The 72,089-nt window shown below is 33.3% G+C and overlaps 1 protein-coding gene across 1 annotated transcript; it reads left to right on the top strand.

The window, feature by feature from the left end:
* Nucleotides 1-12,645: 12,645 nt before the first annotated feature.
* LOC110114064 (nifU-like protein 4, mitochondrial) lies at nt 12,646-52,260 on the top strand. Its single transcript, XM_020846816.2, has 6 exons — nt 12,646-13,014; nt 13,649-13,810; nt 16,592-16,767; nt 47,247-47,350; nt 47,500-47,611; nt 51,937-52,260. The coding sequence occupies exons 1-6, from the start codon at nt 12,801-12,803 to the stop codon at nt 52,003-52,005; spliced, it is 837 nt and encodes a 278-aa protein (XP_020702475.1). The 5' UTR covers nt 12,646-12,800; the 3' UTR covers nt 52,006-52,260.
* The last annotated feature ends 19,829 nt before the right edge of the window (nt 52,261-72,089 follow it).

The raw sequence follows: 72,089 nt of genomic DNA, 5'->3' as shown, positions 1-72,089 counted from the left end.
TGGAGAAACCCTTGTGAACTCCCTCACAAGCTCCCCCTCACAAGATCCTCTCTCTCTCTCTCATTTAAGTTTTCTCAGGTCAAGACAGCAGCCAAAGATGTTTAAAAAAATGTTGAACAAGAGCTTTTAAATAGAAAAGCTTCGAAAGAGCTCAATAATTGCAAGTTGTCGACTTTATCGTCCAGGATGATAATAATATCGTCATGTACGATTAGTTCAAAACACAGACGATCGGCCAGAACATCGCCCTGAAGATGATCTGGATGATTGAAAATTGGCTTGATCATCCCGGCCGATCTCACAATTGTCCCGGACGATTAGTTCAAATCAGAGGAAAATCGTCCAGAGCATCGCCCTGAATTCGAGTTGTCCAATCCTGATCGGCAAGGAGCAACTAAGGGTTTTTGAATATATCATCCTAGCTGATCCTGCAATCATCCAGAACGATGTGATCGTATTAATCATCCTTAATTGCTTCCTTAATTGCCGGATCAATTTAGGCATAATTGTACCATATCGTCCAGGCCGATCTTACGATCGTCCTGACCTATTTCCAAAAATACAGAATACCAAAATTGATCATGGCGGCTATTTCTTTCTGTATTAAGCATATCGTCCTGGCCGATACAAGTATCATCCAGGCCAACAAGTTAATTACGGCTTCCTTAACTAAGAAATTCTAATTAGAACTTCTATTTTGAAATCGATCGTCCAGGATGATAATACTATCGTCCGGGATGATGTGGGTAAAAACAGAAATTCTAAATCTCTCAAGTGTGTGTGTAGGGTTACTTAACATCAGTCACTTCAAATATTTACAATTGATTTAAGGAAGGGAAAAAGAAAAAATAGACTGACTCAGACCTAGTCTACCCAATCTTGAGCTGGTTCTAATTTCCGTCCGATCTTTGAGTCCTGAAAAGTCAATAGAGAAAAGGCAGTCATATTGTTTGATATAATCAAAACCTTAATTCATGAAACCAAATCTACAATAATCTCCCCCTTTTTTATGATGGAAAACACTTTGACGATTATTTCAAAAATAATAGTGTAAAATAAAAATTCAGAATACAAGTTCAAACATACAACCAAATTCAGCATAAAAGTTCAAACATAAAACCCTACTAACATGCAACCCTACTACTCCCCCTTTTGACATCTCAAAAAGGAGGAGGAAACTAAAAAGCAACTAAAGTAGAAAAAGTACAAAAAGAAGGAAAAACAAACATAAGCAACTACAGAAAATAAAATCTAAGACTAGAAAAATGAGAGTCCCTGATCATCAGATAGAGGGGTGGTGGTGGTGGTGACTGCTGAAAGTAACTAGTCAAGGCAGCAAATTGTGAGCCAAACCAGGCCATATCCTGGTCGTGCTGCTGCTGTTGGTGAACAGCAAGAGTATCAAAATGGGCTATATCCTCATCATGCTGCTGCTGTTGGTAAGCTACAAAAGTGTCAAATTAGGTCTCCAACTGATCAAATCTCTCTACTAACTGATCAAACTTTGAGTGCTGGCGGAGAGGAGCAGGTTCAGAAACGAGATTGTGAGCCTCCTCCTCCTTGGCCCTCTGAGGTTCCCCATCTCCTGGGTGAAGATGAGTACTGTGAAGGATATGAAAAGAGCTGTTCGAGTATAAGAGAGTTGGGAGGTTAGGAGGAGCAGGATATTAAAGTTGATATTTGGTTTCAAGAATATAAGCTATAAGATGTCCTAAAGCAAGGTTGGGTCTCCTCTTATGACCTGGATCACGGATTATTGTCAAATGATCAATATGACAAAAAATCAGGTCAGTAGCATTAAATTCTCTATGGGCCATAATGTAAAAGGTAGTCAAAGAAAGTAAAGGAGTGATGTGGATTCGGTCCCCAGCTTTTGGAATAATGGAAGTGCGAAGGATATGTTGGATTATTTTAGCATCTTTAACCAAAGAGCTAGTTTCTCCAACATGAAAGGGTGCATTGGTCTGACGTAGGAAATGATTTGCAGTGGACCAGTTGAAATGAGGATCTGAGATAATGGTATGCTTCTTGTCTCCAGTGATGGATAGCTGCAACAGTTCAGCACAGTCCTGATATGTGATCTCGACCGGGCGTCGATTCACATAGGAGATCAAGGCTGTGTAAGCAGAGTTTATGCGAAGGTTTGTGAAGAATTCATGAAGAAGATCAGTATTAAAGGGAACAACGAGAGTAGGAATGAAGCACAGAGAGGAGTGGGAGAAAAGGTCTAATACCGGATATGAGAGGTGGACAGGGTTGATGATTCTGGAGACAGTAATCCCACACTCTTTATACCGATGGTAAGCAGCTTCATCTTCTGCCTCTCTGAAAAGAGGGTCAATCCTAGCCCTTGAAGAGCTCCCAGAAGTCTGTCGGACATGCTTCCCACCAGCCATAGTAAGAAAATAGTAAGCAATAACGAGAGAAGAAGAAGCTTGAGGTGAAAATAATGGATGGAAAGGCTTGAATTTAAAGAGACGGCCACATCGTCCAGGACGATCGTAGAATCGTCCAGGACGATATGGTTCAATTATTGCATATAGGCCGATTGGTCATAAAGGCGGTCCGATTGTCCGGGCCGATCAGATATCTACCAGGACGATTAGACACAGGCGATCGTCCCGATGAGTCAAGCCGGACAACCGTTAAAAAATCAGATCATCCGGGCCGATTAGGTGTATCATCCAGGACGATGCATAATAATTTATCATACCGACTGAAATTAAAATATTTTAAATCTGTGCCACGTGTATCGTCCAGGACGAATAGTGGATTGGCCAGGACGATTGTCCAATAATGGATCATCCGGGGCCGATTTTAAGGATTTAAACGCACTGACACGTGGATTGTCTGGGACGATCTGGTGTATCGGCTAGGACGATTACCATAAATGCATCGACCAGGATGAAAATTGTATCGGCCAAGACAATCAAGATGATTATAACAGAGTTCGATCAGATCATCCAGGACGATAAAGTATCATCTGGGAAGATGCATTACAAAAAGCTCAAAAATGTTCAACATATGAAATTTTGAAGAGAAATTATCATATCGCCCAAGATGATAGTGGTATCGGCCAGGACAATGTGACAAAAATTTGAAAATCAAGAAAAGATGGAGATGATCAGAGAAAGCACCAAACAAATAAATAAAATAAAATAATTAACAAACAACAACAAAAAAACTAAAAAATAATCAAAGGAAAGAATTTTTTTTTTAATTTTTCTATTTTTTTGTTTTAGCAAAGCATCCATATGACAAATTTTTCAAATAATTAAATTTTAGAGATTCAAAAGATCAAAGAGTTGACAAGTCATAATTTGAAAATGGTAGAATATCCGATTCTGTTAACCCTAGCTTGGACGTCTTTTAGGATAAAAATTGTCTTTTGAAAACAAAAGGCTAAACTCAGAATAACTTAATTGGGTAAAAAAAAGATCCGTTCAAAATTTGGTTACAAAGAAAATATCTCATAAATAATGTACCAAAGTAATTTATCTCAATCATGGAATTTAAAATCAAGCATTTGAAAATATCAAATAACCCATGAGATCTTCTAAGTTTTAAAAGTTTTGAAAAGAGATGATATCTTGCATTTAGTAGGCTCTTTTTATGCCTCTTGACACTTTGATTGGCTCTTTAAGCATCTTTTGATTCTTGATACACTTTTGTGTATACTCTTTTTATTTCAATTTGGCGTCTTTGCCTTTTTTTCAAGCTAAATTCTCTTTTACAATCTCTTAAAAATGATTCTTAGTTGTGAGTATATCTTCTAGATATTAAAGAATAGGAGCTCTCTCTCTAACATAAGGAAGAGTCAAGTCACAAATCTCAGTCAAATGATATGTGCAATGGCAAGATTTCAATTAACTTGAAAGATATATAAAAACTTTGGACATTATATATTAGGATATATCATTGTAGCAAGATAAAAAAAGATCTTACTTTCAAAAACCATTTGTTAAAAAGAGATAGACTTTTGTTTGGAGAAGAAAATTATACCTACTAAAAGAGGTTAGAAAGAGGGAAAACATCAACGGTGTTTTTCCCTTTAATTGATGTAGAGATGCTAATCATTGGCATTAAATCTTCAAAATTTAAAAGCTTTAAAAAATCATCATATAGAAAATCAAAATTAAAATAAAAAAGATCAAATAACTAAAATAACAAAACACTAGTACGAAAAAATAAAACCAACTTTAAACAATAAATGCATTTCAAGAATTTATGAAGCAGCAAGTTTAAGCAATTTATGAGCTGTGAGCCTCCATTTGTCCAAGTATCCTATGCTCTCACGAGGTCTTTAGTGAGAGCAATCCTACAAAAATTAACAACTATCATATTTAGGAACACAAATAGGTTTGGGTCCCTTTTCATGAAAAGTAGAATGTAATGCATGTGTGCTATGCTGTGAATTATGCAGTTTTGGTTTTCACACCCAATGTGTACTACGGTGAACAGTGCAAGTGTGTGAGATGTGTCCTAGCATGCCACATGAAAAGCATCTAAGACCAGGAAAAGGATTTCTTAAATGGTTTGGATTGTAATGCCTCTTCCTAGGTCTTGGCTTTAGATCAAAAGTAGGTGTCATCCAATTTCTCTTAATTGAGTCCAATTCATCTTTAAGCCTTAAGTTAGTATTTTCTAAAGCATTATTATCAATCCTCAAGTTGTGCTCTATCTCTTTAGATTTCTTCAAATCAGATTTGAGTGAGGTGTGTGAAAATTTTAATGCATCATACTCATCAATTAATTCCGAATACTTTTTGTTTAAATCATCAAATTCATCAAGTAGAGCCATATGATTTGAATCAATCGTAGAATGATCTTTGAGAATAATTTCATTTTAAGAATTCCAACTTCAAACTAGCATGAGTTTTCTTAAGTTTTTTGTATGATGCATGAATTTTCTCACAAATTTTGAACAATTGATCATAAGTTGATTTACATACCTCTTCTTCATCACTTTAATCAAGATGATCTTCCGCAATTAAGCACAAATTTGTTGTTTCGTCTTTAGGTTCAGTCTCCGATGAATTAGTTGCAGAATCCGCCCAAAATGTATTTTGAAGTCTCTTTTTGTCCTTCCCGAGCTTGGGTTTTTCCTCACCCTTTTCTTTGCTTGTGTGATCTTGAAGTGTAGGACAATCTGCTCTGACATGTCCAAGCTTCCTTCATTCAAAGCTAACAACATCAGAAGATCTTTTAGAATATTTATTATCCTTACCTTTTCTCCAACTTTGATGACGCTTGTGTTTCTTCCTTAGAAAGTTTTTTAATTGCCTTGTGATTAAGGCAAAGTCATCTCTTTCAGACCCGTAAGAGTCAGAGTCCGATTTGTGCTCTTTTAGTGCCACTGTTTTCTCTTTTTTTTTTCTCACATACATCAAGATTTCTTTGATTCACCCCTTGCTCGTAAGCAATGAGTGAGGCAAGTAAGTTATCAATCGAATAGGTGTCTAAATCCTTAGATTCAGTTATAGCAGTGATTCTAGCATCAAAAGTGGAAGGCAATCATCTTAAGATTTTGTTTACTTTTTCATAGTTTTAAAGTTCTCTTCCTAAGGCATGCAAAAAAGTTACAATTTGAGTAAACCGTGTATACATATCAGAAATTGAAAGTTCGTAGTCATGCAAGAGAATATTCAAACGAGATTATTTCACTTCATTGGTTCCTTCATAAGTAAGCACAACTTATCCCAAATATCTTTTCCAGTAGAGCAAGAAGAAACACGCATGTAATCCTTGGACTTTAAAGCACAAAAAATAGTTCAAACACTTCGCATTCAATTGAGCTAAATCTCTTTCATCGGTAGTCCATTCAGTAAAAGCAACTTTAGTTGTAATTCCGTTAATTTCATGAGAAGGTGGAGAATATCCTTCTTTAATAAGCATCCACATGCGATAGTCAGTTGATTGCAAAAAAGTAGACATGCGAGTTTTTCAAAAATTAAAAGGAAGGTTGTCAAATAAGGGAGGTCGTGTAATAGAATATCCTTCAGTTGTATTACGATTCCCAAAGTTAGCCATGGATTAAAAATTCAAAAGGTTTTCAAACTTTGTTTTTATGAATCCCGCTCTGATACCACTTGAAAGTTCGTTAGGGATGTTATGCCCTATGAACTAGTCCCGAGGCTAACTAAGAGGGGGTGAATTGGTATTGTTTAAAAAATTCTTTAAAACCAAGAACAAATATCACAAGCCAAAATCACCACGGAAAAACAAGTGCAGAAAATTAAAGTGCGGAAGCAGGAAAAAGAACATAGGGGTTTATAATGGTTCGGTCAACTTGACCTACGTCCACTCCTCGGAGGCGCCTAAAGATGCGTCTTATAACCTAACCATGTAAGCCAAGTATTATGTATAGTGGGTCTTACTACATAGTCTTATAGACTAGGATGCCCAAGTGAGAGGTCTAGGGTTATGTTATCGCCTAAACGTTTCTCTCATAGGTTAGACTTGTGGCTTCTATTAGAAGTTGTTGGTCAGTAGATATCACAACCTAGTTTTTATAAACAAAGCTTCCCACATGAGTTTGAGTTTTTGGATCTATGGTCGTTCACTTAGAAGTTCCCTAACGCATGGGTCTTACTTCTTCTCTTAGAAGCAGCCTAAATATTGATAGTTGTTTGCTAGTTTGACACTAGACTATGATTTTGACACTTACTTGCAAGCAATTTATTTTCTTCTCTAGCTTTTAGTAGTGTGTTTGTTGTTTTATTTTTTTCCCGTAGTTTGGTTCTACTACAGTATTTTGTCGCTCTACTTATTTTTTTAAAACTTTGTTCTACTTGCAGTAACTAGATTTACTATTTTCAAAATTAATTTAATTTTATTTATGATGCATTGACTCTTGTCTGTTTGTTTGCAGGTGCTTGTAGCCAACAGATTAGCGAGCTCTCAGGTCTGCATGAACTATTATTGAGAGTCTAAGAGTGTTTATGCTTGCTTGTTGGAGAGTTTTAGAGCTATTATTAGAGATTGTGGAGAGCTACTCAATAGAGTTGTTGTGTGTGAGCAACTCAGTTGGAGAGCTGTCAGTTGTCTGTTTGGAGAGCTTTGTTGTTTGTTTGGAGAGCTTTGTTGTTAGTGTTGGAGAGCTGTTAGAAAGCTTGTACATAGACCTGACTATTGTAAACATTTTATTTATGTATTTTATTTGATTTTAAATGCATTAACTAAATAAATTAATCAATTAAGTGAATTTTTAATTGAAATTAAGTTTTAAATTAAAATTAATTGCTCGGCTTTATTAATTGATTTTGAAATTAATTGTATTAAATTTGATTTGATTATTACTCAATTGTTTTATGATATAAATTCTAAATTGAGTTTTAGTTCAAACTTTGAAGTTTTAATTTTAATTTAAGGTTAAGATCTTAACCATATTTCAAATTAATCAATTGTTTAGACCATTCAGTTAACTGATTTACTTGGTTCTATTTAATTATCTCATTGATTTTATTTTGATTTAATTAATTTAACTTAAGTTAGTTAATCTATTTAAGTGAGTTGATTAGTATCCATATTATCCTTTAATTAGAACTTAAACTTCCACTTTAATTACTCATTTACATTTCTGTTAAAGAAATATATTAAATTTCAGTTAAGGAGTTTAAGTTAGCTAATTGACTGTTTAATTATAGTTTAGTTGATTATCCAGTCATTCATTACTTATTTACTTTAGTAGATTAACTGTTTTAATTATATTTAATATTAGATTACTTAAAATTTTCTGATTTAAGTTTTAAGTTTCTCAGATTTAAAGTTTTAGATGATTTAAATTTTAGGTAATTTAATCAGTTATTATTTATTTAGATTTTAACTGATACATTAAATTTTGATATAAAACTATTTGGTTAATTAGTTAATCAATATAAAGTTTCAAATTTAACTAAAGCTTTAATTAAATTTCTTCTTTGAGTTTTCTCATTTAAGTTCTGTTTTGTTCTCTTTTTTTTTTGCTAATTAGTTAGTTATTCCATTAACTATTGCATTAACGCAAATTTTAATTTGGTTAACTGAATTAAATCAAATTATGTTGGGTTAATTATTTTAGGATTTATATTTTATTTTAAACTTATTGATTAGTGGATTTGAATTTTAATTGAGTTTTAATTTGAAGTTCTCAAATTTATAAGTCCAAAAATTTTCTGATGAAATTTTAGTAGCCTTCCGGCGTGCCCTCCTGACCAGGAGCCCAATTGATTATTCTCAAATATCTGACAATGTCGATGTGCTGAAACAGATCCACACAACTTTTGGAGCTGAATTTTTCTGAAATGTTTGCACATTGCATTCATTGGGAATTGCTCATGCATACGTTATACATGCGACATACTGTTAGATATATACTATGATTTTAACATCATTTCTCTACTGAAAATATAACCAATCCATAGTATACTCATCAACCTCCTTGCTGAAATGCTCATTGCACTTACTAATTAATTTTATTTTGGCATTATTTTCATTCAATTGTAAAATGGTTGCTTTGAGAATATATTTTCACACTTCTCACAAAAAAAAAAAACTTCAGGTGCATCTTTCACTTCCTTCAAGGCTTAATAGTCCATGAGCAATGCTTTTAAATCAATGCCGTTGACTTCTGTAATGGGAAAGATGATCTTGATGTTATTATTTTTTTTTTTTTTGTTAAATTGAGTAATGCCAACAAGTGACTTCATAACATCCATGACCAGGCTATTGTTCATCTCGGCGAGTTCGTGGAGCTGCTCCTCATTAAGCCCGCAACTTTTTATCTCTTGAAACTTCATTTCATCAATTTTTCTTTTTTTTTCTGCTGTTTTTATAGACGAATGCTAGTGGTAATTTAATAATTGAAGTGACTACTATAGATGCAATTCAAATGATTGTCTTTGCATAAACTCAAGCGAAGACCGCGCATGAAAGTCCTTATATATGCTAATCAATTTGACGTGTGATTTACACAACTTCCAAACTTCACTGCTTAATAGAGATGGCAAGTTGAATTTTGATGATGGCAATGAAGATGTCTTCTAACAGTAGTTGGATCTTGATTTCAAATCCACTAAGAGCATTATTTCCTTTGCAATCTTAGGACGGCCATCTAGTAAGATTTTCTTCAAACTCTTTGGCATTGAAATCTCTTTGAAGCTTGCAATCAATTACTAAATTGAAAGGTATTTTAACCTGCCTCTGAATTATTCTCTAGTGAATATGCAACTGAACATTGAAAGACCTCATTTGCTTATTTGATTGACCTCTGATCTTTAATTCTTTTGCTCAAGAATTATCATAACTAGGCCTTGCTTTTTTCATGAAATTAATTCAATGGTTTTATCACATTGCAAATCTTATTAAATTTTAACATAAGATCAACAATTTTTATGGTCCTTATTAGGTGCCAAAATTAAAAATAATTAGGTTGAAAGTATTTTTTTTAAAAAAAACATTAGAAAAAAATAAATTATTTGTTTGAAAATAATTACAAATATTATTTCAAAATGATAAAATTAAAATGAAAAATAAATGATTAAAAACTAAGCAATTGCTTGGTTGGATGAAAAATGAATGCATAAATAAATAAATATAATATATTTGAAATATTTGGATTTATTTATATAAATGTGAAAATGTATGTGATTAATTTTTTTTGTTTGCCTTGAAATAAAATGAAGTCGTGTAAAAACACAAATATGGTGGTGGTCAACAAAAGTTGATCCGTGGTGGTTGGTAGCAGCAGCGAACGATATTGGGTGAAAGTGGGTGTGTGTGATGCCCTAAGTTCTAATGGAAGGATTAAAAGCCTAAATATATAATTATCACTCAACTATCAACAAAATAACCAGAGCTAAAAATCTAATTAATTAAAGCAATTCTGCAATTTTCATTTCATAAATAGTGGTGTCAGAATCCCTCTCATATCTAAACAAAGAAGATTGAACCATAACAGAACATATAGACCCCTTATAATATATCAAAGAGTGCACTTTTTCACATATCAGAACATATCTAATACCATGTTATGAATAGTGCAAATGTAAAGACAACATTAGTTAATTATGAGTTTAATGCACTACTTTAATGATGCATGAATTATTAAAATTACCAATAAGGTGCCACATTGCCTGTACAATATTATACTCACTAAATTTCTCCGGTTCAAAATTCAACTCCAGAGTAATATTCATATGAACTTCTAAAAACTTTTATATAACTATTGCAATTATCAAAGAAGCCTCAATCAACTCCTATACTCATAAATTTATGTAAGTAAAAAAGCAAAAGGAATTTCTTATAGTCAAAAAGTTCATGATAAAATGTATAACAACATATCAAAAGTTATATGATGAAAATATAGTAAAATATGATAAAAAAAATTTTTATTCATAACTTTTTTTATAAAACCACTAAAATTGAAATCAGAGATAAGAGTTTAGAAGTCTACCTTGTACTCTACAATATTCTAAATAGGCCCGATGGATGAATCCCAAGCTTTAGCTTTCAAATCCACTCTCTTTCTTTCTATGCCCTCTCCTCCTCTCCCTTCTCTTCCTCTTATCTTCGGCAAGGGGATGGGCTGAGGATGATTAGCAAATGATTTTAGATTATATATATATATATATATATATTGACTTAGTGTCGAGATGCCCACCTTTCCAATGCCACTGTGCTCCCATAAAATCTTCCAAATTCTCTTAGAATATCACTATTAGAGGGCTTGGTGTCACGGCGGAGCCACCTAGTGCCACAATATCCCCTCATTTTCTCCTTCTAATCAGAGAGCTGAATGCCACGATGCTACCCATCCTAGTGCCGCGGCGCTCTCGGAGAAAATTATGATAATTAACTTTTAATTTTCTAGTCTACTTCCCGACTTACTTAAAAAATTCATCAAGCACTCCGGGACTTATAATCATTAATTAGATCAAAATTCAAAGAACATGTATTATAAATTAGCTTAATTACCTGGGTATTGGGTCTAAAGGCCGGTATAACAGTGTGGGTGTAAGGGTGACGATGGAGATAGATGTTAGCCATCGATGTCAGTTAGTGGTGATTAGTAATTTCCATTGCGTAAGCGGGTGGTGATAGCTAGTGATGGTGGCTGTTGGCATAGGGTGACGGTGTTGACATTGTTGGTGGCTTATGGTGGCAACGTATAGTGGTGGCAATAATAGGTAGTGGCGGAAAATGACTAGGGGTGTCAATGTTTGACATACGGGTCGGGTTTAGGTTTGGCATGTCTACCTTTCAAAATTCTCAGGTTTGGGTTGAATCATAAACTCGAAAGTGACTCGAGCTGATTCATTTAGAAAACCCTACCCTCCCATCTCACGCAATCCTCGCCTCTCCCTTCAGCTGCTAGTCACGCCATCGTCTGATCGGCTGAATCCTGATCCGCAAGACCACAATCGGTTCTGCCTCCTGCAGCTCCAACCTGGTCCACCTCAAGACGCTGGTCACGCTGTCTCTTGCAGTAACCATCAGATTTACCGATGATTCTCCAGTCGCTGTTCCTTAGCTCCCCTCTACTACAGGAAAATCTCATGTTACCGGTGGCCAAAATTCGCCTGTAACCACAAAGGTCTAATAAAAAAAAATAGATTTTATGGCAGATTTTTGGTGAAACTTCAATTGATAGTAAATCACGCGTCATAAATTTTACTTCGGCGTAAGTATTCAGTTGAAAACATTTTCGGCGGGCTTACCGAAGGAAAAATGAAAGTAGAAACGTCGTTTATCTGATATGAGTTCCAACGTTTTATCCACCAAAAATTCCGTCTAAAATTTACAGCTGGTATTTCTGGCGGATTATCTGCCGGACTACTCCCCCGAAATATGTCGGCGAAAAATCCACCGGAAATACCCACTGTAAAATCCCGCCAAATACGATTCGTCTTGTTTAAGTAAGATGGAGAAACTTCCGTCGGAAGAGCCGCTGGTAATTTCCGGCATAATTTTTGCTAGAATTAAATGCCATTTTATACACTCGAGAGGTTTAGCTGGCGATTTTTCCGCCTGTAAATATCCAGCGGTCTTTCAACTTGAAAATCTGAAACTAATTTTTCGGCTGAATATATGTTGGTAAGACCGCCGCTTATACCAGTAAATAATTATTTGCCAAAAAAATTACCGGTAATGAGTCATTTTCCTGTAGTGCTCACCCTTGATTCTCTCTCACGGGATTGCAGCTAGCCTACATACTAAAATGCCATAAGGTTCACTTGAAACCAATGCCGCTCGCCATGTCCAGTCTCGGTAATTGCCGACCCTCCTGAGAGCGGCCACCATCCCCAATCGACCAATCGCCACTGGAATTTGGAAAAGCCCTCAGCTCTATTGTCGTCCAAGATGAGATCCTCTTGGAGTCTAGTCACCCGTTTGTGTACGGGTGTCAGGTTGGATCAACATGATAACCTATGCTAGTTGGGTATGTGTTGGATTTTCTTACTTGTTTGTAAAAATGAGTCGGGTTAGGGGCAACACATTTAAACTTGGATTTGATCTGAATCCGACCCGTTGACCCGTTTTGACACCCCTAAAAATGAAAATAAGAATTTATGATATCTAAAAATCACTCAAATCTAACAAACATTATATTCATCAAAATTATACTTATAAAGGTATATTTCAATTTAAACATCATTTACTTCTAATAAACAGTTGCAGCGGTGAGTCTGTGAAGACACGACGATTCCATTTTCGCCCTTTTGATTTTGCAGGGAAGAAATTGGAAGAAAAATTAGTAAAAAAATTTAAGAACTCGGTGATCCAAGGTATAGGTACGACTAGGAAGGGAGTACGGGTGGGAGATGAAGGGATTTGTTAGGTTTCTGGTGAGAAAATCTCTTCTAGGAAGGACCGTGATACCTACCCCCATCGATGAGAAGCGCGGGCCTTTCCTTTCGTCATTTCGTGCCATATATTCTTCGGCGATGCGCTCGCATACTCCAATTTCTTATCTAAATCCTTGGAAACCCGCGTCTTTCCTTCCGCCAAATTCTGGTCTATGGGGAAGTTTTAATGGTTTGTGGTTTTATTTTAACGTTCCATTATGTTATTTCTTTCCATATCGAATTTGTTACAAGTATTTTTTTTTTTAAATTTCTTAATATACGGATGAATCCTTTTCCTATACATTGTAGTAGAGGTACATGATTTTGTGCTAAGAATTGTTTTTTTACCCCTTGTCGTAGTTGTGATAATGGTGGAAATTTCAGTTTAAGTTGCTGTATGGCTACAAGTGGGATTTAGGAACTCTTGCAAATGCTGATTTTGTGAATCCTAGATGCTTTAAATCTTGAAATTTGTTTGGTATGAGAGATGTTAAACTGGGTTAAATCCTAGTAAATTGTTTGGTAGCTTTTTCAATATTTAATATTAAAATGAACGAAAAGAAGAGGCACAATGAGAAGAATCTGTGTAAATCTCTTAAATCTTACATCTACCTATTAAATTCGGGATTTAGTCTAAAACACTAAAAATGAAAATTTTGAAGACAAGAGGGTTGATTTGGCTCAAAAATGTCAAGATTTAGCGAAAATCTTGGCTAAATTTTAGGCAAATATTGTAACCAAAGATCAGCTTAGTATTTTTTTCTTCTAGATAGAATATTGGCCTATTTTTTTTCTAAGTTTACAATGACGCTTACTGTGTTCAGGGCAGAAGAGGAGCATGTTTATCCAGACTCAATCAACACCAAATCCATCCTCTCTCATGTTTTACCCAGGAAAGCCTGTGATGGAAGTTGGAAGTGCCGATTTTCCGAATGCCCGTACGGCCATGTCTTCTACACTTGCTAAATCTATCTTCGCAATTGATGGTATGTCTGTTGTATCACTTGCAACCTTTAGTTATGTGAGTTACTACTGTGAGTTTTCCTTAAATTATAATTTGCTTTATTGAGTGAAATTTGTTTTGAAGCTTTGAGATTTTTATTCAATTTCTTAATTTTAGGTATAAACAACTTAATGTTGTGTTACAAATAAGTGATTTGCCAATTTGTCTGGTTAGATTTGCATTTGTGCACAATTTCCTCCTTTGAGTTCATTAATATTTTCCCTTGCAATTTTCACTTTTTAAAATCATTTTACTGGATTGCCAAACGTGAATTAGCATTAATTTTTTTCTTTCCATATCTAAGCATATGTGCTGCTCCACAGGGAAAAATGAGAGCGTTTATATGTTCTCATATATCAGCAAATCACTACAATTTACTTTGAGTAATGTTACATTGATACTTCACATGATCTGATTGCTATTCTATTCAACTAAGAAGATGATATACATATGAATTATAACCTAGGAAAAAAATATTTATTTTTTAGAGTGTTGCAAGAGGTGCTAAAACTATTCTTCTCAAAATTTTTTTGAATAGATCTTTGGTCTGCAACTCTTCCTTTCTAATCCTTCGACTTCAATTTTATTTACCATCAAATATTTTCATTTTTTTATCATTCATTATAAATGTCAAAATTATTTGTCTACTTTTAACTACTTTATTTTAAAAGATGCCATCGTACCTCCAAATCAACACTCCTCAAATTCTTCTTCCTATCATTTCCTCATAATTAATCTTAAAATTATCATATTATCTTCACTCAACTTACCATCAACAACTTTTCTATTGCCCAACATTTGAGTTTTTACAAAATAACTAATCTAATTGCAATTTATGAAATTTACTTTAAGTCTCCTTGATATCCTCTTTTTGCTTAATACTTTGAAGCATTCCTCTAGCCTTCACTCTTTACACCTTTATCTATATTTTCATTCTTTTGAATAATCGATCCACAATTTTTAATAATAGTCCATGCTCCATGATACTTATCTTTAATATCTTGATTATGCCTTTGACTCTTTTTTCTTATGCACACCAAATCAATTATCTAGGCACTCAATCATATACTTACTTAAGCTAAATAGAAATCATATGAATATACTTTCTAGGTTCTCTATTTTTTTTCATAATTTTCTTAACATATAAATTGTAATCGTAGTGTTTCATCTTTGCATGAAGCCTAATTGATTTTTCAAAAGTAAGATTATTTTTCTAGTTTTATTTTCCATTGCTCTCTATAATTTCATTGAATGACTAATAAGTTTGATTATTCTATAATAACCCTAATCTTGAATATCTTTTTTGTTCTTAAATATGGATCCAAGCATTTTTTATATTTTAAGTCTTTAAAAAATCATTTAAATATTTTAAAACTATTGCAATATCAACTAGAACTCTCCGAATTTCTATATTTATCTTATATGGACCCTGAACCTTCATGCATATTTTTTGAGAACAAACTCTAATTCATTTTTTTAATCAATATATAGCATACCTCATTATTTTATTAATTATACGTTATAAAATATTTTTTCCTTAAAGCTCTAATTTAAAAAAATATTAATGTATTATTTTAATCTTTATTTGATTTCTTCATCTTTAACATAGTTCTTATTGTCTTGGCTTTTAATGCATCTGTTTTATCAAAATTTCTAAATCCCACATCTGGAACCTATGTTGTTTTATATATATTTTTTTCTCATTCATTTGTATCAAATATATAATAAAAATCATTAAATGTTGAGACTTAAAACTTTCTTATAATAATCATTATAGGCCACAATAATTTTTATCTTTTGCCAATAAGCTTATTTCTTTTACTTTATAATCTTTTGCATCTTCTTACTTGGCTGCAAAGTTTTTTTTTTACTAAAATACGATTTGTTTCTTGCTCTCCCAAAACTTTTATGATAAGCTTCATAAAGGAATTAGCCATTTTGTCCAAACATTAATTTGACTGAACTCCATCATTCTAATTTTCCTCTCTTTATTAAGTTAGAAAGATTAACAATTTCCCACTTTTCAGATTTCATCATCTTAAACTAAGGAAACCTTCTTTAATTATTTGTTTATGCTATTAAGATATACATCTTTATAGGGGTGTAAACGAATCGTGCCGGACAAATTAGTTGCTCGAACTTGAGCTCAACCTCGAGTTGAGATCAAAGGCCGCTCGAGCTCGGCTCATAAAATACTAGCAAGGTTGTGAGTCAGCTCATGAGCTCCTCGCAAAAGAATTGATTAACCGTCGATGCGATCACAACTGAAGAAGAAGAAGCTAGCTTGCGAGCTCACGAGTTGAGCCTAGTATAGCTTGAACTCAAGCTCAGCTCACCAGCTCGTCATTGAGTCGAGCTCGAGCTGGCTCGGCTCATTTCCACCCCTACCTCTTTAATTGCTATTTATGTTGTGTGGCTAGCTCCTCAAATTATTTTAACTAACGATTATGAATGATAAATTTCCTCTTGACTAGGCTTTTGATGATGGCATGATTGGTAGCAGAACTGGTAAATTTTCCTTTTTGGTCTTTTACTTGCAAAAATTTCAAGCTATGTAGTCCCGTTTATTGATTTTTGAGATATATTTTCGGAATTAATGAAATTCTAAACTGTTTTTGCTAATTCTTAGCTTTATGTTGCTCTTGTCCAAATTAAATTATAATTGTATGTGTTTTGGCATGGAAGATGCAGAGAATCAATTTATCATTATGTTAGCTGAAACATTGATGATGTATTTGATCTTATTTGGTTACTGTTGATTCAGGAACTACAAGAGTATTCTTTGGATCAGATTTTGTGACAGTTACGAAGTCTGATGATGCTTCCTGGGATTATTTAAAACCTGAAATTTTTGCTGCAATAATGGACTTCTACACGTCAGGAAGCCCTCTTTTTCTTGATTCAAATACAGCAGCTTCGAAGGATACTGCTATTAATGAGGTATCATTTTCTCTGCTTACAATATTGTTTCACTTTATGAGCTAATGTCGATCAAAATGCAGTAGTTTTGTTGTTGTCGCTAATGAATAAAGTAATCCATACTTTTTTCAAGAATTCCTAACATTCATCCGGAATCAATGAGCTTTGGCTGAAAGGGCATTAACTCGTTCGTGCTTATTCTTATTTTTGTTTGGCCTTGGATAATTTTGATTTGTTCCTTTGTGACGATTATGTTTATGCGGTTTTGCATTGGCATTTTGGATTGGAGCCTTCAATGGTGAAGGAACTAGCCAAGGTACTTGTTTTTTTTTCATTTCTAGGTTTCTTTTGAAGGAAAAATTGACAAAGTGATTTTGTCTTTATTTGATTGAACTTGATATGGAAAATAGAGCAAGAATACAGAGAAATAGAGGATGTATGATAGAAGTTACAACTTTATGGATGATTAAAAGGGAAGCTTACAACACACAACACAAGACCTCTATTTTCATCCTAGCTACTAATTCTCGCCACCTCTCTTACTGAGAGGTAAAAAGGAACATATCTAGGTGGCGGCAATATAGGCTTCCTGATGCAGGACTACAATGTTTTAATTGGATGCGATTAGAACTTGCACGATTTGTTGAATAAAACAATTTAGAATTTTAGATTAAACTATCAGCAATCAAAACGACAAAAGAAAACGTAAGAGGGGTGGCTATGCTTATGCAAAATTACACGCCAAACACTTAGATTATCAAAACAACTTAGAATTTCAATAGCATGCAAATTTAGTAGCTTTTAACAAAATCCCTATGTTAACAATGTGATTAGAAGCATAGAAAGCTAAACTTAATTCCTACGATTACTAGGCTTGACAGAGATAAATGAACAAGACCTTCATGAATCAAGTCGAACCACAAGAGAGAGTTAAACTACGAAAATACAAGAGTAGGAAGATTGGAAGACATTTGTCACGAACTCACGGTTTGGACATAATCCACCATTGAACAACACCAAGTTGCTCCTCTATGGCTTCGGTGAGAGTATATAGAATGCGCTCCACGTATTCGTCGACAGTGTTTTCGATCTCCGGATTGACGTCGAAGAAAGTGGAGTGAAGAATGTGAACGAAACCTTGCTCGTCGTAGGAATGCCGAAATCAAGATCGGGATCGACCATTTGTCGATCTTGTTGCGTTGAAGTGTGGTAGGAGGTGTTCCTTTGCTATCCTTGCCACTTTCCCTTGAAAAAAAGGGGTTTCTCTTAAGAATCCAAGTAGGAGAAGGTAAGAGAAGGTGGCTGGCTAAGGGAGAAGGGCTTGGGGAAGTTAGGTTCAGATTTTGAGAGATTTAAATGGAGGGAATTTGTTTCAAACCACTCTCTAATTAATCCCTTAATTGATAATAATTAAAGAGAAGGATGAGGAGGGGCGGCAGCATTAGATGGGGGGAAGGGGATTTAATTTAATTCCAAATAGAAGAGAAGATCTTTGGAAAGAAATTAAATAGGTATGGGCATGGAGGATTTCGGCCAAAGAGGAGGGGAGGGAGTTTGAATTGTTTCCAAGAGAGGAGGTGGGCTTTTAGGAAACAATTCCTATTTCAAATCCATAAGGGGGCCGGCGGCTATAGAGGGAGGGAGGGGTTTAATGAGGCATTCTACTTAAATTATTAAATTAAGTTTGAAAAGAAACATCTCTTCCCATCTTAATTCAAAATTTAAATAGGATTTGATTTAATAAGTTTCATAAAATAGGATTTATAAATTAGATAACTATTTCAAATTCAAATTAATTTGAATTTGATCATTAATAAAGTTACCAAAATTAAGAAATCTAATTTAGGAAAGACTTGGTGGCAAGTGGAACTGAAGGAAAGAGCCAAGGGGTGAGCCGGTGGTTGAGGTTGGCTGTGGATGGGGGGGTGGGGGTTGGGTTTAGGTGGCGGGTGGTGGTGGCGAGTTAAGTGGCCGGAGGCTAAGGGGTTGGGGAAGGCCTTGGGCCGGCGGCTAGGAGATGAAAGGAGGAGGAGAAAGAGATAATGAAGAAGAACCATGAACCCGACCGTCTCCAAGGTTGGTGGGTGATCTGATTTCCCTCTCCTAGGGATTTCTCTCTCAAGCACTCTCAAGATCTCACAAAGAAATCAAGCAAGGGAAAAATTTTATCATTCATTCATTAAACATCAAAAGAGAAACATGAGGGCTATAAATAGCCTCATACAAATGACTCAAAAAGCAAAAAACAACATTGCCCTCGGGGCTTACACATGGCCTCTCTTTAATAAAGGGCAAAAGTGGAAAATAACAAAAGCAAATAAAAATATAAAATAATAAATGACAAATACATAATATGACTCAAAATAACATCGACTCGATCGTGGCCGTAGATCGACAGCCACATCTCTAATAGACTTTCGACGCTCTGATGTCCCCATCATTCTCCCGGGGTGGGAGGAAGCTCGACTCCGTCGAGTAAGCGTCTCGGGTGCTCTCATAGATCTCCAATGCGTTGGTCAATCTGCTGCAGCTCCTCGCGATCCAGCCATGTATCCTCTGACTCGGGTTTGCCTCTCCACCTGATTAAGTACCTCCGTCATCTACCTTTCTTTGTGGAGATGATGTCATCACTTAGAATCGTATCCACCTTTTCTGTTATGCGTGATTTGGGAATATTTGGGAGTGAAGGTAGATTTGGGTTCTCACACGGTGGGGTCACATAAGGCTAATGTATGAGTGGATTTTGTGGGTTGAAATCAGGATCTTTATATGCAACTAGATCTTCCATGTTAAAGGAGGGATTGATGTTGAACTATGTAGGCAAATCTACTACATAAGCATTATCATTAAATTTTTTTAATTATCTTGAATGGTCCAACACTCTTAGCATGCAACTTCTTTATTGTTCCTTGCGGGAACTATTCTGGACGAATCTACACCATCACAGAGTCACCAACGTCAAAAGTTTTAAATTTTCGTTTAAGATTAGCATATAATTTATAATCATTATTGCTATTTTTAATTTGTCGTTCAAATTCTTTATGAAGTTCATGCATATGTGATGCAAATGATGATGCAAACTCAGAAATCCTATACCTATAGCACATGGGTATAAGGTCTAGTGGCTGTCTAGGTTTGAACTCGTAAACAATTTCAGAAGGACTTAAGCCAGTGGTTCGGTTAACAGAATTATTATAGACAAACTCAGATATGTGGAGAATGGAATCCCAATCCTTAATATGCTCGCCGACAAGGGATCATAACAGATTGCCTAAGCTCCTATTGACTACCTCGGTTTGACCATCAGTTTGTGGATGAAAGGCTGTGGAGAATTGTAATTTAGTGCTCATTTTCATTCAAATGGTCTTCCAAAAATAGCTAGTGAATTTAACATCCCTGTTCGATACAATGGTTTTGGGTAACTATGTAAACGAGCGACCTCATTGAAATAAAGTTTGGCAATGTGGGAGGCGTTGGATGTTTTGGAGCAAGGTAGGAAATGAGTCATTTTGAAAAATCGATCTACTACAACACATATGACATCATTCCTATGAATAGTTTTTGGGCATGCCTAAGATAAAATTCATGCTAACGTCCTGCCAAGGGCAATTGGGGACAGGCAGAGGAGTGTACAAACCAATGTTTTGCTTGCGTTGTTTGGCCAGCTGGCAAGTATGACACTTGCTAACCATCCTACCAACATCTCTCTTTAGGATGGGCTAATAAAAATGATACTCAGCTTCTATCATATTGTCCTGACCGAAGTGCCCAGCGAGGCCTTTGGTGTGGAGTTCCCAAACAAGAAATTCCCTAAGGGAGGTGCTAGGGATGCAAAGATTTTGAGCTTTGAAAAGATAACCATCATCTAGAAGGAAATCGTCCGCAAGGCGCGTGCTGCCTGTGGACAAGAGAGAGTATGTCTCCTTGAAGTCGGGGCATTCCAAATAGTCCATTTTTATTTGGTCAAAATCAACGACTTCAGCTCTCATCTCAGTGGTAGTCATCATATGACGACTGAGAGCATTAGCAACTTTATTCTCAACCCCCGCCTTTTGTCTAAGGGTATAAGTGTACTCCTGAAGGAATTCAACCCATCGACCGTGACGTGCATTTAGCTTCTTCTGGGAGTTGATATAACGTAGAGCCTCGTGATCCGAGAAAATGACGAACTCTTGCGGGAGCAAGTAATGTCGCCAATAACGAAGAGATTGGATCAGTGTAATATTTTTTGTCATACGTGGAATATTGATGCCGAATATCATTTAGCTTTTCACTGAAGTAAGCTACCGGGTGACCTACCTGGGATAGGACTCCTCTAATTATGACTCCCGAAGCGTCGCAGGTCACTTCGAAGACTTTGGAGAAATCAGGAAGTCTCATCATTGGGGCTTCTACCATTCTTTTCTTAATCTCATCAAAATCTCTGGTGGTGGCCGGGGTCCAGTGAAAATTACCCTTCTTCAGATAATCGGTGATAGGAGATACAATGGTACTGAAATTACGGATAAATCTCATATAGAAGGTGGCTAGTCCGTGGAAGCTGCGGACTTCCCAGATGTTCTCGGGAATATGCCATTCAACAATGGCCCTTACCTTCTCGGGATCTGCAGAGACCCCTTGGGCTGACACGATGAAGCCCAAAATGATAACATGATGTACAAGGAAGGTACATTTCTTAGGATTAACATAAAGTTGTTCCTTCCTTAAGACCTCATAAACTTGCCTTAAGTGGTCCAAGTGCTGACTCGCCGACTGACTATAAATAAGAATGTCATCAAAGTAGATGACGACAAACTTTCCCATAAAAGGACGCAACACTTGAGTCATGATCCTCATGAAATTACTCGGGGCGTTACTCAACCCGAAATGCACGACTAACCACTCTTAGAGACCATCCTTGATCTTGAAGACAGTTTTCCACTCTTCTTTGGGTTGGATCCGGATCTGGTGGTATCAACTCTTGAGACCAATCTTGGAGAATAGAGTGGCACACGTCATCATATTGAGCATATCGTACAACCTCGGAATAGGGAAACGATATTTGACGGTGATTTTGTTAATAGCATGACTATTAACACACATTCGTCAAGATCTGTCCTTCTTAGGAGTAAGAAGGGCTGACATCGCGTAGGAACTAAGACTCTCCTTAATGTAACATCGCTGCAGTAACTCATCTACCTGCTTCTTGAGTTCAGCATGTTCCGTGGGGTTCATGCAATAGTGTAGCAGGTTGGGGAGGGAGCCTCTAGGGTTAAAGTCTATAGCGTACTGAATGTCTCTAAGTGGGGGTAACTGATCTGGGAGATCATTAGGGAAGACATCAACAAACTATCCCAGAATGGGTTGGACTTCCTGAGGGATAGGGTCGTCAGATTCAGCGGGAATCTCACGACCGACTATGGCGTACAGAGGTGCGCCTTGAGCGATATCAGAATCCAAAACCTTGGCGGTGACAAGGTTCAGTCCTTTCTTGGACTTAATAGGGTTGGATTTGGAGTCATCCTTAACCCGGGGCTGCGATGCCAAAAGCTTAATCTTTTTGCCTGCATGAACGCATATAGATGTGGACATCGTTATAAAAAATATAGGGTCGACCCAGAAGGATTTGTCCAACATCCATAATCAGTACATCGCACCAAATATTCTTCTTATAGTCAACAAAGGAGATAGGTACGAGGCTTCGTTCCTTCACCTCCTAGGCAGTGGAGTTGACCCATGCTATTTTATATGGGTTGGGGTAAGGAACGACAGAAAGACCCAACATGCACACCATGCTGTAGGATACAACATTTATGCAGCTACCACTATCCACGATGACCTTACAGTTCTTATCTTTGATTTTGGTGTAGGTGTGAAAAATTGCCGTCCTACGCCAGTCATCCGTAGGAGTAGGGTGTGGTAGCGCATATCTCACCACGCAGATGTGAGAGGTGTCCAATTTCTGAAGGCAATTGAGGACAATAGTGTCATCCTCCTCCTCGAAGAATTCGCCTTCATCCTCGACTTGGTGGATCTGATCAACCTCGGGCTCGAGATCGTCCTCAGTGATCTCTTCGATGATCGAGACTATATAGGGACTGGAGCACTTAGAAGCGATATGCCCATACCCCTGGCATCGAAAACACTTGGTCCTGGGACTGGACCGAGGGGTATTCGGGGTGGGAGCTCTACTCCTAAAATCAGATCGAGGTGCAGGAGGACCAGTGGGAGGTCGGGTAGTGCTCCTTGGGGTCGGTCAAGTAGTAGGAGTGTGAGGAGTGGAACTACCAGAAGGTTTGTAGGAAGGCCTAGAGTCATGGGATCGACTCGGGCGTTGGGAACGGGTCTCCTCCAAATCTAGCACTAGGTTGTAGGCATTATCAAGAGTAGTGACATTCCGGGCAAACAGCTCGTCGTGAAGATCCTCTCGCAACCCGGTACGAAGCATATACATGATCTGCGTAGGGGTGGTGGAGGTCTCCCTCCCCTCTGCAACGAATCAGGTAGTCATCAAAGAACGCGATGTACTCCTTAACTAGTTTGTTTCCCTGAGTCAGCCTATTCCACCTATCCAACAATCTGGGGAAGTATGAGGGAGTCAAGTACTTTTTCTTAAGTTTACGCTTCATAGATGGCCAATCAGTGATGGGATATTCAATCCTGGCTTCTCTAAGGCTCTCTAAATTGGACCAAAATTGATTTTCCTACCCTGAGTTTTATCTCGTCAAAATTAACCTTCATAGCTTCGGAGATATTATACCACTTAAAGAAACTGTCCATACCTTTGACCCAGTCTAGGAAGAGCTGGGTGTCGAGGGTGCCATCAAAGGTAGGAGCATCGACTTTAATGTTCTTCATTAGTTGTATGTCAGGGTCTTGGTGAGGGTTGTGTCCATACTGAGGAGCTCGATGATTGACACGATGTTGCCTCTCATCCGGATAGTTATCATCCCCATACATAGAAGGAGGTCTAGATGGGGTGTAGGGGGTTGTTTGTTCCCTAGATCGTTCAAGTGTGTCAAAACGTTCGATTGTGTCCCTACGAAGTTCAGCTAGGTCGGCTTGATTCTCTTTGAGTTTCTGGCTAATGGTATTCGTTTGACCTACCAGAAGGTCTAAGGTCCTTCCAAGTTGTTTCGGGTTTATTGGGATTCACTATGGGACACCTACGTTGACTAGGATGTAAAGGACATCAATTTATATGAATGAAAACACACTTATAACTTGCAAAATGAATGTAGAAATGTATGGACAACAAAATATAAAAGGTACTAAATGAAGTTGATGCAATGGTGGAACAACTAACAAAGCATAAAGATGATAAAGAACACTCTACGATGGATCTTAGTACATGCACTAAGAGCAAACCATACTCTGATACCAGATGATGCAGGACTACAATGTTTTAATTGGATGCGATTAGAGCTTGCACGATTTCTTGAATAAAATAATTTAGATTAAACTATTAGCAATCAAAATGACAAAAGAAAGCGTAAGAGGGGTGGCTACGCTTAGGCCAAATTATATGCCAAGCACTTAGATTATCAAAACAACTTAGAATTTCAATGGCATGCAAATTTAGTAGCTTTCAACAAAATCCCTACGCTAACAATGAGATTAGAAGCATAGAAAGCTAAACTCAATTCTTACGATTACTAGGCTTGACAGAGATAGGTGAACAAGACCTTCATGAATCAAGTCAAACCACAAGAGAGCTAAACTACGAAAATACAAGAGTAGGAAGATTGGAAGACCTTTGTCACGGTTTGGACATAATCCACCATTGAACGACACCAAGTTGCTCCTCTATGGCTTCGGTGAGAGTATCTAGAATGCGCTCCACGTATTCCTCGACAGTGTTGTCGATCTCCGGATTGACGTCGAAGAAAGTGGAGTGAAGAATGTGAACGAAACCTTGCTCGTCATAGGCAATGCCGAAATCAAGATTGGGATCGGCCATGCATCGATCTTGTTGCGTTGAAGTGTGGTAGGAGGTGTTCCTTTTGCTGTCCTTGCCACTTTCCCTTGAAAGAAAGGGGTTTCTCTCAAGAATCTAAGTATGAGAAGGTAAGAGAAGGTGGCCGGCCAAGGGGGAAGGGCTTGGGGAAGTTAGGTTCAGATTTTGGTAGATTTAAATGGAGGGAATTTGTTTCAAACCACTCTTTAATTAATCCCTTGATTGAGAATAATTAAAGAGGAGAAGGATGACGAGGGGCGGAGACATTAGAGGGGGGGAAGGATATTTAATTTAATTCCAAATAGAAGAGAAGATCTTTGGAAAGAAATTAAATAGGTATGGGCATGGGGGATTTCGGCCAAAGAGGAGGGGAGGGAGTTTGAATTGTTTCCAAGAGAGGAGGTGGGCTTTTAGGAAACAATTTCTATTTCAAACCCATAAGGGGGCCGACGGCTATAGAGGGAGGGAGGGGTTTAATGAGGCATTCAATGCTTACTTAAATTATTAAATTAAGTTTGGAAAGAAATATCTCTTCTCATATTAATTCAAAATTTAAATAGGATTTTATTTAATAAGTTTCCTAAAATAGGATTTATAAATTAGGTAACTATTTCAAATTCAAATTAATTTGAATTTGATTATTAATAGAGTTACCAAAATTAAGAAATATAATTTAGGAAAGACTTGGTGGCAAGTGGAGATGGAGGAAAGAGCCAAGGGGTGGGCCGGTGGTGGAGTTTGGCTGTGGATGGGGGGTTGGTGGTTGGGTCTAGGTGGCGGGTGGTGGTGGGGAGTTAATTGCCCGGTGGCTAAGGGGTTGGCGAAGGCCTTGGGCTGGTGGCTAGGAGAAGAAAGGAGGGGAAAGAGATAACGAAGAAGAACCACGAACCCGACCTTCTCCAAGGTTGGTGGGTGATCCAATTTCCCTCTCCTAGGGATTTCTCTCTCATGCACTCTCAAGATCTAACAACGAAATCAAGCAATGGAAAAATTTTATCATTCATTCATTAAACATCAAAAGAGAAACATGAGGGCTATAAATAGCCTCGTACAAAAGACTCAAAAAGCAAAAGGCAACATTGCCCTCTGGGCTTACACATGACCTCCCTTTAATAAAAGGGCAAAAGTGGAAAATAACAAAAGCAAATACAAATATAAAATAATAAAAGACAAATATATAATATGACTAAAAAATATATCGACTCGATCGTGGCCGTAGATCGACGACCACATCTTTGATAGTCTTTCCATGCTCTGATGTCCCAATCACTTCCATTTTATTATTTCATTAGTTATTAGCTAGTAAAAGAGAACCCTGAGGTGTTGTAGGTGATTTTGGTGGGGAGAAACTATAACTATGACTATTGATAGATTTTATTTGTTAAGTTTACAAGATGTTGCACTTATTATCAAAATGCAAAACTTGCTGGTACCTAAAAGGTATAAAAAAGAACAACTGGTTATGCAGTTTCCTACCTATTTCTTATAAGCCTTTGGAAGTTTACAGCATGGTTTGTGTTCGGATTGCCATAATGCTCAAGAAAATGATTCTATACTTGTGTTAGTGGATTTTTTAATGACATATTTTATAATTGTTATGATAAAGTAGATACATTATAGGTAAGTTATATTTTAACGGATTAGTTAAATTACATGAATTATTTAAAATTATTTTATCTTTCAAAGTCATGGAATTTATGAGTTATATTTATAAAATTTTATGAAGAAAATTGGAAAATCAACTAAGCTCTTTATAATTTATCACTCATAAATTGATGTACAGATGAAAGTAGTTAATCAAAATCTATGTAATATGCTATAATATTTGATAAGTTATCATAGAGTCACTCCAAAATAGTTGCTAAATTTCAACGTAGAAAACTTGTAGATTTAATTAATTAGTTTATTGAACTCATGCTTAATTAATTCGTCTCAATCATTTCCATAATATATGTATATTTTGTTTGAACGTATTTGTAGGAAGCTTAGTATTAAATATGACAATTATAGGTCTATGCCATATTTGAAATAGATGAGTGGAACTCAAAGAAGTCTATAAAGTCTAATGCATTAGTGCGGTTTTGATGGGGACATCAGTTGGAAAGTCTACCGTCGACGTGGCCATAGATCAACGGCCACGATTTATCCGATGTACTTTTGATTTTATTATTTGTCTACTTATTGAGGTATTTGTTTTTATTTCAGCATTTTCCCTTGCTTGAGGGATTGAGTCATGTTGCCCATTGAGGGTATTTGAGTCCTTTTATTTTAAGTCATTGTAAAGGCTATTTAAAGCCTTCATCTTGTTCTTTTGGAGGTTAATGAATTATTATGAAGAATTTTTCCTGCATTTGTGTTCTTGAAGCTCATGTGAGATCTTGAGAGAGAGTTTGAGAGCTTGGTGGAGCCTAGGAGAGGCCACCCGTCGTACCCAACAGTCACCACCAGTGGCTCTTGGTTCTCCTCCCTTTCCCCTCCCTTCTCCTTACTTCCACCGCCGGCAATCTCCACCTCCGATCTCACTCCATAACCCCATCTCCCCTAACTCACCGTCAACCTACCCACCACCTGACCCCTTTTCTCCCCTAGCTCCACATCCCGTCCCGCCCAAGCCAAAACCACCGCCGGCCACCCTTGTTTGCTTGCATGAATGAGGAGTTAATTCCTCATTAATACTTACCTAAAGGGTTTAATTGATTTGGGAAATTATTCTTATCATTTGAAATTCGAATTTTGAATTTCAAATAGTTTCCTAAATTAGAGAGCTATTTTAGGAAAGTTTTGATTCTCATTCTAAGTTAAATTCAAAATTAACTTGGATGGAATTTTTCTTTTCCTAAATTAAAGGGGCCAATTAGGAAGTTGATTTATTTTCCCTCCACAAAACCCTTCTCCCTCCTCCCCCATGCCACCGGCCCCTTGATTGGGCTCCTCTCCTTTTATGCTACTTCAAGGCTATTAATTACATTTAATTTGAAATCCAAATTCAAATTATTTCCCTCCACTTTTACTCAAAACCTGAAAATATTTTCATATTTTGAGATTAGAACAATTCTACCTTCACCCAACCTAGTTCTTTCAAACACTAGCCCCTCCCCCCCTTTTTTTAAGCCGTCGGCCTCCCTCCCTACCGCCATCTTTCTCCCTCTTCTTCTCTATTGTGTTCTCCCCTTCTCATGTTCATGATGTATGGTCGATCTGGAGCTTGACTCCGGTTTTGCGTACGACGGCTAAGGCTTCGTGGATCTTCTCAAGTGACCGTTCTTCGACATGACTCCAACATTGACAGATCTATAGAGAAATCCATCGACCACATAATTTTTAGTTTGACCGAGGCTATGGAGGGACAACTATTGGATGTCACGTGGTGTATCAAGACGGGTTCTTCTTGAAGGTGATCTTCTCTCTTGACTCCTGTACGTTCATATTCTACTTACTTCGTAGAGAGATTGTTCAAGCAAGAGATTGTGTTCCATTATCGCCATCCACTAGTAAGCGTAGGATTGTTGCTTCGTTGCTCTTAGATCTCTTTGTTAAACCAAGGTTATGTTGAAAGCTACTTTGTATGCATTGCTTTAGATTGTCTTACATGTTTGATTTTGCTTAGTCTCTTGCGTAGCTTAGCCTAAGCGGAAGTGACTGCTTATTAGTTTTATTTTGTTGTTTTAATTGCTAATAACGAAAATCCAAAATTGCTCTTTAATTATTTTGTGCAAGTTTCCTATTTTGCATTTAGTCCTGCATCAGGTTTTCTCTGGGAATTCCTATAAGATAAACTGTTTGAAAATATGACCATTTAAAGTTATCTATTAAATGGAATGATTACAATCAGTTTAGAAATGCCAAGAGATCAAATAAGGTTTTTGATGATCAAATGGCCGATTAGCAGAAGAAAGTAGGGAAAGCAACTTGGAAAATGTGGAGACCTAATCGCTTGATATGTTTGGAAAAAAGCTATGTTAGTTGTTCAATTGTTCAGTTGTCCTTTTTTGACTATTTAATTGAGAGTTTTGGTCAAGGGTTTAATGACAGACTATCTTTTTGCTCCAATCTCATCAGCCATTTCCACTGTGATTGCAGATATAGTTGCAAGCTATCAGTTCATTGGTTACAATAAAAGTTACTCTTCAGTTCATAGCTGTTAGTTTCCCTTTTCTTAAGCAAGGGAACCTATTGTTGGTTTACAACAGATCAATAAATTTAGTTTACTTTTGTCACACCCCACTGTGACCCCTTTAGTTTGACATAGGGCTATTAGGGAAAATCCTAATATATCTTACCTATTATAACATCTAATTTATGCAAAATTTAAAACATTGATCATTTCATTGAGCACACATCCTAACATTTTGAAGTATAGAAGAAAATTTTTAATCCTTAATCATCCATACATCTATAGAGACACTAAAATAATTTCAAGTTTCTATACATTCATCAAAATTCATATAAATTATAAATGAGCATACAGGCCAAAACTCTATCTTACAACAAACTATGCACCAAAAATGTATGCCCAAAATACCAAAACTTGCCCCTTAATTAGGCTCTATTTTGTCAACTCTTTTATTTGAAGTGGCATTTTGGCATAATAGGATATGAGTAAAATTCAGTAAGATAAACAATTTATAGATAGGAATTAAATAACATTTAAGCTTACTTATGCGCATACGTTAGTTCACATGTTTCCTGTAGGCCTTCTATAAAAATAGCTAGTTTAACCTCTGATCACTTTATAAGCAAAATAGCTAATTAAAAAAAAATTAGAGAAACATGTGAGTTAAATTACAACTTACATTTCATCAATTATTAATAAACTATTAATAAACTTCGTCTTTTGCTCACATATATGAAATACCATGTCTCCTTTCAACTTTAGAATGAGTCATGATATGGAATTTCTTCATTTGGCTACCATAAGCTCAAAAGCTACGCATCGAGGACCCTTCGGCATCCCATGGGGCCATCTTTGTTGTCCTATTTGTACAGGTCAATAAACATATTTTATCGGAAGGAACCTTTGACCTCTTGCTTGGCTTACCTCTGTCATTGACCTGTATAATTCATTACCTTGCCATTCTATCCATATATATGATTTTTTTTTTCTTCTAAAACACCTTTCATATCATTTCATTGTTTGAACATTCTGATGTATACATCACATTTTCATTTCATAATATTCTATACACATACATACATCTTTCAATTTAAACATGCACTCTTATTTTCATAAAATAAGATAGATAACAATCTTATATAATAAATTAATTTGTGATAAACACATTTCCTTAAATTTCTTTTTCTTATCTTTCCTAATTGAGGGTATTGATGGTCCCTTTATAAAAAAATTGTCTCATTCTTATCACCCTGTCGCTTCCTCCATTTATACACTACCTAAAGAATAGATTTTTTTTTTCTTGATAGATTCTAATTCCTTTTGTTATGATACAATTAAATTTTAATTTATCCTCAAGATAATATTCTTGCCTCAAAATAATCCCTCATATAAATATCAAGTTAATCAACTCATACTTTTAATTAATTTCACAAAATAATTCACAAAAAAACAAAATTTGTAACTTCAAATTCTACTTTTCCCGTATTTCCTTCTCCTTTCATTCAGTCAGCTTGCAGTCTCCCTTTTGTTCGATGCTCTAGTGCACAGACAAGGTTGGCAAATGGGACGAATGGTTGCTAGGGAGGGGAGTTCGGCAAATATATGATGAATCAATGTTAACTAATTTATGACAGAATATGATGTTGCATCTTGTCTTGCATCCTTGGTCAACAACAACAACAACAACAACAACATCAAGCCTTTATCCCACTACGTGGGGTCGGCTACATGAATCCTTTTTCTCCATTGTGTCCTATTAAAAGTCAAATTCTCGTTTTAAATCTAATAAAGAAAGGTCATTCCTAATATTTTCTAACCAAGTCTTTTTAGGTCTACCCCTACCTTTCTTAACATAAGTCAAATCTAATACCTCTACTCTCCTAACCGGGTCATCGCCAGGCCGTCGTTTTATGTGACCAAACCATCTAAGGCGACTTTCTCTAATCTTTTCTTCTACTGGAGCTACTCCAACCTTTTCACGTATATGCTCATTTCGTATCCTATCTCTAAGGGTAAAGCCACTCATCCACCTGAGCATCCTCATCTCTGCCACACTTAACTTAGTATTATGCTTCTCTTTTAAAGGCCAACATTCGGCACCATAAAGCATTGCAGGCCTTACTACCATCTTATAGAATTTTCCCTTAAGTTTGAGGGGTACATTTCTATCACATAACAAGCCCGATGCATTCCTCCACTTCAACCATCCAACTTGAATTCTGCTGATAATATCCCCATCTATTTCACCATCACTTTGAACAATAGATCCAAGATATCTAAAACGTGTACTCTTATTAATGACTTGATCGCCCAAAGTCACAATCCCCTCACTAGGTCTATTACTACTAAAATTGCACTCCATATATTCCGTTTTAGATCTACTCAAGCGAAAACCTTTAGACTCTAAAGTTGACCTCCATAATTCAAGTTTACCTTCAACTCCCTCTCTAGTCTTATCAACAAGAAGAATATCATCAGCAAAAAGCATACACCAAGGTACATTCTCTTGCAAATGTCTAGTGAGAACATCCATGACTAAAGCAAAAAGATATGGGCTTAAGGCTGATCCTTGATGTAACCCAACCGAAATAGGGAAATACTTGGTCAATCCACCTTGTGTTTGAACACAAGTAATAGCTCCTGCATACATATCCTTAATGATTTGAATATAAGCATTATTGACTCCTTTCTTTTCAAGAACTCTCCATAGCACTTCTCTTGGAACTTTATCATATGCTTTTTCTAAATCAATAAATATCATATGTAGATCATCCTTATTTTCTCTATATTTCTCCATCAAACCTCTTAATAAATGTATGGCTTCCATAGTCGACCTACCCGGCATGAATCCAAATTGATTTTGAGAAACATTAGTATCACGCCGCAACCTATGCTCCAAAACTCGCTCCCAAAGTTTTAAAGTATGACACATTAACTTAATACCTCTATAATTCGCACAATCTTGAACATCACCTTTATTCTTAAAAATAGGAATTAACACACTCATTCTCCACTCATCTGGCATCTTCTTAGTCTTCAAAATAGTATTAAAAAGTTTAGTAAGCCATGAAATTCCTTGGTCAACAAATAAATTAAAATTGCATTCAAATTAACAGTTGTGAGACCACCTCAATTATCATCCTTGATTTGAAAGAAATGGCCTATAAATCTCAAAGTCTTTTAAGAGTTAATAAAAGGAAAAAAAATTATTATTTATAGCGACAATTTTAGTTTGTTAGTTGCAAATAAAATTTTAGGTTGAAGAAGATGAATATCAACGAAAGCCTAAAAATATAAATTAAACATCACATATATAGTGGGAAAATGCACCTTAAATATAATAGAAGTATTTAACCAGAAAAATGATAAATAACTGATATATCTAAAAGTATTTACAAATTTTGAACTTAATACCTTTAGGATGCACAAAATAAAAAAGTATATATATCATATTAGAAAGTGAAGGAAAAGATACTAACTTTTTATGATCTTCAAGGAAATAAATATTTTATTGTAACAATAGTTTAGGTTCTCACCTTTAAAACAACATTGAAAAGATTTTTACCAAACATTCTACAGCCTTTACCCTCTTTTTCATCACATAATTGAAATAAGCATCCAACAAAGAAAAGCTGCAAAATAATTTGAAAAGAAGAGAAAAATGTGAATATTTAGCAAATTAGAAGGGGAAGATAGACAATTTTGTACTCATCTTATATCATAAAGACGCCATTACCTTTTAAATTAGCATGTAAAAGGTGTCATTACTAATTCATATTTAAATCCATTGACTTTGCTTGTTTCCAAAGGATTGAAGAAAGGACTACATGGCTCAATATCATCATTTAATCCAAAGTTATTTTCATAATATAAAAATACAGTTGTATATAAATTTTTTTTTTGCATAATGGAGAGCTATGTCTATCTGAAACTCAAATAATAAAATTATTAAGCTTGTTTAACATACAGTTATATACTTGCTATATAGATAGGAAGAAGCGACTCTAGGAACAATTACAAAAATGTAAATCATCTATAGTAGGTAGACACAAATCCAAAACACATAATATAATCAAAATAATGGATCAATATAATTGAACAATAATCATTTTCATCATCAATTAAATTAAAGAGATTTTATTAAAAATTAACCTACTTTTGAAGCAGGCATGTAGTTAAATGAATGAACACACAACTTTTGGTTTCCTTTGATATCAGGTACATCCTATAGATAGATCATGATTATCAACAAATGACACAAAAACTAATTGCAAGCATGCCTTTGCTAAATGTACTTATTGCTTCATATACTATAAAACATAAAATTGCTAATCATTTACAAATGTACCTTGAATTTCAACGCGTATGAGGTGATCTAAATATGTCAAATATCATATTCGGCTTAAATCAACTTGAACATTGGATCAGGGGAAACTACTGAAATTCATTGAAATAGATTATAAGTAAGCATCCTATATTCATTACAAGCTATGCAATAGTCTTATAATATGTATAATCAAATTTATATTTAAAAGCACTATGTAGTTTGGTATATATCAACAAAAAAAGTGTAGATTTGAATAGTTTTCTATCAAAATAAAATATATAAATTTTCTATGAGTATAATAAAAAGTTCTTAAAATATAACTACTTTATAAAAGAAAAGAAAACATAATTACATATAGAGAGATGACAAGAAAAATACAATAATTGAATTTCTACTTGAGTAGTTAAATGAAAGTCAGTGTTTGAGTATTTAAAATGAAATCATAAGATTATATATGGGAAGAATCACAGGTCCTTTTTATAATAGTAGTATAGATATAGATTTATATTAATCTCATTATCATAGAATGATTTTTTTAAGAACAATAATGACATGAGCATCGGGCTTGTTATGTGATAGAAATGTACCCCTCAAACTTAAGGGAAAATTCTATAAGATGGTAGTGAGGCCTGCAATGCTTTATGGTGCCGAATGTTGGCCTTTAAAAGAGAAGCATAATACTAAGTTAAGTGTGGCAGAGATGAGGATGCTCAGGTGGATGAGTGGCTTTACCCTTAGAGATAGGATACGAAATGAGCATATACGTGAAAAGGTTGGAGTAGCTCCAGTAGAAGATAAGATTAGAGAAAGTCGCCTTAGATGGTTTGGTCACATAAAACGGCGGCCTTGCGATGACCCGGTTAGGAGAGTAGAGGTATTAGATTTGACTTATGTTAAGAAAGGTAGGGGTAGACCTAAAAAGACTTGGTTAGAAAATATTAGGAATGACCTTTCTTTATTAGATTTAAACGAAAATTTGACTTTTAATAGGACACAATGGAGAAAAAGGATTCATGTAGCCGACCCCACGTAGTGGGATAAAGGCTTGATGTTGTTGTTGTTGTTGTTGTATCATAGAATGATTTTTTTAAGAACTTTGATTATGATAACTTATAGATGCATGATATTTATTTAAATTTTTATAAAAGATTAGTAAACAGAGAAGATATACTAATTTGTTAGATAAAATTAATTGCAAATTAATTTGATTCAACTTACTTTGGAAGGATGTGATGTATATCCCAATGATTCAGAGATGTAGATTAGAAATGAGATGGTTTTGTAAAACATATTTTAAATCTTCGTTTTAGCAAAAAAATTTTACAAAGTAAAAAAAAAGAGATGAACATAAATTTATAATAGATAACCATCAAAATTGTGCAAATAAATAGCAAAACATTAATTAAAATTAAAAACAAATTCTACGTAAATATAAAAATATTGTATAATAATAATAAATATTTTATTAAAAAGTTATTTTTTCTAATTAATTAAGAATGTTTTGCTAATAATAATATTTGAGTATTAATGCAGAAACATATGTCGTTTAACGATATATAGCATATAATCAAATTTCACACAAATATGTTAAGGAGAATAAGCGTTTGTGTGAAAAGTTGCAATATATAAAGTGTGAAAGTTGAGAGAAGTTTCAATAAAGAATGAGCAAATAATTTAAATGCTATATATTAGTATTGTGGTTGTCGGTGGAATTTTGAAGAGACAATAAAGAAGCCGAAGTGATGAATTGGTTGCGAGGCGAAATCAATGGAGAAGATGGAATGTTATGAGGTATTTGGGCATAGTAATGGAATCAAAACACAATCAATCCCCTATAAGCAAAAGGGTTCAACGACATTGTCAAAGACCCATTCAACATGCCAGTTGAAATAAGAAGGATTTGACATGCATCGAAAAATAACGACGAAGCACATTTAAGTGTATTACATCATCAATGACACAGACATCCAATGTTGAAATGATTGATTCTTTATTTGAGCCAACAATATAAGATGATGATTATGGCATAATCAAGGAGTCGCCAGAAAAACCTTGGCGGGAAAAAAATTGTCACCACGCAGATTTTGATTTTTCCTATTTTGTAATCGAATACTGCATTAAGAATAAAGTACAATCTCAAGAGATTGATACAATATTTTATAATGGATTCAATATCAAAATAGGCTTTTGAAAAATAATATTTCTATGATCAAACACAATTTAAAGAATTATATATCATCTCGAAAGATGAACATGAAATTCTAGAGAATGCGTTTTAAAATAAAAATATGTTTTTTGAAAAGTTTATTCATTTTTTTATTTAGATATAACAGGGAGAATATTATATCATCTTGAAAGACGGACATAACATTCTTCAAGACATCCAAAAGCAAGAATATTTTTTATAAAATTCATCATTTCTAAAATTGAATATAACAATTGTCTAAAAAGACAATAATAACATCCTACAAGTATATTTAAAATTAGAAATGGAGTTTTAAAGATATTTATATTCCCAAAGATTTTTCCCTTGTTTTTTAGTCATTATATGACTAAAACAATGTTTATTTTAGTCTGGGGTTCTCAAATTCTTATAGGGGCAAGCTCCTATAGTTAATTATATCTTAGGAGGGATGCTCTTAAGAAAACTCTCGATTAAAATAGTGATTTCATACCCTTTGACTACAAAGTAAAAGACAAGAAACAGAAGTTAGAATTTTTCAAGGAGAAAGCTCAATGTTGAACATTTATTAGCAAGTCAAATGAGGAAAAGTAGGAGGTGCCGGATTCTGAGAAGCTCAGAGGCAACCTCAGTCTATCCTATGTTGGGTTTTACATTTTAGGAGAAAATTTTATGTTTAAGTTGACATTTTATTAGAAATTTGGGATTATATTCTCGGAGAGTGAGAACTTAAGATTTAAAAATCTATCTCAGAACCTAAATCTAATTTGGGCACTACGAAGTAGTAATCCGAACCTAACTAATAAAGTGTAAATCTGGACTTACTCCGACCTGGATTGGGGAGCAAGCTAACCACCTAGGTGCTTTAAAATCATGCGTCCAGTCTCTTTATGAAAGATGGGTAGGGATGTTGCTTAAGTTTTAAGGAATTGGGGGCCGACATCTAAGACAGATCCTAATTAGCCCCTTAACTTATGTAGGGTGAGTAATGCTTAGAAATAAAATACAATTAATATTTTTGACTCTTTTAATTTGTATCTAATGTAATCCATACTGATTGACTTGAATGCATAAAATGAATATGAAAAATTTTAAAATTAGGCTTAAAAAATAAATTTTTCCATAGAGATTGCATAACATCCCCTTGACAGAACTGCACCTTCATAGGCCAAGTGGTCTGCCAGAACTCGCAGGCAGGGAGGTGCCTAACAAGGAAGATAAAGTAATAATATGCACACCGGGTTTGTTGCAGTCTGTATTCTAATCCTAAGACTGACGCAAGTGATTTTGAACTGGGATATACTTTTTCCTTGTATCTTCATTTCTTTGTCTTCTTTCTTTAATATCCTCATTTCATCTTTTCTTCTTCTACGAGCTTCTCGGATCCACCGAGCCTTGATATCCAAATGAAAAGAAACTCATCCTCGAAGGGGTATTTTCTTTTCTCTTTGGACATTAGAATCATCCTAACACAGCTTTCCAAATAAAAGGGAACACACTGCTAAGGGTTATTCTCTTTTCTCAGGACTCGAGGTTGGATATGATATCCCACTTCTAAATCACTTTCACAACATTTGACTTTAACAAATTACATTTACATTTCATTTATATCCCAGAAAGAAAATGAAAATTTAGAACACCTGCAAGTTTATCTTAAGCATTTCATAATAAAATCATTCCTAAGCAGTTATACATTTGCATTTAAATTAAATTTCACCAGCCATATTTGGCCACACTATTTTTTATTTGGGGGCTAAGCAGCTGAAGCACTTGTAGCATTTATATAATTATTAATTAATTAGCCACCTTTTATTGCACTGCATGAGTGTGACCACATGCAGAAAATTCTGTGAACAACCAGATCGCTCATAACTTATGAGTAATCTAATCGTCAATTAAATCACATCACAGAGAGCAGTAAAAGTAAATAAACACTCAAATCAATTACAAACAGCATGCAGTGAAAACCAAGAAAGCCCGTCAAACAGCAGTAGGAAAGTAAACATCGGCCTAACCTAAAGCTAGATTCGGTTGTCCTAACAAACAAATCTAAGTTTGTGTAGTAGGCTGTGTGGTTTGGATATGTCCTAAATCAATTATTGGTTGAAGTTTTCTAGTTGATTAAATTTAGTTTGTTGAAAGGTCAAAGGGAATTTTATATTCAGGTTTAAGATTTAGTACCTTTAATATTTTTGGAGTCTATTTTAGGTTGAATTTTAATTGTTAAGGTTGATGAATAAAATTGGTTCTTTAGTGTATTTTAATTAATCATTTTTTAATCTTTATATTATTTAATTTAATGATTTACTGAGTTTTTTTAATGATTTATTATATTTTAGATAATTTATTAATTTTAAAATGTTTTATTAAGTTTTTGATAATTTATTAAATTATTAATGATTTATTAAATTTTTAGATTTGTTATCATTTTTTTTATTCATATTATTTAATTGATTGGAATTTATTATCCTTTTATTATAAATTATTTAAGATTATTTTGGTGATAAGTTTATGATTTTAATATTTTATCAAATTATGTTAATTCAATTTGTGATTTTGATATTAAATTACATATGTATTTTATTTTTCAGTATAAGGGTTGATTTACTTTTATTAAACAATATATGTTATTTATTATTTTATATGTTTGATTTATATTGATTGAAATTATTGTTTATAGTCATGGTTTCTAATTCTTAAGATAGGATTTTAGTAACTGTTTTGATTATTATTTAGAATTGATTGCATTTAAGTTAAGGGTATTCACTAATCCTAAGGGTATGTCACTAAATTTTCTATGTTCTATGTTTCTACCCTAAAATGTGCATGCATCATAAGTCTAGGTTTTTTAATACTCGGTCCTTAATTTTTGTCCTTAAATATTACTAATGTTATACGGGGTAAAAAAAATTGTTATCACTAACTCTTAGGAATTTGCGCATGTGTAAAAGGGTTTCAGGATCTAAAATAAAATAAAAACAATTCTAATAAAATTGAAGTTACTATAGGGACCTAAAGGAGAAGAGTTCGCACAAACCATACCAAGTGCCTCCTAGGGGCTTTTTAAGTTTTAGAATACTTACAGTCACCGGGGACTACGACCCAGTGGTTTCGCTTGTAGCACCTCCACCCGGTTAGATAGATGCGACTGATGCCTTTAGTCTCTCGTCCTTTTGTTCACTCGATCGATATCATTCATCGCAGTTCATGCAAATAAAGAAAAGATAACATGGATTAGAAGCTCTTTTAATAATTAATAATGAAATAATTAAAACTTACTAAAAATAAAAACGTACCTTTCTTCGGGCTTGGACACCGGGTTTGTTGCTTGCCTTTTGAACTTTTCTTTTTTGAAAGCACATTTTGTACTTTTCCAACATTTATCCCGAGGCACAATAAAGGGGAAGTAAAAGGGGAAAAGAGAGAGAGAGAAAAAGAGCTTAGTTCTTCTTTAAAACTTCACTTTCCAATGGTTACTCAAAGCACTCACTCTCCAACACCCTTCAAAGCATACACCTCCTTTTCCAAAACTCACACACTTTCACCTTTAAAACATATACCTTTCATTTTCCAAAAAAATCACACAATCCCCTTTTAGAACACACTCCAAATCATTTCTCAAAGATCACCCATTTTACCTTTCAAAAAACACACACCTTTCATTACACATACACAAATTCATATTTCCAAAACACACAAGATTTTCAGTTTTCAACACATACACACAAATCACTTCTCCTTACCAATCCAAACACTTTACCCTTCACACTTGCACACTTCACCCTTACTTTTCACAAAAAATAATTTCCACCTTTCCAAAACACATAAGTCGTATTTCCGAATTATACACACATTTCATATCTCCAAAACACCTCAACCTTTAATAATCACACACTTATCAAACACTTTATCTTTCAAAACCACATAATTCTCTTTTCAAAACATTCTGTTACCTTTATTTGGAAAGTGTTCTTGATCACTTAACGATTGATGTTAGAAAGGGGAAAAATGGAGGTGAAGAAGAAAATGGAGAGGGTTTACCACTCCTTGTTGCTTTTGACTGAGCAAATCACAGGAAAGAAGGACAGACGACTAGGGCAGAGGAAGTGAAGGCTTTGGCCAAGGCTGTTGTCTGCGCAAGCAAGGGAGACAGACAATTCTTGCTTGCGAATGGAGAGGGAGACGGAGCCTTTGGGTCTTGCGAAGCAGAGGGAGACGGAGGAGGGATCTCGCCTGGGACTTGATGTCCGAATCCAAGGGAGATCAGAAGATTTTCGCCTGGGCTTCTTCTCACGCCAGAGAGGGGTGGAGGGACTAGTTTTTGCGAACTGGGAGTGGATGGGAGAGAGAGCGACGAACAGAGGGCTTTTCGTTTTGCCGGATAGAGAGAGGGGGATCATGCATGAACCGGCCCTAACCTCCTCTAACGCATGGTTTTGCTCAACCGGTCATAAAGGTGTCTTATTCAAATTTACTCCCATTCAAATTGACGGCTCAGATTAATCACGATTTAAAGATGAATTCAAGATTTAATTTGTAATTCAAAAGCTTAATGATTTAAAGATTAATTTTGAATAGAATTGATAATTTAAAATAATTATTTTTTGTTAATTTTAAAATTAAAATAATTTTAAATTATTAAATTTATCTCATTTACAACGATTTGCATTCGATTGAGTCAAGGCGAACCGATTTAGGTCGAATTAAGAGGTCGAGTTCGTGCTACGTCATTAGGTATCCACCTAAGGGAAATCCTATGGATACAAAATCTACACTAGGCTACGAAAACCTAAGTGCTAGAGTTGATATCGCGGAAATTGATCTCGAATAATGAGGGCAACAATACCTTTATGAGTTCTAGGAAGAGAAAGCAAGATCAAATCATTATTTTCAAATATGGAATGAATCTTAGTTCAACCGGGTCCTGAACCTTGAGTTGGATAAGATTATTGAGGCTTGCAAGTTCTTTGATGAACAATGGCTATGCATCCAACATACCTCCTACAAACAAATATTGAAATATTACGACAACTGCAAACTTCTATGAGCTGTCGTAGGATACTCGTCAAATGTCCAAAATACCCCCGCACATGCACTGTAATATGTATACACATATGTACACTAAAAGAGTAAATACAATCACGAGTCGCATGAGTCCCGACAAGCGTGTTGTAGGAACACACGTGACGTCTAGGAATGCTGTGCAGGTCAATAAATTTGAACACGATCCTCCTAAGCAGGTGAATAAGAGTCGACAATGTTCAACAAATAACTATAAAATGCTCCAAAACACCTGCATTGTCCCCGGCGAGCGTGTTATGGATACACACGTGATGTCTAGGGATGCTGCGTGGGTCAATAAATGAACGTAGTTTGAGCCCGATCTTTCTATGCGATAGGAGTTGACATGGTTCAAACTATCAAACAAATATTCGGTCGGGGTATCGACCGGATTATCCGTTTTATACGTTCATATAAAGCCTTCAAGTCCTCCAACAAATAAAATTCATTCACAAAGGTATAAAGCTTACGAAACTCGATCCTCTATTGATAGTCAGAGATAGTCGACAAGTTTCATCTAGAAAATGCAAATATTTTGAAATGAAATGACCCCCAAACACCTCGATGATGGCCGTGTTGAATATAAATATCGACCGGAGGGGTTAATTCCAAATACTATATTTTCAAAATGCCCCCAAACTTCCACAAAATTCAAGTATTTCCAAGTGACCTCAAAGTCACCCAGATGATGGCCGTGTTGAACGTAGATCTCAATCGGAGGGGTGATTCAAACACTTTCAAATGTCACCCCAAATACATGAAATTCCAAAATCAACCAAGTTTAGAATGTTTAAAATTGAAATTTAACCGTCAATTACATAAAGCAACATTCATCCATCCTCCGCAACAGTTTGTCGGGGTGGATAAATTGAAATTTACTTTAGCTCACATAGAGTTAATACCTAGTCGAAAACATCATTAGGATCCATTATCAAACAGTCTCCTGCCATGTGTCCTCTGACCGGCAGTTTTGCTGCCAAATGACGCCGCAGGATAAATGATTATGACCCGGGGTCCTCTGAACTGTGTGGTTTTGCTGTCAAATGACACCACAAAATATCGATTATGACCAGAGCCAATATGCTCCTTAATGACATCAAATTCTTGAGATATGAATCAATAGGATATGATGGATAGGGCACAAAGCCCTCTGTTAGTTAAGGTGGATTCAAAATTGTCCCCTTAAATAAATACTCTCCCCATGTCTACAAGGTACCATTGAACGAAGCAACCCATGACTATCTACAAGGATCCTTCTGTCAGGTTGGGTCGATGTGGATTCCGAAAATTCGGCCCTGGCCTCCTCCCGCTATGCTTATCTTTTCGGGGAGGGAGTTTTAACGGAATCTGTTCCAGGTAAATTTTGGAAGGTATATGGGTTTGTAGATAAGACACTACCTAGAGATTTCACCCTCATTTTGTGAGGACTTTATGATTTAAATTCTGGTTTCCTATAGGCGCAAGCCCCTATAGTTAATTACCCCTCTCAATTACGAGAGAGAACTTTCAATTAAGGCTAGTCGTCAATCAGATACGTAGAACATATGTGTTATCTAGCATACACTAGCAGCATTAAGCTTAGGAATTTGGGAATTTGAAATTTGAAGATTTGATATTTAAAATTTGAAATTTCACGATCTTGCACTTAAAGCGGATGGTGGGCGAATGGATGATGGACCCGATCAAGATCCCATGGTTTCGTCGTCCCGGGCCGCCATCATAGTCCCTGGTCTACTTAGTCAGAGGAGATAGTTGACCAACCTGACAGAAGGATCCTTGTCGGCAGCCATGAGTTGCTTCGTCCAAGGGTACCTTGTAGACCTGGGGTGGATATTTGCCTAAGGGGACAAATTTGAATCCACCTTAGCTAACAGAGAGCTTTGTGCCCTATCGATTATATCATATTGATTCATATCTCAAGGATTTGATGCCATTAAGGAGCGTGTTTGCTCTGGTCATAACCGGTATTTCGTGGTGCCATTTGGCGGCAAAATCACTTGGTTCAGAGGGCCCCGGGTCATAACCGTTTATCCTGCGGTGCCATTTAGCAACAAAATCGTCGGTCAAAGGACACGTACCACATCCTTATTGGCAAGAGATTGTTTGAGAATGGATCCTAGTGATATTTTAGACCAGACATTAGCTCTGTGTAAGTTGAAGTAAATTTTAATTTGTTCACCCCAGCAAACTGTTGCGGAGGGTGGATGGATTTTATTTTAAGTGATTGATGTATTATTTCAATTTTAAATATTTTGGGATTTGGGATTTTCATGGCTATTTGGGTAGAATTTTGAGTATTTGGAATGGACCCCTTCGGTTGAGATTTTCGTTTCAATGCGACCATCATCGGGGTGTTTTGGGTCATTTGAAAATATTTATGTTTTGAACCTTATCGACTCTGTCGATTGTCGACAGAGGATCGGGTTTCGTAGGCTTTATGCCCTTATGAGTTAATTCTCTTAATTATAGGCCTTGAAGGCCTAATATGAATATATAAAAATATCCTGGTCGACCGCGTGACCGCATATTTATTTGATGGTTCGAGCCGTGTTGACTCCTATCTACCCGCATAGAAGGTTTGGGATCGAACTTAAATTCACTTATTAACCCGCGCAGCATCCATAGACGTCACGTGTGTACCAATAACATGCTTGCCGGGGTTCATGCGGGTGTTTTTGGACATTTGATAATTATTTATTGAACCTTGTCAACTCCTATTTACCTGCCTAGGAGGATCGGTTTCCATAGGCTTTGTGCCTTTATTAGTGAATTCATATTATTATAGGCCTTGAAGGCCTAATATGGATGTAGACCTACTACGTTGTGTATGATGGTTAGCAAATCATCACATTTATCATGTCAATTCTTAAAAATACAGGATACGGATACGGCGCGGATACAACATTATAATATATAAATCATACATAAAAATTAAGAAAATAATTAAAGTGTGATATTTGAAATGACAAAAAATTTAAAAATAACATTATTAATAGCATTGTATCTTATAATATCAAAATAAAAGTATACATTAAATATTTAAATGTCTAGTACAATAAAAAAAATAAAAATATAAATTTCCAGCACATGAGGTTTCATTGAAACTGTTTCAACTATTCAATAGAAGGAATGAAAAGATTAGCTTCTTCAGTGGTTTGTCTTTGAATTTCTATATCATCTTCAATAAACATCATAGCTTCCAATCAATGTTTAAAATTGCGTATTCGGGTATTAAGGCGTTTTTCATTCGTGAGGCGAGGCGTAAGCCTCAAGGCGTTTTGAGGCTTAAGCCTCAAAATCAAAAGATTGCGTAAACATAAAATGATAAATTTTTTATATACTAATGAGTGAATAATATAAAACATAAAAAAACATAAAATATGAAGTGAAATCAAAATATCCCAATAATAAGACAACATGAAATATAGTTCAACTCAAAATTCTATCTTTTCCAAATCCCAGTATTCTTTTCATTAACATATAATTCCAATTTCCAAAAATAAATAGCAATGACATATCACATAAGAACTCATAAGTCATCAGCACTGTCATTACTAAGGGGTTCTTCATTTGAATTATCATTATGATGAACTGCTCTCTCCCCTTCCTCCTCTCCTATAGAGTCCAATGTCAGGCATTTACTTCAAGATTTATGTACGTTTTAATATATATAGCGTGAGGCGTAAGCCTTATATCAGTGAGGCGAGGCGGGCCTCAAGGCAGGCCTAAACCAAGTTGAGGCGCAAGCCTCATAAAAAAAACTCGAGGCGTAAGCATCAATGCTTTTTTTACTGGAATTGCACAAAGGCGGGCCTCAAGGCGAGCCTCATATTGCGCAATTTTAAACCATGCTTCCAATTTAGGCTCATCACGTGAAAGATTAGCAATTTCTAATATTCCCATATCCTCAAGAGATTCAAATCCATCTCCAGCAACATCCCACATCCTGTTGTCTCCCTCCATATAAGTTGGAGTTTTCCTCGAGAGAAGTCGAAGATTTGTATGCACATAAACTAAATCTTCAGCCCGTTGTGGAGTAATTTTATTTCTCTTCATTGATTGGATGAATTAGTATGTGCTCCAATTTCTTTCTCAACAGGATGAAGATGAAACTTGGCCAAGCAATTTTATGGCGATTGTTTGAAGTAGAGGTGCTGAAGATCCATGTATAATCCACCACATTTTCGGATCAATTCTCCATCTATCACGCAATGACTCTTGGTCACCAAAGTCCTCTAAATAACCAAAAAATTTATCGAGCTCAATGTTGACACTTCTTCTCTCCTCATTTGAAAAATAATGCTTCAAACATGTCTTCCTCATATTTGAAATTTCTAAATCTTTCTGTGGAGAAACTCTTTGAGGATCCTCTTGAAGCCATTCTTTAGTTGAATATCTTCAAATAATATTAAAATGAAATAATGAAAAAATGTTGAAATTACAAAACAACCAATTGTTAATTCATAATAAAAAAAATGTTGAAATTTACCGACATGTATCCGTGCCGTATCGGAGGCGTATCCATATCCGACACGTGTCTGATACAATACGCCTCATAAATAGGAGTATCCGTGCAACATAGATGCAAAACCCTTCTAATAGCATTTGATTGCATGATAAATATAGATATCACTTGCTCTCATTTGCAAGTTAACTTGGTTGGACAGTTCAAATCATTTCATCGTTTGTCATCCATGTACAAAGCTCATCTAAATTCAAGGAATGGTTCTTTGTGCAAGTTCATTTCAAGTCCAAGCTCGAATCAAGTTCTTCTTGATTGAGTTTGATGCAAATTGAATTCAGGCTCCATGTTGTCCAAGTCATTCAAGTTCAAATGCATATCCAAGTCCCCTGTGTTCTTGTAAAATTCAAGTCTGAATTCAAACTGAGTTCATGTCCAATGTGCTTGATTCAAATCAAGTCCAAGTTTTGTTCATTTAATTCAAGTTCTAAGTATAGTTCCAAATGATCAACTTGTATGTTAAGTTCGAATTCAAGTCCAAATTTTTATCTTCAAGTTCAAATGCTCAAGTTCTTTGCACTTAGTTTCCTTGAGCTCGAGTCCTTGTTCAGTTCAAGTTCAAGTGTGAGTTCAAGTTCTTTGTAATTGTCCCAAACTACAATCTCAAGTCACTGTCATTTGTCAATTGATTTAAGTTCTTATTAATTTGTTTAAGTCAAGTTTATGTTCACAAGTCCCTCATATTTTCAGATAGAATTTCGGCAGCCTCCTGACGTCTACCCCGTTTAGAGGAAAAACCAATAAGCAGCCTACCCGTCACATCAAGAAAGACGTGCACGGTTGATGTTGTGAGACATCGCGGCCGTAGTTTTTTGTCATCCACCACGCCAAGAAAGGCATGTATGAGTCTTTAAAAGCAGATGTAAAATAAATGTAGTTTTTTCCCGCGAACAGGTACTTATATTTTGCCCCGTCGTGCTAAGAAAAGATCGCATTGGGATTGCCTGCCTTCATCGTAAGCGTCGCGCCGAGTTCCCTCCCGCCACACTAAGAAAAGCGTGCATATGGGGTATCTCAGCACGCTGCAAACGTCAAAAATAGGAGTTTTGGATGGGATTACTCGTCTCGCCACAAGCACCGCGACGAACTTTCTGCCACCGTGCTAAGAAAAGCGTGCATGGGTGGTTCGCTGCACTACAAGTGCCGAGGGTGGATTCTCTCAAGTTTAGGGATTTATACCTTGATGACTGGCAATGTGGTGTGGGCTCGTGGATCGAGGCAAGGAAGCCTCTTTTTTAAAAACTAATTAATTATAAATAATTAGAATTAATGATAATTAATTACAATTTTAAAATAATTAATCATATTTAATTATAACCGATAATAATTAATTTTAAAAAGTTAATTATAATTAATTTTAATAAATTATAATTAATTATTAATAGTAATTGTTAATCATAATAATTATATATTAATTATAATTTATTTTAATTAAATCTAATTATTATTGATATATAATAATAATTAACAAATATAAGCAAGGGTCAGGATTATATTTGAAGAAATAAAATAAAAGGTCAGGATTTAATATGGGAGAAAACTCAAGTGGCTTTTATAATAGTATAGATATATAAAATTTGAAATTTTACCTATCTTTTTAACTTTAGGAATACTAAAACTTTGAATTTTCAGTTTTACTGATTTGGAAAGCTCCATCCTTTTCCTTTTTTCTTTTAGTTTTATGTTTTGTTGGATGATTTAGATTTTAGGACATCTGATTCTTGGAAAAACCTATTCAAGCAGTTGATTTTACTTTTATGTTGAGTACTATCTTTTTTTTTTTCAAAATGTTTCATTTGGGAAACAGAGTCAAGGGGTCTAAATGGGCTAAACTATCATTCAGTTTCCAATCAACCAAGTCATTCTTATTAATATAATAGTTGCAAATTTAAGTTTAATTGACTCTTGGATAATAACAATGCAAATTTTCTGAAACGTCATTGGTTTCTTTTATTTATTTCTAAGGAAAAATGAAACATCTTTGATGACTTTTATGTGAGCACTCTTGGAAAAACCTGTTCAAGCGGTTGATTTCACTTTTGTGTTGAGTACTCTCTTTTGTTCAAAATGTTTAAATTGGGAAAGAGTCAAGTGGTCTAAATAGGCTAAACTATCATCAGTTTCCAATTGAACCAGTCAGTCTTGTTACTATAAAAAATTGCAAATTCAAGTTTATCTGGCGCTCCTCGATAATGATGATGCGAATTTTCTGGATCATTGGCATCTTTTTTTTATTTCCAAGGGAAAATAAGACTCAGGTAACTTTTAAATTTAAGGGGTAACTCTCAAGCCAGAGTTTTGAGTTGTGCAGATTAGAGTGAAGGTTTCATCCTGCTTTTGTTTGGTTCATTTTTGTAGGATGATTCTGAAATTGTTGCAATGATCAAAGAACTTTTAGAGACCCGAATTCGACCTGCTGTGCAAGATGATGGTGGTGATATCGAGTATCGTGGATTTGATGAGTAATTTACCTTTTACTGAATGAACTCTAAAATCCTCAAACATAAATTCATTCTAGCATTGATGGTTAGATATAGACATAATTGCAGATTATTTGTCCACTCTCATTTGGATGGATAGTTTGATTTGTTTTTCATATTTTTGTTTTCAGAGAAACTGGAATAGTAAAGCTAACGATGCAAGGAGCTTGTAGTGGCTGTCCTAGCTCTTCAGTGACTTTGAAATCTGGCATCGAGAATATGCTTATGCATTATATACCAGAGGTAAATTAGCTTTGATGATAATACTACGAACATTAATCTTTAGATTATGGACCTGGTTCTGCCCAGCAACTATTTTTTTTAAAATGAATGGTGCTATTAAGGCTGAGCTCTTTAGGCCAAACCTCACAAGCACTAGGCTGTATATAAACTAGTGCACTTAATGAACATGTAGATATCATTTGTAGAATGCTTGTTTATTGAAGTAATTGAACAAATTTGAATAAACTCATAAAAATTTGAACATTTAAATCAATGTTTAAAATTGCGTATTCTGGTATTGAGGCGTTTTTAATTCGTGAGGCGAGGTGTAAGCATCGAGGCGTTTTTTACTGGAATTGAGCAAAGGCGGGCCTCAAGACGAGCCTCATATTGCGCAATTTTAAACCATGATTTAAATAAACAAACTTGAACATTATCCTCTCATTCATTTAAGTTCATGAATATGTAAACTTGTTCATCAAGTTACTCATAAAAACTCAGTAAAATATTTATTTAATGATGGATTGATTATGTATGTGATGATTTATTCTATATACTTATATCAAATTTTTTAAAAATTATGTATATTCTTCGATGTATACATACGATACAATTATGAAATAAATAGCTTGATATTAAACAAACTTTTTCTTAATAAATATTTGAACTTCATTAAATAAAATAAGCAATACTTAAGTGAATTATGTCGATTTTAATTAAAGTTCATAAATTCATTTAACTAATGACCATATACATTTAAATCATTAACATCAAAACTATAATTGGTTAGGCTCAATTACAATTTGAATTTGATAAGAGAACTAATAAATCAGCTTGAATATTTTGATACTCGGCTTACGCTTAAATTTTGTTTGGATGGCTTTCTTACTGCTTCTTAAAGCAGCTTCAATTTTTATACTAGAAAGCTGCTATAAAAAATAGTAAGAAAGTCATCCCAAATGAAACCTTAAGCTCTACTTGAATTTGATATGAAAATTAGTACTTGACAATCATGTTCAGTAACATGCTCTTCTAGACTTGATAATGGTTCATTTATTGCTTACCAATTTTTGAACAATGTCTTTAAATTTAAATTCATCATCATGATTGATTTCAAAATTTATTTAGTAATTTAAGGAAATTTGTGATAAAACTAATGATGATACAACAACATCATCAACAACAACAAGCCTTTATTCCGCTGTGGGGTCGGCCACACGAATCATTTTTCTCCATTGTATCTTGTTAAGAGTCAAATTCTCATCTAAATCTAATAAATAAATGTCATTTCTAATATTTTCTAATAAATTCTTTTTAGATATACCTCTACCTTTCTTAACATAAGTCAAATTTAATACATCTACTTTCCTAACCGGGTCATCGGAAGACTGTCGTTTTATGTGACCAAACCATCTAAGGTGACTCTGTCTAATCTTATCTTCTGTTTAAGCTACTCCAATCTTTTCACTTATATGCTCATTTTGTATCATATCTTTAAGAGTATCGCCATTCATCCACTTGAGCATCCTCATCTAAGCATTGTAGGTCTCATTACCATCTTATAGAATTTTCTCTTAAGTCTGAGAGAGACTTTTCTATCACACAATAAGCCCGATGCATTCTTCTACTTCAACCATCCAACTTGAATTATACTAATAATATCCCCATCTATTTCACCATCACTCTAAACAATAGACCCAAGATATCTAAAGCGAGTGCTCTTATTAATAACTTGATTGCCCAAAGTCACAAACACCTACTAGGTCTATTATTACTAAAATTACACTTCATATATTCAGTTTTAGATCTACTCAAATGAAAGCCTTTAGACTCTAAGGTTGACCTTCATAATTCAAGTTTACCTTCAACTCCCTCTCTAGTCTTATCAGCAAGAAGAATATCATCAGCAAAATGCATACATCAGGGTACAACTTACAAATGTCTAGTGAGAACATCTATGACTAAAGCAAAAAGATATGGGCTTAAGGTTGATCCTTGATGTAATCCAATTGAAATTGGAAAATACTTGGTCAAACCACCTTGTGTTTGAACACAAGTAACAACTTATGCATACATATCCTTAATGACTTGAATATAAACATTATTAACCCATTTCTACTGTAGAACTCTCTATAGCACTTCTCTTGGAATTTTATTATTTGAATCAATAAAAATCATATGTAGATCATCTTTATTTTCTCTATACTTACCCATCAACCCCTCAATAAATATATAGCTTCCATAGTAGACCTACCTGGCATGAATCCAAATTAATTTTGAGAAACGTTAATGTCACGCTGCAACCTATGCTCCATAGCTCTCTCTCATAGTTTTAAAGTATGGCACATTAACTTAATTCCTCTATAATTCGCACAATTTTGTGTATCACCTTTATTCTTAAAAATAAGAATTAACACACTCATTCTCCACTCATCTGACATCTTTTTAGTCTTTAAAATACTATTAAAAAGTTTAGTAAGTCAATAAATTCTTTCATCTCTTGAGCATTTCCACACATTTATTAGAATATTATTAGATTCAACAATTTTTCCACACTTCATTTTCTTTAAAGCTCTTTAACTTCGATTTTACTAATACGCTGATAAAAAAAATATATTTTCATTTAGTGTGCTAAGGTCACTAAAGTTAATCGTATTCTCATAATCTTCATTGAAAAGTTTAGCAAAGTATCTCATCCACTTTTGTTGAATATGCTATTCTAATAAAAACATTTTTTTATTTTCATCCTTAATACACTTCACTTGAACTAAATCTTTACTATTCCTATCTCTTTGTTTAACTATCTTATACATATATTTTTGCCCTCCTTAGTATCTAATCTATTATATAAATCATTAAAAGATAAATTTTTTGCATTGCAAATTGTTTTTTAAAACTTCTTACGGGCTTCTTTATATCTTCCCCAATTATCAAAGTTTTTACTGGTAAACCAATTTATCTAACAAATCTTTTTTATTTTTTATCTTTTCTTGCACATTTTGATTCCGCCACAAACTATTTTTACTATTAGTGTCTTTTCCCTTTGATACTCTAATCATATTTATTACAATATTCTTAATATCATTAGCTATTTTTTCTAACATAATATTAGCATCCTCATGCATTGAAAAAATCTTAAGAGCTAGAATCTTACTCTAGAAAATAATTGTGTTAATATTCTTTAAATGCACTCATCTAATCCTAGAATAATGATTTACTTTATTTTTAATTTTTTGCCCCTTCTTCTTAAAGTCCAAAATTAATAAGTGATGTTGGATACATAAACTTTTATTCAGAATAATTTTACAATTTTTACAATCTAGACTATATATTTTTCATATGATCAATTTAAGTTTGATTATATCTATTTTTATAAGTCATGAGATGTTCATCTCTTTTCTTAAATAAAATATTAGTAATTACAAAATCATAAGCTAAAGAAAAATCTAATATAGTCTTACCACATTCATTAGTCGCTCATAAGCCATAGTCACCATAAATGCTTTCAAAACCATCTATTTCTCTACTAATATGTCAATTTAAATCTCCTCCATTAAAAATTCTTTCTTTAAAAGATATATTTTATATTAATTTTTCTATGTCATTGTAAAATTTTAAATTTTAACATATATTCAAACCTAATTAAGGAGAATAAGCGCTTGTAATATTAATAATCTTAACATTAACAATAATATTTAAAGCTATAATTCTACTAATTTTTATAACATTATCATTCAAACTCATATATATAATTACACCAATATCATTTCTAGTATGACTTCTAATCCTAAACTATCAATATTCTTAGTCTTCTCTCCAACTCATTTGATTGTTGTTACCCCAACTATCAATAAAACTAATGATGATAATAAATCAAAATTTGATAAGCACATCATAGAATTGGATGCTGGCCTTGTTCTTTGAATTTTATATTTTATTTGCTCACCTTCTCATTGAATAGACAATTATTTTTTTATTTTCTTAAACTAAGGGCCTGTTCAGGATAACTTTTTCACAATTTTAGCCTCCAGATAGTTGCCAGAAATTTATTTGATTTTAGCTTGCTTGTTTAATTTTTAAAATTTATGTGGTGAGAAGTAGTTTTTTAACAATCAATTATGTTAGAGTGTGGTAGTTATACAGTATAGATGATTGTAGTTACCCCAACTAGAACCTTAAATGATGCTGTTAGGTAATGAATGTCTTATTTTCTCGGCAACGTTGCATCTTCCTCTCTTGAAGATAGAATTTCATCAAAATTTAATTGCAGCGTTCACCTTAAATAGTTCTTTCTTACCTAGAACATTAACGACTCTTTTCCCCACTTTCCATTGACATGACTCCAGGTTAAGGGAGTAGAACAAGAGCTGGAGAATGAAGAAAACGAAACAAAAATTGCCAGCCAAATAGACTGAAAGGAATGGCTGGTTTGTCTTGCACGAAACAAAATACTCCAGCTTCTCGGTTAGGCATGATATGTTTGTGTAAATTGAGTTTTGTAATAGTACAATGGAGCCCCTTTATTTTTCCCTACAGATTTTATTTAAATCTATATCCAAAAGTAGCTTCCTCTTTATTTATACTTTTATCATAACCTCTTTTTAATTATTTTGTTGTCTCAATACAGTTTTGCTTTATTAATCCAAATTACATAAACAAATCATTGAAGATCCGCTTGCTTGGAGTATTTTTCTTGGTTCATATAATTAAATGATGATGCAAGTAAATTTTTTAGGAAGTATAGCATTTTCTCCCATAGAATTATAGGATGCATTTGAAGCATATTTTAGTCATTTTTATATGATTTTTGAATATTTTACTTGACCTATGAGGTGGAATGTAAACTTCTTTTTTTTTCATGAAATAAATTGAGTTACAATTCGAGAAATGATTGAATTGTTCAACAATATGCAATGCTCTTTGGAACTATTTTGATGGGCTTATAAAAAAATTATTATTACTTCATTAAAAGTAATGCAAAACAGAAAATATTATCCAAGAGATGTGAAATAGCCAACTACTGGTTTTTTAGAATTTCATTTTAGTGCTCTACTAAATAAAGTTATTTTTTATATTTTCATTGTCTTGTTAAAGTCGTCATTAGTATCACAGAAACGAACTAGGTACTTCACAAGTAGTTGCCATCAGGGCTATAAATGAGCCAATGAGAGCCGAGCAGGAGGTTGTTTGAGTTCGAACTTGTTTATTAATGTCTGTTTGAGCTTGATTCCAATTAGATTCAAGCTTGTTAGACATAAATGAGCCTGATCATTTGGCTTGTTTGGAGTCATAAACAAGTCTCATCGATTTGAGTTTGTTGAGCTTAAAAAAAAAAATAGCATTTTGTAAACAAGGGATTAATCTTATTAAATCTTTTGAAAATTGAAAATTTTATTAAATTATTTTAGAAGCATATTCAAGCAACGGCCTTATGCGGGGAAAGGATACAAACTAAAGCAATTAGTTAACTAGTAGAATCTATCACCATTGTTATCTTAAACTTCCAACCAATGTGGGACTAAATAAGCGGTTGAGGGAAATATCGTAGTAATAACTGCCAGAATTCTTACACAAGTTTGGCGGGTTAGGCTGGTGAAGGAATTAAATAATAACTGCCAGAATTCTTACAATACAATACTGAAATTCTTATACAATGACAACTAAATCGAATGAATTACTTAGTTTTAAATACAAGAATCATACGAATGCCTTTCAATTACTTAATTGTGAAAGATGGAATACTAGAATTGCCTAATTGTGAATAACACAATAATTCAGAAATATTAGAATTCATATACATATTCTTAAACCTTTTAATTTTATTTGATTGTGTTGAATTTTTTCAAAATTGACTATAAGACTTAGCAATTGTTAATATTAGTATTAAATAATTGAATCTTAATATTAGGTATTACATTGAGTATTAATTAAGCTTTTTTAATGTACTTGTTCATAGGTTTTAAATGAAATTGTTCATGATCTTTAATGTATCGAGCAACAAGCCATTCAAGATTTTTTTATTTATCAATAAGATATTTATGTAAGTGTTCAAGCTTATTTGATTAGCTAATCAAATGATCATGAATGAGCTCTAATCAAATCGAACCATGAGCAACTTCTTGAATGCTTGGTTCGTCCTAGTTGCCATGGTTGTGAAGATTTATACATACATATACATATATATAAAAAAAAAAAAGAATAGCATTTTGCATGAAGGTGGGCTTCAAAGTCCTTGGATTTATGTTGAGATAAATGCAGCCCTCGAATGTTGTAACATTAATTTCAGAGAAATTCAAGCATTTTGAATCTTATATATATATATATATATGAGAGTATTAAAACAATTAGTTGATACGTGTAATGATAATTCTATCTCGTACAAAGTATGATAACAATGACAATGATTCAATGTTAAGATATTCTTATTTATTTATATACTGCAGTGATATTTATTTATTTTGTAGGGTTGATTAGATCAATTGGTTCAAAGTGGCCATAATATTTATAAAAGATATTCAAATTGTTATGAGAGAGTGTTAAACAAACTAGTTGCTAAGTGTTATGATAATTTTATCTCATAAGTGCAAGTATATTTAATTTTATGTATGAATGAGTAACATGTAACTTAAGATCTAATTGATTACATGAAGTATAATGATAATGATAATAATACGATGCTAGATATGATTATGACAACCTAGTGATCAATTTTTTTATAACTTCATAATTTTGACATATGTTCATATAAGCATTTAATCATAACATGTATGCAAATCATGTTAAGTATAATGTAAAGTAAGTCGAGCAATAAAGAATCAATACATAATGATATTTATGTTTTCGAACCAATCTAATATCCATCCACGCCTAAGCACTCCCTCTCTTAGAATTACACGAGCATTATAATATTTGGACAAAATGATTGCATAATGTCATAAAATGTACTCACAAAATTTCCTTTAGATTGAAAGAGAGAACAATTGTGGAGGAATCAAAGAGGTTTTCTTTCGAATGAATATTTTTAAATCCTTTGAAGATAAACTTTTATGCATAAGCTTTTCTCACAACTTTTTCCTTTGATTTTGAGTAAAAAATTAATATTTGAAATTTATAAGTGTGAGTACTTAGAATTTGAAAACATGAAGCAACTCAAATCCTATCGAAAAATAATAATAAATAAATAAATAAATAAAAGCTAACAAAATTCATACATTTAATAGGAAGCTTATGGTTACATAAATTTGCTAAATATATGGGTAATTAAGATAGTTACAATATGTAAATTTAGGTCATGATCATTAATTATATAATTAATAATGTAATTAACACAACATTTAATTGGTAAAAAAATCAAATAATTAGGAAGTTAAGCTAAACAAAATATAAAAAAATTATGAAATAATTCTGTGATATTAAAATTATATTTTTGATACTTATAAATTAAATATATTTCATTTTCATTTATGTCATCATTTTTAGGCCTTTAAGTTAAACCACATGCTCAATCAAACATTTATGTTTCCTTTGAGGTAGCTATTTTTAGCCATTTTGTTCAAAAAATTGGTACGACTATATTTGACTGTAATTTTTTTTACTACTTTTTAAAAAAATTTTGTGGTTGGAGAAGGGATTGTCGGTAGACAAGTGATATCCTCAATATTACCACTCTTAATGAGTGGGGCAAATCTACTTCCTTGGAAGGATGGAAGGTCATTTACTAAGTTGAATGGCCTAGAGTAGTTGGCATTAGAACCTCCATTGCCTACTAATGCAACTTCCTATTTTTATTCCTCTAAACTCTTCTCCCAATTATGGAGGTGGAGTTAGACATATTGATCTGATCGACTATATCGAATTTGAAGAGCTTCCCCTACATGTACCTCAAGCAATCTATAAACCACTTCTTCATAAGTAATATTAATAATTATAAACTAGAGCAATAAAGGAAATATATTTTCAATTTCTATGCCTGAAGCACATTCAGGTTAAGGCCAATTTTATTAAATGAAACAAACTCTTATAAATAAGGAAATTTTTTGTATCAATTGTGTATAGTAGGTTAACACTTGTGCGAATGTTTGGTTTATTTTGTGATATTTCTACTTGAATGTTTTGTAGTATTTTATAGAATTATTAAGTGGCAACAAAATTTTCAAATTTTTATTGTTGTATTTGAATAAGCTAACAAACTGAAGAAAGAAAAAGCTGATGGGAATATCAAGACTAATCTTTTATGAACTAGAAGAGATCTACAGTGGACAGTATGCTTTTGGAAGTTGTTGCTTTAAGAGGCCAACAAAGTAGTTGCCTTTCCAAATTATGCCTTCAAGCTTTTTGAGTATTGTACTCCATGGAGCACTTAGCTTTGATACCAATATAATGGAGGTGCCAAATGGTTTTTGATGATGAAAGCTATAGCTTGCTTGATGCATCTTTGGAGAGTGAAGAAATTATTGAATGTTTTTGGGAAATGTCTAGTTTCAGGCTTTATATAAAACTAAGTGGTTTAAGTAATTGCAAAAGGCTTATAGTGGTGAGGACTTGTAGTGGGAAGATGGTATTGATTTCTAGATGACCTTAGGGAAATAGGAAGTTAAGGAGTGTAGTGTTGTGGGTTGATGGAGAGGGGTTTTGGTGAAGAACCCAAGAAGGGTTAATTGCTAGGGTTTATGCAATAGCTTGGATTTAAGAAGAGGAAGGTTTTGGGGGCTTGTGGGTGTTATAAGTGATGTGAGGAATGAATTTTAGATCTTTTAGAGAAGTTATGAGAATTATTAGGAGGAAGCATATGCATGGGGGAAGGGGAGAAATGAAGGAATAGAGATGGGGAATTAAGTATCAAAGATAAATAAGGAGTCATCAAATTCCAAGGGGATTATTCATCAAGCTTCACCAATGTTGTAGAGTAGCCAATAAGTTTTTCCTTCATGTTTGCACAAGCAAAATAATTTTATTTTAATATGAAAATCTTGTTATATAGGTGCACTATTTATAGACTTTCTTCAATGTCTCCTATGGTGGTCGACCAAGCCTTGATTTAACAATAATTTGGGGCCACTTATAATAAGTTCCATGGATTTGTGAAATGTCCAATCAATAAAGGAAATCACATAATCAAAAGAAATTAATTAAAATAAGTAATAAATGTCATAATTTGGTTAAAAAAGATATTGAAGGTGGAATGTGCTTGATATTTTGGAGGGTCGACCAATAGATTTAAAATGGATATTGAAGCTTTCCAAAAACACTCAAGCATGATTTGGAGCAAGAGATCTATCAAACATTTGAAAGGTGGACTATTCTTGATTTCATGCACATAGGAAAATGGGAGCTTTTGAAGTAGCCAACAAAGGTAGGCTTCAAGGTTTAGTATATGTGTGTGGTGATACTAATGATAATTCATATGATTGATGCAATGCCTTGATTTGAGATATAGTCGCGGGACTTTACCAGTTGATTTTACAACAAATATTAAATTTTAAACTTGATTGTTTATCTTTCAATGGGATTATATTGTATCATATTTATTTTACATATTATATTTGGTATATAATTGTGCTATCTCCCTTTGCTCTTAACAAAAACTTTGTACCCTAAAATTTCAAACAATATTAAAATCAAACATAAGTTATTGATTTCATAGTTTTTCTTCAAGCCAACGATTTCAAACAATTAAAAATGTCTCCTTTTATATTTATATGAATATATAATAAGCAAATTGACTTATTATACCATTCACAAAGAGGTAGCTCATTTGATACCAACAAATTCCTTTAATTGATAAACATATTTGCAAGCCCTATGAGTCTAATATTATATAAAGATTCTTTATATTATAGGCCAATAACTAAAATAAAAACTTGCATTGACTTGAACATTTCATATTATACTATATAAAGATTATTCAATTAATGTCAATGTTATAAATACCATTTTTTAAATAAAAATAACAAGCCTAATCTTGCACTTATATTCCAGATCTTAGTAACATAAATTTCAAAAGAATTAGGTGAGTTTAATTAATTGTCCCTTCAAGGCAGAATCATATGATCAAAGATCAAGATGTTTTAGCTACTTTGAGGTTACATTTGCATTAGCTTTCGGTAAAGGGACATGTCCTAGTGCTATGTTAAGTCATTACATTGATCCATGCTTAAGACTAATATACTTAACTTTGATGAAATAAGTTTTTAACTCGAATAATTCTCCAATAATGAAGTCATCATTAGTGTGTAGTGGTGGAACAAAAAAAAAAATTTAACGGGAACATAAACTAATTTATTTTTATTTGGAGAGGACTCAAATTAAATTTTTACTACTAAAAATGTCAAAAACCAGAGAGGGTTATTAGATTTATTATATAAACAACATTAGGAACATAAAGAGGGGATCTTAAATATGCTTTTGTTGATGTGGAATAGTATGTCTAACTTTCTAAATAATATGATTAAAATAATAAATTTAATTGACCATTCTGAAAAGTAGATTCTAATATATGCTAGATTCTTTGAGTATCATAAATCTCTTATAATTATATGACCTTAGTTTATCATTATTTAGATTATATTTTGATCCTTTTTATGTTAACACTCTCCCACTTAATATTCCAAAGAATAAAAATCATTTTAATGGTAGTATTTTAAAATAATGATCATGATTTTAATCAACAATTTTCTTAGGACATGAGCCCTACAATGAAATTTAATATATATATATATATATATATATATATATATATAATTCTTTGACTATGCTTTTCTATCATTCAAAAGAGCACAATCCACTTTATCATAAATATTCAAAAGAAAAATGCATATATTGTCTTCTTTTCATTTAAATTAGAAGGTTTAATACCACTTGAGCAAATATAATCTTGTCCCTCATTATATCTCTTTCAAAATCACAGGAGATTTTTTGGCGACACTACTAATGGCATTCTTGGTGGTCAACTTTAAGACTTGCATGATTTTATTATATCTAGCGAATGAGAAAATTTTTAATTTCATGGTTACACGTCTACCACTTGTAAGGCTAAGATTGACTCCAAGACTTGGAATGATTTTTAAGGATTACACTATGACTCAACTAAAAAAAATCCTAATTTATTATTCTTTTTTGTTTTCCACCTCCATATAACCATCTTCACCTCACACCTCACACCTCATTCACTAAACCCAAATCTATCATTTCATTCCCCTCACCCAAGCAATAGCATTCTAGTTATTATATATAAGAGAATCAACATAAGAAAAAAAAAAACCCACATTAATAGAGAGTCTCTTGGTATCACCTTTAATCTTCTAGAGTTTGTTTTCATAAAAACAGAGTAAAGAGTCATATAAGAGTTGTGTATCATCATATAAAAGGTATTTACCCATGGTTTAGCTTATCTTGTAGGGAGAGCTCCTTATATGCTCCCTCAACATTTAACTCATTTTGGAAGGAGACTTCTTCCCATATACCATCCACTAACACCAAATCAAATTTGATTACGAGGATTCATCTAGAGTGAATGCTCTTTTAGTTAGGAGAGTTCACCGAGGAAGCACCAATTTATGCTCTTCTAAGGACAAATTTTTAAAGTGCCCTCTATTTAAAATAAAACTAATGGATTAAATATAAAAAAAAATTAAAAATTGACCAAGTCACCCATTAAATAGGCTACTATCACCTAACATGACCTCCATGTGAATAATTATCAAAGGCTGAGTAGATGTTAGAGCATGTCACCCATTTAACAGGCAACTTACTACAGTACCATTCTTCAGCTACTTATTTCTCTACTCAACCTTCCCCATTTGCTTCATTAGTTCTCTAGGCTCCCCCATGTTGAGATTGTTACAATTTAGTTTTTTTATTGTTAAAATTATTGCAACATGTGTATTTTTGATGAATCTAATTATTATTGTTTCTCATAACATATTTTGAATATATTACTTTTTGTTGTTTGTGTGTATTAATATTTTAGGGAAATAATAATTCAGATTATAGAAGACTTCAAATCAAATTAAATTAGGGTTCATTATAATTGGAGTATGTACTTTTTATTTTTTTTTTAGTCTAAGAGAGTGTGATTGTAATTGAGTAACTGTGCACTCACACGCTGGGGGAGTGTTTAAAATTTATAAATTTTTGAACTAATCATATTGTACAATTTTTGTTTGTACGGGATGATTTGTTTAGTTATTTTCTCTTATGAGTAATTAAACAAACTGAAGAAAGAAAATTTTTCTTAGTACTGATAGTACTGCACAATGTCTTATTCATACAAACGATGTCCATAGTATGAATTGGATGGGTCCCTTTCGTCCCGACGAATCCCAAATTTTTTCTGAATTGATCATACTATATGACGCCTTATTCATATAGATGACGTGCAGAGTACAAAAATGTGGGGAACCTTTTCATCCTGATGAATGCAAAAATTTTTTGAACAGATCATAATGTACAATATCTTATTCATATGGACGACATCCATAGTACAAAAATGTGGGGAACCATTTCATCCTGAAAAATCAAAAAAAAAAAAAATCTTAACAGTTCGTATAGTACGAACATGGATCGTACTGGACGATCATCGTTCACGAAAATAGTTCATATAGGTTGGTACATAATAGTTTTTGAACTGTTCATACATATAAAATACAATCGTACTATATGATCGTACACACTCAAAATGGCAATTTTTAATTTTTTAGATAGTTTTTCATGCCTTTCATATAAAAAGTCCTTAGAAACTAACTTGGACAAATCTATTTTTCATGAGTTCTTTGAGAGCAAGTAAAAGAGTGTTTTGTGAGAGTATTTGAGAGAGAGTTCTTATAAGTGGAGTGTGAAGAGATCACAAGGTTACTTAAAGGTAATAATCTCTTCCTTTCTTCTTTCTAGTTGCTCGAGAAAAGATCTTTGTAGAAGATCCAGTACTCTGCTAATACTTGGAGGGTGTGAAAGGATGATGGTACTCTACCGACACTTGGAGGGTGTGAAAGGATGACGGTACTCTACCGACACTTGGAGGGTATGAAAGGACAACGATACTCTGCCGACACTTGGAAGGTATTAAAGGATGATGGTACTCTGCCACATCGGGGACAAGTGGAAGAGAGAAAAATTGTAAAGGCTTCTCCCCCAGCTGTAGGGACAAAAGGTGAGTCACTTTTGGTAATAGTGCAATACCTGAAGAGAGAGTCTACAGGGAGTAGACGTATGTCTTGTTAGACCAAACCACTATAAATTCTTATATTCTTTTTATTTCTACATTTTTATTTTTCAACAATTTAGTATTTATGGTTGAAAATTTATTTTTACAAAAAAAATACAAAAAATTATTTTCCATTAATTACCAAGAGAAATTTTAAAATACCAATTCAGCCCCCTCTTAGTTAGCCTTGGGATATTTGGGTAGGTTTAACAACCTATATGGACTTTACAAGTGATATTAGAGCTTTATTTCAAAACTTTAAGTTTAGAATACATTTTAAAAATGATAATTGCTACTTTTTGAAACTGTAACACACCTGAAGGATATTTGATCACTAGACATCCATTATTTGACAATATCCCTTTTAATTTTTGGAAAACACATATGTTTACTTTTTTTCAATCGCTTGACTATCACATGTGGATTTTAATTTAGGATGGGTATACTAGGCCAACTAGACTTGTAGATTGCATTAGAGTTGAAACACCCATTACTGACTGGACTGTAAAAGAATGAGACTTAGCATAATTAAATGCAAAATATTTAAATAATTTCTTTTGCGCACTTAAGTCTAAAGATTATATGCGGGTTTCTATTTGTAAAAGTGGAAAAGATATTTGGGATAAACTTTGTATTACATACAAAGGGACTAATGAAGTGAAATAATATAGATTAAATATCTTATTACATGATTATGAATTATTTTGCATGAAACTAAATGAATCCATATCTGACATGTACACACTATTCACTCAAATAGTCACTTCTTTGCATGCATTAGGTAGGGAACTAACGAATGCTGGAATGGTCAATAAAATACTTCAGTATTTGCCTACTACTTATGATGTTAAAACTATTGCAATTATAGAGTCTAAAGATTTAGATGTATATTCTATTGACAATCTTCTTGAATCACTAATTTTTTATGAGTAATGAGTTAGTCAAAGACAGATTAATGTGGGAGAAAAGTGAAAGGAGAAGAATATAGCCTTAAAACTGGATAAGTTAGAGAGTGATCAGTCACAACCTGAGGATGAGGATGATATTACCATGATGACCAGGCAATTTAGGAGTTTTCTAAAGAGGAAGCAAATGAGATGCCAACAGTGGAATAAATGAAAGTTTCACAAGAATGTTAAGGTTTTTAATGATGTTATTTGCAATGTATGCTGGAAACCTGGACATGTTAAATTAGATTATCATAATCTCAAAGCCACTCCTAGCAAGGAAAAAGTGGAGGAGAAAATAAATATGAAAAAGGGCAAGAGGAAAATTCAATGAGCTTTTTGGGCAGACTCAGCTTTGGATTCAACAAAAATAAAAAAGGAAGAAGTCAACAATATGTTCTTAATAACTGATAATCTTGATCAATCAGATTAAGAGGAGATATGTGAATTAAGTTATAATGAATTACTAGAAGTTTCTGAAATAATTCATAAAGCATATAAAAAAATCAAGAAATACATGCTAGGTTGAATTTAGATTTTATAGAGTTATAGAAAGAGCATGAAATCCTTAGGAAAGATCACACATAGATTGATAACAACCACATGATTTTATTGGATGAATTTAATGAATTGAACAAATAAAATGAGATATTAAGATCATCATACCTTGAATTTTAAAAAGAATTTAAAAATTTTAAGGATGAATCTAAAAAATAGAGAGCATTATTTAAAATATAATAATTTTGTGTGAGAAAGTACAAATTTATTTCTTAGGATGAATGTGAAAGCTCTTGAGGAGAATAAGACACCCCCTAAATTTGAAGATTTAAATGATCCTAATTTAAAATAAAAATTTTTAAAATCTACGAAGAGACAGTTTTATTATTGGAGTTTAAATAATCTTTTCCTTAAAGTTAAGTGTTTTTCTTGTAGAATATATGGGCATATTTCACACACTTATACTATACATAGAAAAAATCATTTAGTGTGGAGACCGAAGATGCATAAGAAAGGACATATCATACATGCATCTAGTTTAATTTTGCCAAGAGGAGATCCCAAACTTGTTTGGGTTTCCAAGACTAATGTTTGATCTTTGTTTAGAAATGCTCTCATATAAGACCTCGTGAAAACATTTGGTATCTAAATAGTGGTTGCTTGAAGCATATGACTGGAGACACTACATAATTCATATCACTAGAAGCCATGAATGGAGGAAAGGTTACAGTGGGAGATAATACCACTAGGAAGGTAGTAGGCACATGTATTATTGATAACAAATAATTTATTCATTAAAAATGTGTTACTTGTAGAAGGCTTAAAAAATAATCTCTTCAGTATTAGTCAGCTATGTGATAAAGGATATATTATTAAATTTTTTAACACTAACTGCATATTAAGTCTAAATGGAATTGATGTACTACATGAAAATATAGTAAATAATATTTATATGCTACATTTAAATTATATTAAATCTCCTAATGCTTTTTGTTTGAAAATAATTTTTGATGAATCGTGGTTATGGCATAGGAGACTTTGTCATGCTAGCATAAAAAAATTGTGAAAATTTACCCAAAAAAACTTGTTAGAGGTATACCTAAACTATACTTTACTAAGGATCACCTTTGTGATGAATGCCAACTAGTAAAATAGGTGAAGTCCTCATTTCATTCCATTAAGGATCTTAGAACTAACAAACCATTGAAAATTATTTATATTAATCTTTTTGGACATGTTAGCACTATAAGTCTAGGAAGGAAGGTATATGTTTTGTGATAGTTGGCGATTTTTCAAGATTCATATGGACTATATTTTATTTCATAGAGTGAATGATTTGAGGAATTTAAAAAAAAACTACTTGGATTTAGAGAAACCTAGGGTGTGATATTTTAACAATTCAAAGTGATCATGAAGGTGAATTTGAACAATAAAAAACTTTAGAAATTTTGTAAAGAAAAAGGAATTAATCATAATTTTTTTGCACCTAGAACCCCTCAGTAGAATAGGGTAGCCAAAAAAAAGAACAAAATATTAATTGAAGCCACTAGAACTATCTTGGTAGAATATTCACTTTCTAAATATTTTTGGCCTGAAGTGGTTAGTGCTTGTTATGTTTTGAATATGGTGAATATTAGATCAAAATTTAATAAAACACCCTATGAGCTTCTTGAGGGTAGAATATGTAACTTATCACATTTGCATATTTTTGGATGTAAGGTGTCATACATAATGAAAAGTCTCCTTTAGGAAAGTTTGATCCAAAATCAGATGAAGGAATTTTTCTTGGATATTCTAGTGTTGGAAAATTATTTAGATTGTTTATCAAAAGAACTGTGGTAGTTGAGGATACCACACATGTTATTTTTGTTGAATCTAAGATTTTGGAAGAGATAAGTTTGGAAAAGGATCATATAGAAAATATCTCCCAAGGAATTGAAAATATTAATTTAGAATAAAATGTGGAAAAAACCCTTTGCTTAGAGAATTGAAATTTTCTAAAAATCACTCTAAGGAATTGATTTTAGGTGAACCTACTGAAGGGTGTTAGGATTAGGCGTACACTTAGTAAAGAGGTTAACCATTCTTCCTTTATTTCAATGATTGAACCCACAACTGTTAATCAAACACTATTGGATAAATTGTGAATTTTGGCTATGAAAGAGGAGTTAAATCAATTTATAAGGAATGATGTTTTGGAATTGATTGAGTGGCCAAAGAATTAAAGTGTAGTTAGAACTAAGTGGGTGTTCAAAAATAAAATAAATGATTCAGGAGTTATGATTAAAAAAAAGGCTAGATTGGTGGTTAAGGGATATAATCAAATTGAAGGAATTTATTTTAAAGAAACTTTTGCTCCTGTAGTAAAACTTGAAGCAATTAGAGTTTGGTTAACTTATGCATATTTTAAAGTATTTAAATTATTTCAAATGGATGTTAAAAGTACTTTTTGAATGGGGTGATACAAGAGGATATTTATGTTGATTAACCTACAGATTTTGAAAATTCTAAATTCCCTAATCATGTATATAAATTGAAAAATGCATCATATGGATTGAAACAGACACCGAGGATTGGTATGAAAGGTTAAGCACTTTCCTATTAGAGATATCATTTATAAAGGAAGTGTGGACACTACTCTCTTTTTGAAGAAATTAGAAGATGATATACTCATTGTTCAGGTATATGTTGTTGATTTTATTTTTGGATCTACAAATAAAAAACTTTGTGATGATTTTTCTAAAACAATGAGTAGTGAATTTAAGATGAGTTTAATAGAAGATCTAAGTTATTTTCTTGGTTTTAACATTAAGAAAAATGAGGAGGAACATTTCTTAATCAGTTAAAGTATATTAAGGATATCCTCAAGAAGTATGAAATGGATATTACTAAACTAGTAACTACACCAATGAGTTCCTCAGTTTAGTTAGATAAGGACCCAAAGTGAAAATCTGTTGATAAAAAAAATTTAGAGGTATAATTGGATCATTGCTTTATTTGACTGCTAGCAGCCAGATATAATGTTTAATGTTTATTTGTGTGTTAAATTTTAATTTGATCCAAAAGAATCACATTTGACAGCAGTGAAAAAAATTTTAAGATATCTTTTGGAAACTAAAAACTTAGGGATTTGGTATCATAAGTACAGCTCTTCATTTAAAATTATTGGATATTCTGATTCAGGCATTGTAGGTTATAGGGTTGATCGAAAGAGTACATCTGAAACTTACCAATTCATAAGAAATTTCTTAGTTTTTTGGTCCAGTAAAAAATAGAATATTATTGTCATATCTACTGCTAAAGCTGAATACATTACCTTATGAAGTTGTGTGGCACAAGTTCTTTTGTTAAAATAACATTTGATTGGTTTAGGATTTATAATAGGCATAATTCTAATTTATTATGATAACACTAATACCATTTATATTTCAAAAAATCCTATTCAACATTCTAGAACCAAACATATAGATATAAGGTATCATTTCATTAGGGATCATGTAACTAAAGCAGAAATTGAATTGAATCATATTTCTACTAAAAATCAATTTGCATATATTTTTACAAAACCTCTAGCCTTTGACACATTTAGCACCTTAAGAATGAGATTAGGTGTGATTGATCTTAATGCTTATATAAAGATTTTCTGCAAACTTGATATGTTTGTTATGTATGTTTGATTTAATTTTTTTTTTTAATTTTTTTTTTGTTTGTGAGTGTTTTGTTTTTTGTTTTTTGAGTTTTTGGTTTGGAAATTTATCACTTATCGAAGGATGATGAATTTTTGAAAAGTTTTTCTAGTCTTCATGCTTTATTTTTTAAGTGTTTTATTCGTATTATATGAAATTATTTTTGTATTGTACTAATTTTATAGCATGTCTATGTCTATTTTTGGTGTTGAACACATGAAATTTGGATTTTTCACATACTTCATATTGCATGATAACATCATTGTTCCGTACGATATGTACAGATTCATGTATACACTTGTAGAATGTTATCTAATTAGAGTCAATTATTATAATTGATCGTACGCACAAAATTGTATTTGATCTGTATGATCTTGGTGTTAGTTTCTATGGGGGACGAACCTAACCGTCATTAAAACGATCTTTAATAACTGATAGTCTCGGACAAACACTTATTCGTCTGTACGAACGTATGATCAAAAAGCCTGTATGAAAGGATGGCTCGTAAATGGTGTTATATGAAAAGTCTTTTCATTTTGGTCGTTTCCATTCTTATGCACGAAAATAATTTTGTCCCGTACAATCTCAAAAATTGTACGTACAAACATAATTTTGAACTATACAAAAGATAGTCTTTTATATATATAAAGGTTTTGGAAATGGTTTTCATCCACTTTCATCTTCATTTCTGAACCTTCTTGAGTCCTTGTTTTAGGAATGGCCAGTTCGAGTAAGCGTTCACGTGTTTCTAATGGGTAATCATTTAGGTTAGGAGGGGATGACAACTTTTAGTCAAAATATAATGAGGATGCATATTTTTAGTATGTAGTCATAAAAATCACACCTTCTAGACTCCTCATTCAGGAAGACATTCACTTTTCGGTCATGCATCTCTTTGCTTCCACTCAGTTATCCTTCATCCTGACTTTAATCTATGCCTACCACAAAGAGACCTTTCACTACTTATTAGCAAACATGTCATTTAATAATGATCAAACTAGGATAACATCTTATGTCCAAAAATAACAAGTAGAAATAACTAAGGAAGATTTAGGAACTTTCCTTCATTTAAGAACTCATGGAATTCATGCTCACACTTTAACTTTTAAATTTGATTATGATTGGACTAAGATAAATAAAACACTTAGGGGACTGACTTAAGTATGTCACTTAGCAAGAGTCTACACTTTGAACCAAAATGCCCGTATCATCTAGCATGTCTTAAGAACTTCAATCATTCCTAAGGCTCGTGATCGTATAAATATGGCTCCTCTTCTGTCCACTATCACTTATCTGATCATGACTGGAAAACCTTTTGATGAGGCCCAACTCATCTTAGACTACATTAATAACCTCTCTGAAATTAGGCTTCCTCATCATAAGAGGAAGAAGAACATTGATTTAGGACACTTAGTGGCGTATATCCTAGACAAGAAGTGCCACATTCTTCATCTTGATCCTCCCACAGAATTTCCAATCTTTTTCACTGATGCTTCATTCCGATCATTATTTGGGAGAGACCAAAGTTCTAGTGGTGATTCTGAAGAAGAAGGGGGAGCTCCTGCACCTATATAGGGACCCAACCAAAAATACTTTTAGGAGATGGTGCAATGATTTGATCAGTTGGAGACTCATTTTGATCAAATTGAGACTCATTTGAATCAGCGGGATGTAAGGTATCAGGAGGATATGGGGTAGATTCGTGGTCAGTTTGACACGGTTAATACCAATGTAACTATGATGAATAGCTATTTTTCAGTGTTCAACTAGCCAACTCCTCTAGACCAGGGCCCCTCAGACTTTTAAATATACTTCTTTGTCATTTCCGCTGCTTGTCATATACTTGTGATAGTTATTTGCTTATGATGTGATGTTGTACTTTCTTTGTGTTAATGCTATTTGTATTTTTTTTATTATGAGGGTTATGCATGTTAGTTTGATGTTTTTATCAATTGATATCATTGTACCATTATTGAAAATCCTTTTTGATATCAATGAAAAATGACATGTTTTGCTAACTTATTTTGTTTTTTTTATTTTTGAAATGTTAGTAAGCCTATACGAAAAGCTTTTATAATTGATCTAAATTGTGTATAAATTAAATTGCATTAAAAAATTAATTTCATTATGAAATTAATTTTTTAAAAATTTAAATTAAATTATAACTCATTTAAGTTAAGAATATCAATTTCATGATTCTCTAGACAAACATAATTTGAATATTATTATTATAAATATTGATGCTTATTATTTTTTATTTTCTTTTTTAATATAATTATTTTTTTTTATTAGTGAAGTTTGATTTTAGATTATTTATTTTGGAAAGACCAAATAAAAATAATATATCAATGTGTACAAAAATTGAAAGAATGTGCAATAGTTCACAATGTGAAAAGAGGCACAAAATTAGTCCATATAGAAAAAGATGCTCAAAGTGTGCAACAAATATTTGAAAAGATACAAAATATCGCCAATTAAAAGTTTTATGTATTTTGTTCTTTCCATTATCCTTTAATCTTTAATTCAAATCAATCTAATATTCAATTATATTTTAAATTAAAAATTAAAATTAATTAATCTTCATTACATCACTTTTGTAATAATCATCATTATTTAATTATCTAGAATGCATCATGATCTTGATTAACTTTTCTTATCTAAGCTGTTCTTTAATTTATAATTTTTTAATCTTTCTTTTTAGTCTTGTATAATTAACTTTGTTTTGCAATTATTTTGCAATAATTTTTAAGATCAATACTTTTGCTTTATCGTTTGACATCTTTCTTTTTTTTTAGAGAATGCAAAATTTGCATTAAAATTGAGAAAACAAGCTATTACAAACTAGGAAGTAAAAACATATAGATCCTTGATCAAGAGAAAAAGGATCCTTATTAACAGCATATTTGTTTAAATAAACCATATTATAATTGAAATGAAACCCACTATTTCCTATTTTGAATTAGTTGAGATGCAGGGGACACCAAAGTTTGAAACAACTCAAGGGTTGATTAGTATCCCAGAGTTCCCATCCGGTTAAAGAATTCGGTTAAAGAATAGGATGTAGTAACGATCCCATTAGCAAATATAATAGATTTAAAAAATAAATATTGAACTAAAAAAGAAAACTAAGATAGAAAACCAAAAGAAAAATACATAAAATCCAAGACAAGCTTAAAACACATAAGAGTAGCATTCGTAGATGTTTTAGATGTCTCTTTAATCTTCCACTGATGTATTCTGAAGTAATAGGGAAAGAAAAAACTTTGAATAGCTGTTCAAACCTCTGGTATTTCTTCAATATACTGATTGCTTTGAATAAACCAGCTATCATATTATTGAGATGTTTTAGAAGAACCTTTGAAGTCGTTCTTCAATCTGAAATCAGAATTCCCTCTTCTATTTTGTTCTTTCACCGGTCCTAATGCTTGAAGTTCTTTGAATAACTAGTGTCTTGAACCGGAAGAGTCAAGTTCCAAAGTAGAGGAACTTTTATTCTTCATAATTGCAATTTTTTTGAATCTTAAACTGATAGATGAAGAAGGAGAAATAGTTCCTGAATATCTCTTGAACCAACTTTATTAATATCTGTTTTCAGAATCCTAGCTGTCTTTGAAGGAGTCATATCCGAAATCTGTTCCTTCTCCATTTCAGCCTCCAAAGCTTGTGGAATTTTGAAATTGAGAGCTTTGTTTGTTGGAGAGAAAGCCGGTTCAACAACCTTTGAATTGGTCAAATTATCAACTGAATTATTAGCAGCAATTATAGATAACAGATAATCAGCTTTTATTACATTTTTTGTACATTCAAATTTTGAATTTTGAATGTCCAGATTTTTAGCAAATTCGATTACAATTTGACTTGGCTCTACTAACAAACAGTCCACCATATTATCCACATCATCTATAGCTTTAAACAAATTTGCTACAATGACTGGATTCCGAGAATCAAGCTGGGATGATTTCAAATTTGAATTCTAGATAACTGTCACTTCTCCTTCTTCCATGAATTCAGCAGCTTCCTGATTTTGGCTTTTGAATCCTGCAATTTTCATTGGATCGGATACCACTTCAAGCTTGTTCCCATCTGCCAATAGTTGAATAATATTTCCTTGTTCATCAAGAACAAAATCTTCATTTGTACAAACCGATCCAGATTTTTTTTCTGAAAAAACCTTTGTTTTAAAACTATTTCTCACGAGATTTTTTTTTTTTTTTTTGAACTTAACTTGCATCCAAGGACCATAAAGATTATCATTATGGTTTGAGGTGGAAGGGATTTCTTCAACATTAGGACAAACTGAATCCAAATGTCCTATTCTTCTACATTTGAAACAAAGAGATGATAGATTTTCGTATTCAAACTTTTGAAAAAATCTACCATTCAATCCTTCTACCCAAATACCAGCAGGAAGTTTGGAGTTCAAATTAACTCTAATGCATGCTGTAGCAAATTCTCTCCTCCCCCACCTAAACATGTTACCATCTAGAAGTAACGGGGTACCAATTCTAGAGATATTGGACTCATCCCAACAATGAAGGGGTAAGTGAGGAAGACGAACCCAAATAGGAGATGAAATACCTTCCAATGATTTAGGTGAAAAGTTAGGAGACCACTTGTCTAACCCAACTGCAAAACCCCCTACAAACCATGGACCACCATTAATAACTTCTTCCATGGCTTCATGAGATTAAAAGGAATAATATTATGTTATATGATCAATATTAAAAAGTGATTAATTACTGAGTTACAATTGGTAGGTTCTGACATTTTTTATACCTATCGGTTACAAAATAGCTTCTATATCACTTTATAAAATCATTACACTTGCCTTTATAACATGTATATAATACAATATCTTTGCAATGCATGTATATCATATTCTTATCAATGCATTATTCTTGGTATAAATCTTATTAATCATATTAGGCTTATTTGTAGCATCGAATATATAAGCATTTTTTATAATATAAATATTATATACAATCAGGGGCAAATCCAGCTTCTTTTTTCAGGGTGAGCTAAATTTTAATTAAATAATAATAATAATAATAATAATAATAATAATAATAATGTAAACAATATAATAATAATAATAATAATAATAAATTATCCAAATTGATAAAAAAGGACTCCACTAAAAATCATAAACAAAAGATATCTCAACACACCACATAACAACAACAACAACAACAACAAGGCTTTCTCCCACTGTGTGGGATCAGCTAAATGAATCATTTTTTACATTTTGTCCAGCTAAGAATTAAATTCTCATTTAAATTGACTAAATAAATGTCATTTGTATTCTCAGCACACTACAATAAGGGGGATTAAGTCAAGAAAGATTTAGTGAATCTTGTAAATCCATGTATGGTAAAATTTGAAAGGATTAAAGTCTTAAAATTGTTTGTCATGACAACTATTAATCTGTTTTATTATTTGTTTCAAATTTAAATATTTGTTAGAAGAGTAATCCTTTAATTTGCAAATGCTGTGATTTAAGAAATCATAAATTTAACCAATAAGGAGGCTAAAATAGGAATTCTAAACAATAATAGGATTTGGAAAACACACTTTTTTTTAGAATTTTAACTAAATATTGTTTAATTCCTACCTAAAATATGATGCTGAAAGTTAGTATTAACTTCAGACATAGTTATTTTAAAAATTATCAAAGAAAATTCATGAGAGATGTGAAAGGATTCATGGCCCACTAGTCAAAAGTGAATCTTGTTTCTCTAAAATAACAAATAATAGCCACATATTTCACCATTTCTATCTCAACATTCTTAAAAAATACCAAAAAAAATTTGGAGATGGCCTTTTTATTCACCTGAGCACAATCAATACTCCAAATTGATTAACTCAGAAAACTGAAAGGAAAATAACCACAAATTGTTTCATAACCCCAAAGAATTGTCAATCCAAGAAATTAGATGTCCCAAGAATGAACACGTGCTTAGCAAAAAAAATTGTCAAAACAAAGAATGACAAACAAATTAGAAAAAAAAATTCAATTGATGAAAAAACAAGATAGATAAGCATTCACTCCAAGAATTGTATACCATATCCCTACCTCCAACTGAATCGCCATAAAACAAAGGATTTTACTGAATCAAAATAGAGAAACAACACAATACAAATATAGGATAGATTATGTATAAATCAAA

Source organism: Dendrobium catenatum, unplaced genomic scaffold (assembly GCF_001605985.2).
Source record: "Dendrobium catenatum unplaced genomic scaffold, ASM160598v2 fragScaff_scaffold_1408, whole genome shotgun sequence".
In the NCBI taxonomy this organism is placed as follows: Eukaryota; Viridiplantae; Streptophyta; class Magnoliopsida; order Asparagales; family Orchidaceae; genus Dendrobium; species Dendrobium catenatum.
The sequence above is the reverse complement of the archived record's forward strand: the minus strand, read 5'-3'. Positions and strand labels throughout refer to the sequence as shown.

Coding starts and splice junctions, on each gene's coding strand:
- LOC110114064 (XM_020846816.2), top strand. CDS start 12,801: ATGAAGGGATTTGTTAGGTTTCTGGTGAGAAAATCTCTTCTAGGAAGG. Junction 16,768..47,246: donor AGGATACTGCTATTAATGAG/GTATCATTTTCT, acceptor TCATTTTTGTAG/GATGATTCTGAAATTGTTGC. Junction 47,612..51,936: donor TTATGCATTATATACCAGAG/GTAAATTAGCTT, acceptor ACATGACTCCAG/GTTAAGGGAGTAGAACAAGA.